Genomic DNA, 72,089 nt, shown 5'->3' with positions numbered 1-72,089 from the left:
TCGTTATTGATCGTAACGAACGAAAGTTGTGAAAAGTTCCGTTACCGTTTTGTTCCTGAAGAAAGGAACCGATCTCCACCATGTAATATTGTGTCGAGCCCGCTCCTCCGATAGTAAAACTATATCGGGACTCGCGATAGAAAGGTACTGGGATATCTTGATGCCGTATTTATGCTTCTTCAGGAGATGTCTCGAACGGAAGAAAACAATGAGTTCACAGAAAAACAATTTGACGAGATAGGATTTGATTATTGATTCGGTATAATTTCTTCTCTGTCGATTCTCTTTACAAATAAAACTAAATTACAATGATTTGACTTGACTTGACTCCGTCAATTAAAAAATTAGGAGTGATGAACTTTCGGCGGAGTGATAAATTTGCTGATCAAGTGATAAATTTGCTGACGGAGTGCTCAAACTTTCGGCCTCCTTTTACTTTTAAACCTTACTTCCATAAAATCCCTCTGCGCACAATCAGAAGGCAGCCAATGAACTGACCATCCAGTATTAACTTAACGATATAAAAATAATTGTGCTGGCACTGATCTGCCCTGATTGGTTGGGAGTTTGGAAGTCCATCCCCTTTCTATGGAAACTTCCATACCACGTGAGAGAACCTTCTCGAATGTTCCACAGACATAATGGAATCTATTTTGGGAAAAGGCCCTGTACCAAGATTCAATAAGATAGTTAAAAACTTCTCGTGGGAAAACTGAATCCATGACCTAGATAAATACATAAGAGGCCTGTAAGGTGTCTCGATGGAGTGTTTCGGTAACATCAAAGAGATGGTATCACTATTTCATAACACTAGTACAGGAGGTATACAAGCCTAGGTCTCAGTATAATATTAGTATCCTAGTCAGAGACCCGGTTCTTATAACTTTACACTATAAGGTCTAGTCAAAGAGAGATTGTGAAGATGATGGAAGTTCTGTGATACCGAGTGTAGTACAGTATGTATAGCCATATAGACTAGGATTTGCAAACTTATTATTTTTGTCACTAATCTGCTTGTCACATCGACGATCAGCTATTCTTCGACCAAGTAGAGCTTCATGAATATGCATCACAGTGCGTTCTCTCATTGGCTTGTTTAAATCAAGAAGCACGGTGTAACATAATACAAGAATGAAATCTATCTTCAGCGGATAATTTGCTTGATACTTCCGATCATTAATTTCTTAATTAATGGACGTTTTTGGCAAATTTAGCTTAGTGAGACCATCTCACTCTGGGTCATTCCGACCTGACACCCGCATTTACCCCTTCAAGTATTAATACCAGGAGCCACCACCGGGTTACATGAGAGCAGAACGTCATATTAACATTATAATTCTCATGTTAAATCCTTTAGTGATATTTTCTACTGTTTTGGCGACATGCCGACGATTTGATACCAGTGTATCAGTGTATCAGTGAGAAGACATGGCAACAACCGTAACGACGGTAACAACTACAACAATAACAAATCTTGTAACACTGAAACCTCTATATAATAGCTGCTTTCGAGACTCAACGCTTTTATTATGTATCATTTGGTTTATTTACCATGAAAGTTTTGAAATATCGAACTAGTATCCTAAGAAATAATAATAATAATAATCAGCAGTTATTTTCACAAATGTGGGAGAAACCCGCAAGGGCTTATGGATTACAACTTACCCTTCGGTTGGTTACCAATTCAAAATGTTAGCTCGAATTTTGGAATCTTTTCAATATAGAAAGTCATTTCAGATGCGAAATCCGTAGATTTCACTTGGATGAAAAATCCACCTAACTATGACCCAGCCGGGTATCGAACCCCGTACCACCGGATTTTTAAGCCACATTGCTTCAACTGCCACCGCCATCATCCAATCGGCCACAACACCGGAAATCCACAAACTTGGGAAGTTAATGCATTTACTGCTGATAATGACCCCTGTATACAGTGTAACTAACATTGGAGCAATAGGGGGAAAATGAGAGAAAATGATTTTTTTTTTATAACGTGACTAACATTGTTGAGTGATGGCGTTATAAAGTGTTTATAATTATGATTTACCATAGGAATCCATAGTTGTTATTCGATCTTAGAACATTGTTCTACCGGCTGAGCTGGACCCCAGAGCTTCTTTATCGGTTACGCATAGCCTGAGACTGTACGGATACACATCTTGGTGACAATCACTCTTTGTTTTTGTAAAAACTGGTTGGGCAACAAATGTTGCGTCAGACATGTTTAGGATTGGGAGAGGGAAGGGGGAGGGGAGGGGAGATGTAAGCAACTGTCCTTCTCATCCATTTGTTGTGTAACGAAAAAAAAGTTTCTTATTTAATGTTTATTCACTTTCTAACTAACGACGGATATAGATAATAAAGTTCTCTGCAAATTCAGATGCCTGCAAGTTTTACGACTAATTTTCCGTTTGGATTGAGAAGTTTGAAAAACAGACTTGAAATTGTGTCTACTTAAAAAAAACGTTCGCAGCTATACCCTTAAATATCATTATCGAGTGCCCATCGAATCTTCAGTCTAATATTACAAACCAGTTTCAGGTTTGTACTATAAGTTATGTAAGATGACAAAATAATCCAGATAAGTTGCATGTTTCGTTTTGTGATCTTCTAGACTTGTTAACTTTACAAGTGTGATCATTTTAAATAAAGTATTGAACGATATGAAATATGACAGGCATACTCATTGTCTCCATACGTTGTCTTGGTTTTGGGAGTCATATGATCCAAGGACATATATAGAAGTACCCTTATCCCTGCATGGACGGCGCCAGACCATACCAGCTGCCGGTCGCCTCTGTGATTATTTTGTAGTTGTTAAGTTTATTTTCTCCACTCGCTCCTTCAGAGCACTCTTATATGTAAGTGTCAAAGTACTATTTCAGACTTATGTTGATGGGTAAACCCGACTCAAAAATCATTATCAGTTTATCGTCCCCGTTTTGGCGTAGTGACGAATATGCACTTTTGGCGAAATTGAGTTAAATATTGTTCTTACCTATTTCGAGGGTGAAGAATCGATTGAGCCGGGTTAGAAGTTCTAAAAATGTCTAGTTTCTTAGTTATTTCTGACTGGTTTTTGACGAATGTCCATCTAAGGCGCACTCTCGTTTCCACATACTGACGAATACTACATTCGTCATTATGACCACTGTAACACAATTTGTCAAAGTTTCTGCGTTTTTTTATAACGACGAATATTACCCTTTGGGACAAGTCGAACATAACAACCATGTCATACTGATTTTAGAACCAACTAACTGCCATTTGAAAGCACCCAGGACTATGGGAAGGTAATATCTTTATTATTTCCACCTCATCTATTAATTAATTAATGCAGTATCTCCTACACGATATCCTCAATCGTGAAAACGGAATGACCAGTGGGTCAACAATAGTATACCTGAATAGCAGCCTAGTGTTATGATTGCAATACATTCGATGCTTGTACCTGTTGCGCGAGTAGCTATAGACAGTACAGTAACGCTATTTCTCTACTGAATCAGTGTAACAGTGTCGGTACATTTAATTAGAGTTATGTAAATGAGGAAACCCATTGTGTAAGTCAGGACCATGATGACCATGGATGTAACTTATAGACCAAGGTTAACTAATTTAAGCCATTCTAAGTGTCAGCCTAACAATACATTAGGATTAAATGGAAGGAATCCAAACCATCGTAATGAACCTATATAACAGAGATCCTTGTGATGAACTTATCCCGAACATATCTAAGACCTTTATCTTGCACGGTACGGGAGTAAATTGGCATGGAGCTACCTTTTGCCAATGTTTGATGTCATAGTGAGACTTGGGATGGAGTGGGGGGGGGGGGGTGGTGTAGTATACTTTACAGATGGAAAAGTTTAGGCTATAAAAGAGCATTTGCTCTACAAAGCCACACAGACTAAAATCCGCCGATGTTATGAGTCACCGGTATGAATATGCATATTGACAGGCGGACTGTTCCATTACCGGCAAGGGGATTGTATTTGTTTCTAAATGAATTGATGCTAAAATAATTATAGCAGTGAATGTAAACGAACACTGAGACATGACGTTGTGTTTATACATTTATTTGTCTGCACACCTTTTAATCGAACTTGAGAAAATAACATTTGTTACAAATCAATTGGTTGTAAAAGCAAAATAAAGAGTTACCCACTTACAGTGGTATCATCCAAACAAACAACCAGTGATAGTCCTAGCGATAGCTTTAGCCTATACGTACATACGAGTGTTAACCTAACTGTACGAAACCATATGCATTAATACATAAAGCACGGTAGGCCTGTACGTTCGCTACAAACGTTTACGTGGGCAATTTATATCACTATATTCATCCTATTTCAAAGGAAACTATGAAATGGGATTCTCAACTTGTTAATTTATGTTTATTGCAATGTCGTCATCTTATTTCATTGCATATTACTTAACAAATCTCGAAATTCACCTCAGAAATCACAATACGATTGTCGGACGAAGCATCAGTGAGAATGTTGTTGATACACAAGCTGATTCGTGACGTAGCTCATGAATAAATAATGAGGCGTTATAATGAGGTTTTCGAAGAAAAATTTCTAACAGAAACTTTCATTCGATGGGGAAAAGACATACAGTGAACATTAACCAATCAGAAATAGGCTTATATAATATGAAAGAACAGAATTTGAAGTTAGTTGCGCAAGTTTAGCCATGCAGTTTGATCAAACGGTCTGAGAATTCGAGTAGTTTGAAGTTAGCGTCCTTGTAAAATAAACGAATATGCAAGCACATAAATCCGACTGGACTAAAAATTTAAACTTTTTTAATCGGAAAACGACATACAGTAAAGTTCAGATTAATGATGATTCGTTAAAAGATTATGAAAGAGAAATGTTTAAACTACTGTAATTTGTTTTAGCCGATATCAGTAAATGATATCGGTACATTGATTTCTTTCAAAAGATCGCGATACGGTCGTTTTGGAAGGTATAAAACACACACTTAAGGCCCGAGGTCGACTATGCACGGATCAAATGATCGCCACCTTTCCATATGCATTCTCTTGGTTTTCTGGCTCAGTCTCAATGTAAATGTTAACAGTCCAATACACAAATACCAGTATCATGACAAGTTAAAACATCAAAACACCAGCTCAATTCCACTTTAGACTTCCTCCAGTCTTCAGTTTCATGGCTATTGGCGGCTTTGCTCTTCATAAACATTAGTCTAGCCTTATTTAAAATTACCTTTATCTGGCTAAGTAATACCTAGTGATAAGATAAAGGTCACACACTTTTACATGATACTTTGGAAGGTACTAGTATAGATTTTCTACTAAGTATAGAAACTATGCTACAAAATACGGGGAGGTCGGGTGGCGGGGGGGGGGGGGGGTTAGGTGGCGGCGTTAGACAGAATTACTAGAAAATCTGTATAGCACCCTTTAGAAATGAGAGAATCTTGGATGTTTTCTTCCACAGGCTGAGAAGTCATAAGGGGAAGTCATACCAGACTTTTTGGAAAAATAAACCAAGTCAAAACATGGACACAGAAACCAAATGAGCTTCGCCAAACTGATACACCCTCAGCCCTGGTTTCCATACATTGGGATTGTTAACCCTTAAGGTTCTCGACATAAGAAAGGCGAAGGCACTTGCTGTTCCAGAACGGAAGTTACAAGCCAATCGAAGAACCCGTGTCCTGCAGACATCAGACATTTTATTAATCCATGATATTGTGTCTCAGTTAGATTATAAGGAAACAACTATAAAAAGGGTCTTTTCTTGACTATTCAAGTGCGTTTTATACTGTTTTGCCAAATCAATTAATGATTGAACTTTCACGATTAATAAAAGAAACATGGCTTATTCATTGGCTGGCACAATTTCTTCAAGGATGGTCCAGAAATGTAAGGTTGGATAAAGGGTTATCGGAAATGTCGGAAATAAAGGTTGATGTGCCTTGGGGGCGGGGGGGGGGCATTATCTGCTATATTATTTACTATGTATACTCTGATGAAATTAGGTCAAACTCACACATTTCTGGTACAAAATATGCCGATGATACTGCTGTATCATGCAAAATTTCCAAGAGCTCCGTTGAAACTGACCAATCAAATTATCAGTGTTCTGTAAATGACATAGTTCCAACATGTGATCGCAACAATTTATTGCTTAACCCCCAAATATCAAAGGAAATGTGTTTTGAAAATGAAAAAACACATAAAACATGAAGGTCTCATTCTATCAAAATCGCAACATATATTATCATTCAGGAATCTGAGGTCGCTAGAACCTCCAAAAAGGCTACGGACTTGGAGTATACATCGATGGCAGTTTGACCTTTTCTTGCCATGTATCAAAGGTATTAAGCATATTATATAGTATCTAGTGTGGATTACGTTGTGCCTTTCTTTAACGAAAATGCAAAGGACAATGTTTTCAATACTACATGTGATATATGCAGTGCCTGTCTGGTACCATTTTATATTGCAAAAAACAAAGAAAGAATATTGAAGCTATATTTATAATATACCAGATAAATTATCACACTAATAACATACCAACTATGCACGACTTGTGATACATCATTAATGGCACGGCGCCTGCCAATATAATTGTTACTGAGCTTTATAAGGACCCACACCGTTATACCAAAGAGTATCTGTCCCATCATGCCATGCAAATTGACTTCCGAAACAATTTCATAAACAATGTTGTTAAGACCTAGGTTTTGCCCAAAGCTGGAACAGATCCGGTCGATGTGGGGAATGGGGTCGGGATAACGATTGCATAACACCATTGAGCCTCATTCGGATATGTTAATTAATTTCGTAATGGATAATTTAACCTAGATAAGTCATTACGTATACCTGTATAGTTCTTTTCAATGATACAGTACTGAAATTCTTTTTAAGATGTTAGGGGATGGTCGCAATAAGTATAGCCCTAACTGAATTTCACAACGACATTAAACTAACACGAACAACATGATATCTAAATTATATCCATGTTATTCAACTCCATTTATTTGTCAGCATCAGGCACTCCTTGCACTCTCTAACCTCTCCCCTCACCCTATCCAAACCCCTCCATGCCACCCAAGAAAAACATACTAAGACACATATGTTGATATATGTGGATAACCTATGCAAATCCCTTGACTATTTTATAGATTGTAGAAAATCTTGGTGGTTCTTCTTAAGATAAATTAGACCAACGTACCACCCCTTTCAGCAGCCGGCTCTCCATGCCCTCCGTACCCCACTTCACCAATACCCCCCTTTCCGAGGCCATCCATGTCACTCAAGAAAAACATACTAAAAAAGTTATATCCGCGCATTACCCATACAAATTCCTTGTATATTTAATACATTGTAACAAAACGTGGGCGTTCTTTTAATAATTAATACGACCCATATACCACCCCTTTCAGCAGCCGGCTCTCCTTGACCTCTCTACCCCTCACCTCACCCTATCCGACCCCATCCATGCCACCCAAGAGAAACATACTAAAAGACGTATGTTGATACCTGCGTATAAACATTCCTTGTTTATGTAATACATTGTAGTAAACCTTGGGCGTTCTTTTTAACATAAATAAGACCAAAGTACCACCCCTTTGATTATTTTCTTCTATCTTAGGTTATTCCACCTAACCCCCCTAACCCCACCTCTCCCCACGTCACAGTGAAAATTAACGGTGTACCCTATGACTACAACACACTAAAGTGACGAATATGAGTATGTGACAGGGCGAAATTTCAAAATTTAGTTCTAGCATAGTGACGAATGTGTGACGAATGTCTAAAATTAACTGAAAAATGGCATGACATAACGACGAATATGTTTTCACAAAAATTACTACTTTGTAAGAAAGTTTCCGATCAGCAACAAATATGAAAACTCAAAGTTAAATATATTGACAACTTTTAGTACAAAAGATCCTTTATTAATTACGATATACTAAAGTCAAAATGTTAAAATCTTTAGAGCGCGTTTACTCAAAACTCACTTTTTGCACATTCGTCACTTCGCCAAAACGGGGACGTATTATTCTCATTTGTACGGGTAGCCATGTTATAATGACATAACTTTGACTGATTTCGAGAAAAAAAAAGAACAAATATATATATTGGTTTTATTGATAATATTAATATTCTATAATTCTTAATTTGTCTGTGGTTTGGATAGGTTATTATAAAGAGGAACTGGAACAATGCATAATCTTGGTTTTACACGAAATACTGCTGAATATTGAATTATTAACGATGGATAAAACGATAGAGCCTTTAATGTTCTCAAACAAGAGCATGTGTTAGTTGAACTTCTGGCTAGACTAGCTATTGGTCAATACAGTCAGAATGTAGGTAAGTTTTTGTGATTTGGTAGACAGTATGCTTATGTTAGGAATGTTCTTCAGATATATTCCAGCAACCCCATTTGGCGTGGTAAACATTCTTAGTGGAGTTTCATGATTAAACCATAGCAACATATAGTTCGCCCAACTTCTACGGGTATTTCTTAGCAAGTTCCTTTTTTTCTCTCTACAGAAGTGAATACAATAGGTGATGTAATCGTGTAAACCCTTGGTATGAATCTTAAGGACGACCGGGTGTGTGTGGGGGGGGGGGGGGGTGGGTATGGGGTGGAATGTTGAAGGAGATTTCCCCTAGAATCACGTTGTGGTTATAGACATTTTCCTGTGATAAACCAATCTTCAAACAAAATCCGTTTATCAATAGGTGATGTAATCCTGTTAAACCTTGGTATGAATCTTAAGGACGACCGTGTGTGTGTGTGTGGGGGGGGGGTGGAATGTTGAAGGGGATTTCCCCTAGAATTACGTTGTGGTTATAGACATTTTCCTGTGATAAACCAATCTGCAAACAAAGTCCGTTTATCCGAACCATTATGGACCACCTACAGTTTATATGTATGGATATGTATGGATTTTGCATAGTTGAGCGTGTCATGCTTGTGACCTCTGTATCATATCTATGTAGTTGATCAAACACATTGAGGTTATCATTACATACAGGTATTCCCATAATGACATTTTGCGTTGCATCCGAGGAATTGACCTTATGGTATATACGGATTAGTTTGTACAATCCAGTCACTTTAATATATGAATGTCAGAATTACATCCTGGACTGATAACAGTGGTTTATAGTGGTCTACAAAATATCTACTGCCATGGTTTACCGTTTAACTTGAAAATATTATCACTGACACATTCACTGCTACTATTTACTTTAAAGCCATTTGTTTGTATTCCTTTCTATATCTACATCTTTATATCCATGTTGCGTCTTGTCAACACGATGACGATGACGTTGTATTTTCAATTCATTGGTGGAATTAAGAAAAAAGGCACTACCGTTTGATAGAAAGGAGTAATGCTGCAAATATAAGACGTATTTTTTGTCACAAAAAGGACTTTAAAAATTATCTTAGGAACAAGAAAGTTAATAAGAACTGTTGATGATGGATATGTATCAGAGAATTTGTTGCGCAGATTCTGAAGTGAAAGTAAAGTGTTCCATATTTAGAGTTTTCCTCTCCTACTACTTTCCCCTTCCTCCATCCTTTCATTTCCTCACTTCCCTCCCTTCCCTCGTGCCCACCGTTCCACCAAACTATTGTCGATTCCTTACTACACATGTGTACTTTAATTAGCCGAATGCATTAAAAACCTTTTAAGAACAAAACATCAATGTGTGTGTCGGGAGTGTTTTACTTGCCAATTTTTGTTATGCTGATATTGTCAAATCATGGGTAGCCATTAAATACAAATATTCAAGTCGATGAATCAGACGGTACGGGCTATGTTTGGTGAAGTCGAAGCTCTCTTGCGGTTGCTCCTCCTTTCACCCGCCAGTTCGACGGAAGCCGCGAGATCTTTTAGTGCTTTGAGGCGTTTGAAGATAAGGCTACGGAGCACTTTGACTCAACAGAGGCTGAACCATATGCTGGTGTGCCATATTCACCGCCAACGTCTAGCCCAGTTGAAGCCTAAGGAGTTAGCAGAGAAGTTCGTTGGTTCCTCGGATTACAGACGCCGCATCTTCGGGCGATTCCAGTAGAAAACTAGTGCGCTCCGTCATTATCATAACTAGAGCCAAAGCCTGTACACATTTGTTGATTAGTTGTAGATGGTGTTTCAAAGACGGTGCTCGTTCCCTAATATTGGGAAAATGAAATAGGGAGCATATTCCGTAGAAGCGCATCCCATGTTACCTTGTTGTTGATTGATATCGGGGTTTACTCCACAGTGAGTACAGTGGGTACACGCAGCGACGTCGCTAGATGGGGTGTGGGGGTGTCTCACGGCCATAAAACTTGGTAAACTGACGATAGTTGACAAATTGGAGTGCGACAGTCGGAATTTCCGACTGTCGCACTCTAGTTTATCTAGGCCTATTCATTTATTCATGTGATTGTGCATGACCTAAAAATTGAAAAAAAATCGGTCAAAATTGACCTTTAATCAGTAATATTTACCACGTTTTCCTTGCCACTTTGAGAAATTGTATCTCGCGATTCTTATACTCCACAGTGAAAACTTCGTATTATTTACTCCAAAACAAATGCCTAATAGAACTACCGTCATAGGCGTAGGAGCCAAATTTGATTTGGGGGGCTGTAACAACTTGCCCGAAAATATATCCATTTTTTTTTCACGCGTTCCACATGTTTATATGCGCATCATATAGCCATGCATCGGTTTTTTATATCGCATGCCATTAACATACAATCATTTTCCGTCTTATTACCCTTCCATATTTGTTAGAATCATTGGGCAAGTCGTTATAATATTAATGGTGATAATAATATAAGTTTAACCACTAAAAAGCACATTGCAAATTATCTTTCTTTCAGTAGGTGCCCGAAAAGTTATCAGCATATTGCCCGAAGTGTTCACCAAAATATTTGATTGTGGTAGGGGGGAGGGGGGGGGGGCTAATAAGCTTGTGAAATGAGTGCCAGTTGGTACAAAATGTATCGAAAAAAGCTCGGAACAAGGCAGCAGTCGGAATTTCCTGGCTTCAAAACCAGTCCAGTTGGATTTTCAGCCACTACACCCCCCCCCCCATTCATCAGGCCTTAGCTACGTCACTGGGTACACGGTGGTTACATAGTACGCTCCGACCAGAATTCACCAGAACCAGATGCAGATCCACCTAGCAACCGAGGTAACCTGCGTGAGGACTCCAACGAACAACCACTGATTTATTTTGATGCCTTCATCACTTTAGCCACCACTCACATGGGACCTATTCTAAGTCTGACAACACATGCAGCGCATGTGTGAGGTCCTGACAATATAATTGAATTGGTTTGTCTTGCCATCCTTGTTTCAAATTTCATAGAAATGTATTCTCGTAGAATGCCTTATTACTTAGTTATTTTAAATTACTAATGGCTTAAGAGGAAATGTACCACTTTGTGGTATGACTCCCAGGACGGCAAGTCGAGAAACTCACATGCAGTCGCGGCGGATAGCTTCCTTCGCCTATACGGCCTGTCCGGGGACATTATGGGACATCGTTCTTATAGGCCTATATCTGAGGCCCTGAGGTCATCCCTTGACCGACTTGGTGCAATATAATGTACCCATATCGAAGTAAATGTATTCACAGATTGTTAGTTTTCATGCGGGTTCGATCAAATGAGGGGTATTCAATCCAGAAACATAGGGCAAAATGGGGCTAGGGTTCCAGTTCGCCGCATCATTTGTCAACTTGCACTGGATTCTAATGTTCAAGCCAATTGGAATCACTAATAAAAGAAATAATCCACCAAAAGTTAAGGTCGCATGAACTTTATTGCAGATTTCCTGAGATTTCCCGAAATCAAACAACTAGATGGCTGCTATCCAACCTGGTAAGTGCCATCTCCAGCGATCTGGCAGGTATTGAAACCTGAAATTTTCTTGGTACGCTGCGCGCCAACGGATGGTGGCGCTCAGCATAGCTAGTACTTACGGACGGAATACTCGAATCGATTAGGTCCCCCCCCCCACACGTTTCAAATCGGATTGACGCCCCTGATAGCTGGTACAACAACTACTGATCATGTCCCACAACCGTGCATCAATAATTGCTACTTTGTGTTCGTCACACGGTAGCATGTGTATACAGGTGACACTGTAACAACTGCAAAGCTGTTAACTTGTTCCCATGTAAGACAAAGAACTGCGCGACGGGAAAGGAGTTTAAGAAGATGAGAATGCCGACGAGATGAAGAAAAGAAGGTACGGTACTGCTTGATTCCAGTTCACACCTCTCTGTAAATTACGCCATCATGCCGAGAACGAAGAAAGGCCATGTTAGGGTATATCCATAGACCTACCTACAGCATAAAGCTACTAGATACGACTCGTATCAATGAACTCGCACTAAATGGTTGGTACAGCAACATACTGTTCATGTCCAACAACCATGCATCAGTAATTACTACTTTGTGTTCGTAACACGGTAACATGTGCTACTGACTTACCATATTCAATAAAGAAGAATAATATTTGTTGTTCAACCAGTGCAATTGACTGATTTTGATACGGCAATACTGGATACCATTTATAATACAGAAACAAAAAAGTGTATGACTCGTATAAGGTATTACAAATTGTATCATGCTTATGGTAACTTCAGGGAAATCGCAGTCAAATATGAAGTCAGTATGTTTTGTTCTGCTATACAAATACGCACCTCAAAGACAGATTGACTGCTTTAGGTATGTGACACTCGTCTAGCTGTAATCGATGTTTCGTTTATCTACAATGAATGACCAAACTCCAACGGAATTCGACAAACAAAAAATAATAAGACATAAAATAAACGAGAAAGAAAATTGAAGAGAACAATGTTTTTTATTCAACATTTCTTAGGGTAAAATATGAAGCTACTTTAGTGACATTTAACAGCATAGGGCCACTTTGACTAATTTAAATACTTTGGCACACGTAACATTGTTGTTTTATCACAACTCATAGAAACATCCAACATCACAAGTTATGACATGTCCATAGATTTTCATATGATATCATCATGATAAAAGTGCCTGTCTTTGATATGTTCTCAACATGTAGTGTATATTAAATTAAAGTCAAGATGCTTTAACAAATTTAAATTAAGCATGCTAATTAGAAGACACAAAACTTTTCTTGGAAAATGGGAACACATGTCAGATTGCACGGTAGCGGACACTCATCAGGCAAAAAGGCTTTAGAGCAGGGGTTCCCAGGGGGTGCGTGAGTCCATTCCAGGGGTTCGTGAGACGTTTCTGAAAGTCAAAACTAGAATACTTTTTGTTGAAATAAATCTGATATATCATATAATTTAGTAATGCACAAAGTCGTACCTATCGACAAACTCTTTTCGCGTTCCCTACGCATACGTTGCCATAGTAGTACTTTACCGTGCATGTGATAAATAACTGAATTTTGAAACAGACACAGGCCGCATGACTTTGGTGAAGTTGGTGTACGCATGACAGTACGTCGTGGAGATAAAGAACTGAACTTGATCTTTTTACGAAGCACTGATATGCGTATTATAGTATAATAATTAATCAGATCGTGTCTCGAAAAGTTGGGGGTTTCGCGGACAAATCATACCAGGGGGTTCATGGGGGGGGGGGGTAAAGTTAGGGAAACCCTGCTTTAAAGGCTTTTTTAGTTTTGGTGATAAACAATTTAAAACTTATATTGAAGAGAAACTATTCCACACTGTTAATAGTTGAAACTCCATCTCAATATCAGCCCTCATATCGAGATATGGTTGATCGAATTTAAACTATATAAATTCCAGACTTGAGTACAGTTAGATCACAGTAAGGGGTCTTTTATGCCGTATGGGCAAATGCTCTTCAAAAGCTAAACTTAAAGACTTGTGCAATCTGACATGACCCAGTAACAAATTGATTTCCAAACAAAGTTAAGAGACGAAATTGATAACCCATCACCAAAGAAAATGCATGGTTACTAACTAGCGACCATGTTACGCTCTTTTTTTTTTGGCCACTGCAGGTCGGACACTACTTCGCTGCATCTGTATAGAAATATTAATAACAAGATCTTAGTTCCGAACAATAACAAATAAAATAAAAATATGCACACACAAAAATCCCTGTTATTTTCAAGTTTTTAAATTTGAAAAATGTTCATTCTTAAAACTTCTGTTTGTGACGTCCGCTTTGATAGGTATAGTGTCTGTTGAAATTGATTCACTCACTCAGGTTGTTACAATTCAACACGAATTGTAATATTTTGACGTGAATAGAAATATAACAACATAAAAAGTACGTTAAGTAAGTAAAATACGAATCAGCAGTTCTGTAATCTCACGTTTATAATTGTTCTCTTTATCTGATTACTCGAACCAATGGAATACTGTTGGATATTTGTAGTCTTTACTCTTAGGTTCAGTCGGGATGCTTTTACTAAAAGTATCGTGTAATATGATAAAGTTAACTGCATGGGTCAGAAAGATGTTGTGTCGACGTTTCAGTTTATATTTCTATAGTGTGAATTATTTTTTATTGTTGTGTTTTTATCCGGACCACTGAATGCTTGCAAACACACAGTGAATACAAATGACCAAAGCTGAGATTATTACATAAATGACCTTAGATCTAATTAAATTAATACGTTGTGCCGCACAAATATTATACTATGGAAGATGCAGAGAAGGAGTTACTTGATTTTATGATACATTATATACACTCTTTGATCAAAATAACATAAAAATGTATAGTATCACCTGATAAACACAGAGAACACAGTTACTACTGAAATTCTTAAGGTTTTTTTACCGCAGTAAGAACTGGTTCGTGCTAAAAATCGGTAGCATGTGCTATTAGAATTACAGTAAGAACTGAGGATATGTGTAATTCCAACAAATCCAGTTTGTTGGGATTTATTGGGATTACACATATCCTCATTTCTTACTGTAAACCTCATTATAGCACATGCTACCAATTTATCAGATTTTTCAACACGACCCGGACCCAGTATTTACTGTGGTACAAAATTTTAAGATTCACAGTAGTTACTGCAATCTCTGTGTGAATCGGCTGCGTTATTACTTGACGAGTCTTAAAATGCATATGAATGCTCTCGTAATTGAGATAGCGTGTTGATTTACTATCTTCCATAATGGTTACTTAACCGATACTCCATTTCATGGCGGGAATTTCACATGGCGACGTCATTGTGTAAATTGCAGTCAATTTATCATATACAAATAGGGCTAAGGGCACACTGTCCCAACCAATCAAGGTTGTATCTTAAACAAGCAGGGCAATGAAGTTCTTGGACCAAGATGCAAAGTCAACATCCCCCTCGACTTCAATTTCGAGGATGACGGAAAATATGGAAAGAATACCATTCAAGTGTATCATCTAATGGACTTATATTTAATTACACATGGCCAACTTCCATAATTAGCTGAATCCCATCAGTATGATGTGGATCTAAATTGACCATATTCAAATGTAAAGATATTCTAATGTAATGGTTTTGTCGCAGTCTAGCTGTAGTTTTCAAGCAGAAATAATTTTTGTTTTTAAGTGAGACTACTGATTTTCACCTTCCATAAAAAGCAAAACAAATACAAAAAGAACAAGAAAGAGAAAAAGAAAAGGCAGAAGGTAAAATGAGGGGTCACATTATGCCGAGACGAGCAATGCCGGGTTTATATGCAACGGTCCTAACTTCAATGCACTATTGTGTGACGTTAAATAAAACCTTTTTAAAAATCAATTCTGTCATCCTTGTGGCATTGAACAAACGCAACATCATAAAACGAAGAAGACCAAATAATTTTTGTGTTAATGTTCCGTGTTTATGGAAACAAACTGGAAAATATTCATTTGGTTGAGTTTTTCATGTTACAACAGACTGGACTTGAAATATTTTCTACACCGTCTCATGGAATTTCTCAGAGACCCACATGAAGATGCCATTTTTGTTCTTGAACCAGTCTTAAACGAACTGGTTTTGACAGATGTTCGAAAGAGGAAGTGAGGGCCCACTGATATTAATTGTAACAGCCAAAGTAACAGCAGAATACCAGGGTCTTGAACGAGACGGTTAACTTTAGTATCGGATAAAACTAAAGAAACATATCTAGTGAGAATATTTGGACTTACTTTGTGCACAGCCCTCTGCAGTGTAAGGTTTCTTCGCTCCAACATTACCCCTGTCAAGATGGTTAAATAATAGAATGTTAATTAACTGCACGCGGTAGTAAAGACAGCTATGCGTATGAACGACATATCACAATTTCATGTTTACAATAATAACAGTAAACTGTATAAAAATAATAAATAAGTAGCCAAAATCAAACTTTAAATAAATATCTTGGTTTATGTTGTCTCTTGACCCCATATCATTGACGATATAATATTAAAGTATAGGGAAGCCATACCAACTTAACTTGTTCAGCGACACTGTGCGGAAATCGAACTGCATATGGTTTCCATGAAATTGCTATGTATGTATGTATGTATGTATATATATATATATATATATATATATATATATATATATATATATATATATATATATATATAAATGAAAAACGTAATGGGTTGGAAAATCAAGAACAGTGAAACAACTTTCAGCCTCCACCGGGATTCGAACCACGGGCCTTCCGCTCTGTATGCGGACACCCTAACCACTAGGCTATGGACGCTGATTGTATGTCCAGAGGCTCGAAACCGGTAAGGAAGATCGTAATTCCACTGTAGGCGTTTGTCACCTGTATCGAACAAAACTAGTTCTGTTTTTGGTGACATATTTTGCCTTATCTAGAGATCAAACATGATGCTGACCAATATATATATATATATATATATATATATATATATATATATATATATATATATATATATATAATATATATATATATATATATATATATATATATATATTGGTCAGCATCATGTTTGATCTCTATATATGGTATTTATATATAGTGAAAAAACTTCCAGCCTCCACCTTCTTCTATATATATATATATATATATATATATATATGTATATATGCATATATATATATATATATATATATATATATATATATATATATTCATATATATATATTCATATATATATATAAGTCATCAATCTGTTGTCTTTTTCACGAAACCTGGTCTTGAGAACCTTAATGTTTCATTGCAATAACCGACAAAATGGTTACATGCAAAGCATAATCTTCTACTTATTCCGGCCTGCTAAAACCACAAATAGTTTAAATCTTCACTAGCCATATAAATACCATATATAATAATATTGGTATTATCGAACCAGATTTATTTGCTGATTGTGTAGCCCACAAATCACAAGTGGAATAATTAAAATTGTCTCTGTGTTAATGACAAAAAGAGGGTATCAAATGAATATGATTATTGAGTCAGGTTCTGACAAAGGAAATTTTTTTAATACAGCAAAAGCTCTGCTTAGAGGTAAAGCTGACGGTGTTCATCCAATTGTGTCTGATTTTCAGAATCTCCATAATAAATTTGCTGATTTTTTTCAGAATAAGATTTAAATTAGATTTGCCGTCATTCAATCGAGTCTGGAGAAGACGGTTGATATATCCAACCTAAGTTTGAAATCTAAACTTTGTGAGCAGTTTGTAGCCAATCAAATTTAGTGAATATTTAGCAGTCAATAATCTTGTAAAGAAGTTTTCGTCCGCCTATCATCGCTTCCATTCGACGGCAACAGCTTTATTTGGAGTTTAAATGTTATTGTGAGTATTTTACATGAAATAAAAATGGTTGGTCGCGTACGTGTTATTAGATCTAAGTGCAGCCTTTGACACTTTGAATCATGGAAAGTTGTTGAATCGCTTTCAACACATTTTGGCATTAAAGCCAGTGTACTTCCTTGGATAGAATCGTACCTGGAAGGGAGATTTTCAGAGGGTCAGTGTCGATGGTGTTGACTCCAATCCTATTAAAATTGGACATTGGCGTACCCCCATGGTCCTGTTTTGAGCTCGCTTTTTATAACACTGCATACAGCGCCTCTGGCTGATGTCATTAGACAATATTGTCTCGGATACCATTCAATGCCAATGACACTCGATTGTATGTTACATTTAATGGCTTTAACATTTAGGACCAGAATCTTACTCTATCGGGCTGTATCAGATGTGTTAAACGGTGGATGATAATGAATTTGTTAACATTAAATAAGGGGTTAATCAACGGTCTAGCGTGCGTTACTCACAGGATTAATGCACGATCGGGGGATAATGCAAGCGATGCACGAGGGCGGAGCCCGAGTGCATCCAGCAATAGCATTAACACCCGGAGTGCATTAATCCTGTGAGTAACGCACGCTAGACCGTTGATTAAACCCGTTCATTCATACACTACCATTTGTGTGGGGGAAAAATCATAAAACAAAACATTTTTGGTTACATATAACCAAAGATTTATTAAAGTGATGCCCCGTAATTTTACCGTGCGTTACTCACAGGATTAACCACGGTCAGCTGACCTGAATGGACCAATAGGATTTAGGAATCTTTACTAAGTATGAATGAACGTTGATTATACCGAGTTCATAGTAATTGGTAGCAAGTGTAATATCATTAAACGTCAATGATGTAAAAATATGTAATTATTCTAAGTTTTAACAATGTAGGTGCAATATTTGATTCGGAAATGTCAATGGAAAAGTTTGTGATATGTAAAATCGAAGTGCAATGTATTATCTTCGCTCGAGATGCTTAAATCCGTCATTTTCTCGAAGAGGCTGCCACTAGAAGGCTAATTCAGGCTCTTGTGATGTATGATAATTGATTATTAAATTTCTCATTAAATTGATGTAAACAAATTGTATATTTACCGCCTTTAAATGATTCACCTAAGTTATCTGCAATAAATTACATTTAAGTCATTTTATACCACAGTAATTCGTTGCCTGTTGAATGTCGTGTGCGTTTAAAGATTTGAGTACTTTGCTTCAATTGTCTGCCCCTAACTATATAATTGAATGAATAAAAGTCTATCAAACGATTCTTAGGTCAGTAACTCAGCTTTTCCTGCATAAACAAAAAGGAAACACTAAAATAAGAGAACGAGCCTTTAAATTTTACGCCCTCTAAAGAATGGTATCACCTCCCATTTCAAATCAGATTTACTACTTCTCTGCGTTCTTTTAAACGTGACTTAAAGACTTATCCTTTTAAGGCAATTTTTTAATGATATTTGCTGACTATGTTCCACCCCCTTGTCGTGTTTTTTCTGTTTGCATTTTCGTTGTTCTTATTAATTTCGAGTTAACAGAATCTCTAGGTTGGTATTATTGTTTATAGTTTACGTTTAGAGGTTTAAACGAGAATACAAATATAATGTCGGTTTCGTGAAGAACCTATGACGCCCATGTAATATACTGAGTCCGATGAAAGTAGAATGTGTTTAAGAAACTGAACCTTGCATCATGAACAGAGATATAGATATATAAGAGATTCATTCAGTATAGATAGGAATACAGGGAGACGATAGAGAATTTACAGTTACAAATGACAATACAAAACACCCTCATCATTATGATGATCATGATGACGTATGTAAAATAACTGACTCACGCTGGATCGTACTGGCATACTGCTAACCAGGCTCCTTCCCAAACGTTGCCAGGGACAACTTCAATGGAATCACAGAATTTGTGTGCGCATCCAACTTTGGATGTTTCTGCCCACACAACCTTGATTAATAATTAAAAGGAAGAAAAAGAATACTGTCAAGTGTATTTCAAAAACAATGTATATTTCTATTATAACGTCATAAATATGCATTAGAAATATATATATCATTGACAATGGCTTCCATGTATGGGGCTGGAAAGATACATTAGGCCAAAGTAAAAAACGTGGTGTCGGGGAGGGAACAAGCGGCGTACAGTAATAAAACCAAGATTTAAAAATCTACATTGTGATTCATTTAACTCGGCCCGATATGAATAATTATTCAAATGACTAAGTTTGAGTGAATTATTACTGTTCAAACTGGTTTGTGTTCACTTACATTTTAGTATCAATGAATGATCTAATATATTAATTTTCTTATTCTAAGCAAGTTTATACGCATTCACACACTACTAGAATCCCTTTTTTCTGGTGTGTTGATCTTCATTTATGTACTATTATCTGTCACACCACTTTCTGCACATTCATTTCTAGATACATATCTAAAAAGATATATATATATATATAATATTTATATATAATATATAAATATATATAAATATGTATATATATATATATATATATATATATATATATAGATGGATGGATGGATGGATGGATGGATGGATGGATGGATGGATGGATGGATGGATGGATGGATGGATGGATGGATGGATGGATGGATGGATGGATGGATGGATGGATGGATGGATGGATGGATGGATGGATGGATGGATGGATGGATGGATGGATGGATGGATGGATGGATGGATGGATGGATGGATGGATGGATGGATGGATGGATGGATGGATGGATGGATGGATGGATGGATGGATGGATGGATGGATGGATGGATGGATGGATGGATGGATGGATGGATGGATGGATGGATGGATGGATGGATGGATGGATGGATGGATGGATGGATGGATGGATGGATGGATGGATGGATGGATGGATGGATGGATGGATGGATGGATGGATGGATGGATGGATGGATGGATGGATGGATGGATGGATGGATGGATGGATGGATGGATGGATGGATGGATGGATGGATGGATGGATGGATGGATGGATGGATGGATGGATGGATGGATGGATGGATGGATGGATGGATGGATGGATGGATGGATGGATGGATGGATGGATGGATGGATGGATGGATGGATGGATGGATGGATGGATGGATGGATGGATGGATGGATGGATGGATGGATGGATGGATGGATGGATGGATGGATGGATGGATGGATGGATGGATGGATGGATGGATGGATGGATGGATGGATGGATGGATGGATGGATGGATGGATGGATGGATGGATGGATGGATGGATGGATGGATGGATGGATGGATGGATGGATGGATGGATGGATGGATGGATGGATGGATGGATGGATGGATGGATGGATGGATGGATGGATGGATGGATAGATACCTGTTTGTAATGTCCACAAATTTTCCCGTCAGCACAGTCATTAAGTTGATAATTGTAGTTTATCTCTTCTGAGTACCAAGTTGCGACCACCTCCTCCGCAGTGGGCGCAGGGCTGTCTCTGCTAGTAAGATAAATATTTTCGCCGGTCCTACAATGCGCAAAGGCGCATTGATCAGCACAAGCCTGCGCTGATTCCGCTAATCCATCATCCCAAGTCTGCAGTTAACGATAATAACATATCTGCAAGTCAATTTCTACTTTTTAACGTGGATTAAAAAGTATTGCACAAAAAATGTATGACTGTTTGTATTAACTGCCTCTGAATAAAAATGTAACTTGCACTTGATTTGCTATTAACTAAGTTTTAACTTTTATGTTTGTTTGGTTTTGTAAATATGTTAGAGATATTATCATATTTGAAAGATAATTGTGTGTATGCAAAAATGTGTAATATATTAGTGTCTTTAACACAAATTAAATAGAGATTATAAAACCATAATAATAATAATTAATAATGACCTATTCGATGCATGTTCTAATTGCAATTATTTTATCTCCTCTCTTTTCCATGTAATTCCCAATGACGTTTGGAAACCCCCATTTAATATGATTTAAGTTATTGAATCTTGAAGTAGATTTATAGGCGTTTGCTCCTGTTGATTGTGCATACCGATATGAAAGTAGTTATATCGTCGCTGGGTGCTTTTGAAGAATTACCCCTTTTGGCCTAAAGATACCGTTGATCTTCTGTGAGTGGCAACATCATATACACTGATGTTACTAGCATGTATAAAAGAAATTGTCTGGTGGAAGATTTTGATACATTGTCCTCGTAGTTATTATTTTTCTCTATCTAACCATGTAAAAATTGTCCCCATTCGACGTTGTCTTCTTGTAGAAATCTGGTTTTCTAATTCACCAGTTTCTCACCAAAAGTACCGTTTGATCGAACGAACGCTTCAATATGGTGATTGACTTAGTTCTGGCAAATAGGCACAACAGGCGACTTGAAGTTACCACTCCCATTTCCGCAGCAATACACTCCCACGTGTAAATCGCACTTGTGAATGTCTATCGTATAACGTACATATCGCGAGTGTATACTGGAGCGACCACGTTACCAAGGAGTCACTTATGCGAATGATAGACGGTAGATGGCTATTCACCTATGACACTATTGTGCAGAGAAAAATGGACTGGTTCAGCCACATCACCCGTCAACAGGGTCTCCAGTGGGACCTCTTGTCAGGTGCCGTTCTGGGCACAGTGAGTAGTCGTGGGCGGCGTCGGATGACCTGGTATGATAACATCAGAGCCTCAACCGGTCTCACCATGGAGGAAGCAAAACAGCAGCTTCTTTCCCGGATTCATCTGCGGATACGTGGTCACCAATCAGCTCCACTTCGCCGGTCATCTCGCATCGCTTTGAGACAGCGCCCACGGACTCTTCAGAGTCTTTGACGATTTTCTACTCTACTATACTGTATCTTACTGTACCATGCCCAGTTGGTATACGTATGGCGTTGCACAAAACATACTCTCACACTCAAAACCACAGTTCATAAACTGTTCTTCGAAATCGCTGAAATAAAATTCACCGAGAAGCTTAGGCTTCGCAGAACTGTCCGATTGTAACGTTAGAGTAGCCTACACATGCGAACATTCTTCGCACAGGAGCTGGATAACGCGATGTATGAACAACGAAGAGTTTGCTGTTAAAACTGATCTTGTGTTACACAAAGACCACGAAACCACCGATCTACTACATATATTGCGGATTAAGGAGTTTTTGAAAACATATCTAATTTATAGGAAATTTCATCGAAAATTTAGGAAGAAATTAATCTGTTTACAAACGTGGTTTTTGTTGTGATTACTGCAGGGACTGTACGAAGCGTGGGTTATGTCGCAATCATGCATTAGCATAGTTGACGTCACGTGCTGTACCGTACTGTTCAAATCATATTAGAAGTGTCCCTCCTTAACGATTAAAAAATCTTTCCTCTGTCAAACGCAACATTAGCGTTCTCATACTTTGACAACATGTTTAGAAAATGATTTATCATTGTTTAAGGTAACTTCTTTGGGCCACCAGACAATCCTTTGAATCTCTTGGTTAGGGAGACAATTCCTTTTGAGAGATATCACACATTTAACGTTACGTAACACTTAAGGCTGAAGTTTTGATCAGGTCTAAATGTCACATCATCGTCAGTCGTCACATCTGCTACACGCACTTTAATTGTAATATTTTTTCTCCGTTTATTTTGCAATATTTATTTTTCTATAATTGAGGTCGGTTTTTCAAATGCTGAACCTTTAATATTGAACCTGATAACATGACCCAGTGATTGCATTGGTTTCTACGAGAGCCCTTTAGTGCCAAACAGAAAATATTTTACGAATTAACAGATGGTAATTACGAATTATTAATTCGATAATTAATACGGATTATTAATTCGTTATTACGAATTATTAATTCGTAGCTACGGCATGATGGCAATGATCTGTTCCGGCTGAATTATCAACCGAAATTTTCTATACTGAAGAATACTTTGAGTTTATGGTCATCTAGAGATTTGAAAAAATACAAAACATATGCTTAAAAAAAACTATGCCACCAAATATTGGGGGGGATATTAGATACTATATCCCCCCACCTAAAATATTGGGTGGACATGTCCCCCCCCCCCCATCCCCCCATGATCGCCGCCCATGATCGTCACATCTGCTACACGCACTTTAATTGTAATATTTTTTCTCCGTTTATTTTGCAATATTTATTTTTCTATAATTGAGGTCGGTTTTTCAAATGCTGAACCTTTAATATTGAACCTGATAACATGACCCAGTGATTGCATTGGTTTCTACGAGAGCCCTTTAGTGCCAAACAGAAAATATTTTACGAATTAACAGATGGTAATTACGAATTATTAATTCGATAATTAATACGGATTATTAATTCGTTATTACGAATTATTAATTCGTAGCTACGGCATGATGGCAATGATCTGTTCCGGCTGAATTATCAACCGAAATTTTCTATACTGAAGAATACTTTGAGTTTATGGTCATCTAGAGATTTGAAAAAATACAAAACATATGCTTAAAAAAAACTATGCCACCAAATATTGGGGGGGGATATTAGATACTATATCCCCCCACCTAAAATATTGGGTGGACATGTCCCCCCCCCATCCCCCCATGATCGCCGCCCATGATCGTCACATCTGCTACACGCACTTTAATTGTAATATTTTTTCTCCGTTTATTTTGCAATATTTATTTTTCTATAATTGAGGTCGGTTTTTCAAATGCTGAACCTTTAATATTGAACCTGATAACATGACCCAGTGATTGCATTGGTTTCTACGAGAGCCCTTTAGTGCCAAACAGAAAATATTTTACGAATTAACAGATGGTAATTACGAATTATTAATTCGATAATTAATACGGATTATTAATTCGTTATTACGAATTATTAATTCGTAGCTACGGCATGATGGCAATGATCTGTTCCGGCTGAATTATCAACCGAAATTTTCTATACTGAAGAATACTTTGAGTTTATGGTCATCTAGAGATTTGAAAAAATACAAAACATATGCTTAAAAAAAACTATGCCACCAAATATTGGGGGGGGATATTAGATACTATATCCCCCCACCTAAAATATTGGGTGGACATGTCCCCCCCCCCATCCCCCCATGATCGCCGCCCATGATCGTCACATCTGCTACACGCACTTTAATTGTAATATTTTTTCTCCGTTTATTTTGCAATATTTATTTTTCTATAATTGAGGTCGGTTTTTCAAATGCTGAACCTTTAATATTGAACCTGATAACATGACCCAGTGATTGCATTGGTTTCTACGAGAGCCCTTTAGTGCCAAACAGAAAATATTTTACGAATTAACAGATGGTAATTACGAATTATTAATTCGATAATTAATACGGATTATTAATTCGTTATTACGAATTATTAATTCGTAGCTACGGCATGATGGCAATGATCTGTTCCGGCTGAATTATCAACCGAAATTTTCTATACTGAAGAATACTTTGAGTTTATGGTCATCTAGAGATTTGACCCCTATAGGGCGTAATATCATTGTGAAAACATTTGCTCTGTCGCAACTCGTTTTCCTCTTTATGGTGTTGCCAAATCCACCGAATAGTTTCGTAAAGAATTAAGAAAGTATTATATTCGATTTTATATGGGCGGGAAACCCCGATAAAGTAAAGAGGCTGGTCATGATTAATACTATTGGCAACGGAGGATTAAAACTTACACACATCATCAGTTTTATAAATAGTTTAAAGTGAACCTAGATTAGGCGATATACAAATGATATAAACGGTACTTGGAAAATGTTTTTGATATGTATTTGAAGCCGTTTTGGGAAACAGTTTATTTTTCATTCTAACTGTGCTAAGAATGATGTGAATAGTATTAGAAATTCTTTCATTCGTCAAATAGTCTATGCCTGGTGTGATATTTCATTCTCTACTCCAACAGAAAATTTCGGTAACCAAGTCATTTAAGAAAATTCTCATATTCGTATCGACGACAAAATTGTTATGAATCACATTTTAATGAATAGAAATGTTATTTATGTTGCTGACCTGTTTGACGAGCATAATAAGCCGCTAACTTTTGTAAGGTTCGAACAGGTTTTTAATGCTGTTATACCTTTTACTTTGTATTGCGGTCTAATAAGTGCAATTCCCCACTGGTGGAAAAGGTCAGTTTGCCATAGTACTGATTTTATGAACAATAATACTATCATGTATTTTAATGCCATTCGGGCTAGCTCAATCTCTCAGCATATCTATAAAATGTATTTACATCGTTTATCAAAAGTTCCGACTGCAAGAGGATTTTTTTCGGGTACGGAAATGGATATAGTCACCCATATAATTTTCTTATAATACACATGAAGTATTATATTTATGATTGTAAGCGAAATAAGAACTTACCAAATATTTGCGATTTTTTCTATAAATTTAAGTTTGCAATTGATATTGAACGTTTCATCCATTCAAAATCAAGTAAGTTTAAGAAAGATAAAGTAAGTTATATTCAATTACAACATGCATTTTCTGAATGCCCAGAGTTGTTCCGATCTTGAAATTTCATTAAAACATGTTCTATGCAAGAATTGTAAAAGGTGATTATAATTATAACAATATGTATATGCTATATTGTTTTAAAAGGAAATATGCTGAATAAATGGAGAAAAAAAATTCGTAGTTACGACTTATTAATTCGTAATAACGAATTATTAATTCGTTTTAGGAATTAAAAATATTAGTTGTTTGACACTAATGGGCTTTCGTAGGTTTCAATGTCAACACTGTTAACATCCTATAGGCTGAAAAAATATAACCAAAGATATAGTAAAAAGCATTTGATCCTATTTTCAGTATGATATCAAAGAAATTTTTTTAAACTAGTATAGCTATCAAACTGAGCAAGTGTTTTCTTAGCTGTTTAGGAGACCAAATTATGATTGGGATTGCGTCCCCATTAAAGAATCAAATTACAGAAAGTTAAATATGAATTGACTTTGTATACGTAAGTCTGCTTTAATATAATTACAAAATAAAGTGATAATAATATTTTTAAATAACTTAAAAATATTTTTGTCGCAATGCCAACTTGTTATCTTATGCAGGCAGACCACGAAGTGAAATCTAAAACATTTTTTACCTATTTAGAGTCATTTTCATGTTTCTCGAAGCGTAAAGTGCAGTTATTATGTTACTTAATAATTAGGAAATGGAAAAAAAATTACACTTGAGCTCAAAACATATTGTAGTTTTCTCCATAATTCGGGTTACTCAGTTTATCAATTGTTATTCTTACAATGAACTCTTCAATATAACGCCCTAGCGGTTACCTACCAATCGCCTACACTAACCTTGTATATATATTTGGAGGCTTAACTTGTAAATGTTACTACGCGACACAGGTAAATTTCCCCCGATATGCATCTTTTTCTTAAATAGAGGAGGAATTCTCACTATACCGTTAGTTGGGAAACGGTGCAGTATATGTATTCTGAGTAAATCTGGCGAAAAGGTTTAACTTTTAATAATACACTCGATTGCCAATAGTAAAAATCTGTTGATAAAGACATTTTAATCTCTTGAAATTTAAACGTTGTGAATCGCATTGTGATGGAAAAGTTCTTTTCATCCTATTATGATTCAATAATTCTCTTACCAGAGTGTTCATATCGCAAGCTCCCGGTGCACCTCTGTCTTCATTGTGCTCATCAAGGTATTCCTGGACATTAAGTGGCTCGGAACTTCTTTTGAAATTCTTCGTAGGGGAACTCACCACTACACTCAAACAGATAAGTGATGTTAAAACCACACAAGTGAACGACATCTTCAACAGATTCATGTTATGTTCTCGAGAAAGATCAGATATTGGCCAAGCACAGATTATCTATTTTCATTAAATGTAGTATTTGCCATACAGGCGATATCTTATATACCAATTGCAAATGGTATTTTAATTAAACTTCGGAAATGACTTGCATTATAACCGTTATTTCTGAAAAGGACTGATGTAAAAGGGACTTTAATTAATATTCCACTTCTCGCCACGCTCGACTTCACATTTCAAATAGTTGCTATCCGAACGGAAGATCAAATCAGTGGTAAGTAAATGGTGGGGGTGGGGGGGTGGCTTTTACGGATTAGATATACATATAAGATTAGATGTTCATTTATATATATATATATAAATATATATATATAGGCTATATAAATATATATATATATACATACATTTATATATTGACCATTGATATATATATATATATATATATATATATATATATAATTATATATATATATACATATATATATATATATATATATATATATATATATATATAAAAGATAAAACAAGCGAATATTTTTAACAACGACATACTGCTATATTTCGGAGTGGTCACCACTACATCGTCAGGCAATTGTACAAGATCAATTAAATACAAGGGCTAATATACATCAAAAGACGACAATAGTGATAACCATGAGTGATTTTTAAACTAGGTATGATTAGAACAACCAGCAAATGTTTTAGTGAACATTTTTAAAAACGCATTGTTTGTGCAATTAAACGTGTTGATCTTAGGAAATTATTGCTTAAAGCAAAGATCAACACGTTTACGACAATGCGTTTTTGTATATATATGTAATTCAGAATAACATCAATTGTATATTCAAAAGGAACATTGGTGAATAAAGTAATTCCTTGTTCGTTCATGAATGACAATTTATTAGACGTATTTTGACTTGAAATGGTTACCCTTGGAAGTTGTTGCATGAAATGGAAAACTATACTTATAAATTAAGAAAACAACTGGGCACGGGTCTTGTAATTGAATTAGATCATGGGGAGACCAAAGTAAATACTGTTTATGTTAAATTATCATACTGTGGCCCCAGCAGTGATAAAATCGCTAAGACTTTAGGTAGTTACATTTAGGGGTTGTGTTATGACAATATACATATCAAAATAATTTTTCTGCAAAAGAAAATCTCTGCTCTGTTCAATTTCAAGGATGCCTATAAGTTAGATTATGCCAAAAAGGTTATTTATAGGATTAACTGTCCAGACTGTGATTCCTTTTATGTCGGAGAAACCAATAGACGGCTTAAGGATAGATTCAAAGAACATCTGATGAGCTCCTTTGGTGGTCAGAAAGGCGCTATTAACCTTCATTGTACTGCGCACAAACATAATCTGCCTACTTTTGTTGACCATTGTGCCGCTATTGCATAATGAACCCCAGTGGTTCAGGAGGAAGATTAAAGAGGGTCTCCTAATAAAAGACTTAAATGCTGACTTAAATAGAAATGTAACGATATACGGGTTGGAGCTATTCTAATCCCTATTTACTTTTTATTGCTGGTTGTTCTATTCATTCCTAGTTTAATTTGACCACTCCGAAATATATCAGTATGTCGTTGTTAAAAATATTAGCTTGTTCATCTTTTATATTATCAGTATGGATCAGTATATATATATATATATATATATATATATATATATATATATATATATATATATATATATATATATATTTATATATATATAAACATGTAAGTACATTTTATAGATATGCTGAGAGATAGAGCTAGCCCGAGTGGCATTATAATGCAAGATAGTATTGTTGTACATAAACTTAAGTCAGTACTATGGCAGCCTGACCTTTTCCACCAGTGGGGAATTGCACTTATTAAACCGCAATACAAAGTAAAAGGTATATCAGCATTAAAAACTTGTTTGAACCTTACAAAAGTTAGCGGCTTATTATGCTCATCAAACAGGTCACTAATATAAATAACATTTCTATCCAATAAAATGTGATTCATAACAATTTTGTTATCGGTACGAATACGAGAATTGTTCCAAATGACTTGGTTACCGAATTTTCTGTTGGAGTAGAGAATGAAATATCACACCAGGCATAGACTATTTGACGAATGAAAGAATTTTTTTATACTATTCATATCATTCTTAGCACAGTTAGAATGAAAAATAACCTGTTTCCCAAACGGCTTCAAATACATATCAAAAAACATTTTCCAAGTACCGTATATATCATTTGTATATCGCTTCATCCAGGTACACTTTAAACTAATTATAAAACTGATGATGTGTGTAACTTTAATCCTCCGTTGCCAATAGTATTAATCATGACCAGATACTTTATAAATCCTTTACGAAACTATTCGGTGGATTTGGCAACACCATAAAGAGGAAAACGAGTTGCGAAAGAGGAAATGTTTTCACAAAAATATTACGCCCTATAGGAGTCAAATCTCTAGATAACCATACTCTCAAAGTAATAATAATAATAATAAAGGCTTATAAGCACAACTACTACAGTAAACTGTGTGCACTGCTGTGCTGCAAAACAACTAAATAAATGTCAAGGTAACGATACAAAAGTTAAACCTGGTCGAGATTCTGGCTGAAATCAGAACCATTTACAAATAGGTAGTGTTTTAATTGCCTCTTAAAAGTAACAGTATTTGGATTTCTTTAAGGCTGTCAGGAAGCTTATTCCACAATTTAGGTCCAGCCTTGGCAAACGAGCGATACCCATACGAGGATTTAAATCGAGGCTCTATCAATAATGTATTTCTGCTACGGTCAGAGGTTACCAATATATCATGGATATATTTAGGACCCAGTCCTCTAACAGACATAAACACAATCAAAATTATTTTAAAGTACACCCTCTCCTTGATTTTAAGCCAATGAAGGTCATGGAATAGATCAGTCACATGATCATATCTACTTTTACCATACACTGCAAAAACAAATTGGTTAATTTCATAACCAATTCCATTGTTTGGAATGTAATTGGTCAAGCCAACCATTATATTGTTTACTTGTAACCAACGTACACCAATTTAGTAGGTAGTCCTGAACATTAGCAATAGGTTAACTACACCAAAAATAATTGGTTCTAAGTACGTCATTATATGAGTCATATCCGTGACTTTGTTCTCTGCATGCTTTGGCTCGCCACGCGCGGGAAACCGCTCTCCGTTTAATTGTGTGCGTCCACCACTAGCACTGCACTGCAATTTATTGTGTTAACCACCCAGTTACGTACGTACACAACACTGATGAGTGCACTCCAGGCACAACGGCAAGGTGTACCAGGTAAACTAAGCTAATTCCGCTCATTTTAATCGACATGGACCATTACGTGAAGAACATTCTAACAGAATGGAACCTAGAAATGCTTCACGAAGTCTTTGAAGGTAAGAAGATTATGTAAATTGTGCAGTAATAATCAATGTATTGGCATTACTGTAGGCTAAGGTTATACGGCCTAGCCTACCAATGCAACTTTAGTGACATGACAAGCGACATTCGCCTAGTGTTACCACTAAATGTTAAGCCTAACATTATGATATAATAGCGCTGTAGGCCTAGGCCTCCTACAGTGCTGCGTACACTACTGTACCTGCAGGCTGAGGTCTGTCCTAAGCTAGCACTGGACTAGTGTTATACTTGCTTAGTGCTAGACCTAGGTCCCAGGCTACTTTTTTTTTAATTTTGTTTCTCTGGAACTTGGAGGGTAGCTATCCAGTCAAAATGTCCCCAGACCAAAACATCCCTGCATTTTTAGCAACCAAAATGTCCCCGCTTTTTACCAAAATGTACATGGTATTGTAATGGCCTATTGCCAGTATTGGGTACAAAAATGTCCCAGCAGCTAGGAAATGTGAGAGGAATTTGAAAACTGAGTGTAAGGACGGAATTAGGAATGCTGAATTTTTTTCATCAACACGTTTTTATAATGTTAGGCCTGGGCTACTTGCTCAAGAAGAGGGATCGAATAATGAAGAAAAGTATACTTAGGGCCGTCAACCACTTCAATCCTTCGCATATGGGCTGTATGGTAGTACCATGGCGTTACATTAGTTCCACATCCAGATGCGCGTCCTTTAATAGCGCAGTGTTCGTGCCGCCAATTGCGTCATAAAAGTCAGGTGACCTGTTGCAGCATTTTTCGAAATTTGATTTTGAACTTTTTTATTCAAATTTCAATTATGCTGAATTGTACCGGTTTTAACTGTGTGTGAGATGATATTTATAAAATACTGTATCCAATCTTGCAATACACAAAAGTTATTTTGGCCATGTCATACCCACTTTAAGTTAAACCCAGAGAACACTGTACTGTTGCTGTGATAGACTTTTTTTAATTTATCTTGGACATTGAATGATTGGGTGTGGAAGAAAAAGCCATAATGAGGTTGACCATTTCTTGCTTGGATTATAATGGCATCAGTAGCCTAGGTGTTGTAACCTTAAAATAAAGAAAATGACAGCAAAATTAAATTGTAATGGTTTAACGATGGGTCTGAACTAATAGTGTGTACATTACAGGTCTGTGTTGTTGTTCGGGTGTAGAACGCCAAAAGTTTAGATCCCTTAGGTAAATATGGTCACTTGTGAATCCCCCCACCAGTAAGTTGTGGAAAATTCTCGTCATAATGCATGCTTGCATAATTTCAACCAAAGTTCTATTGCTGCCCATACAACTGTCAATCAAATTTTGGTTTGCTACTTGCTTGTCTACGAAAAATGCGTAATGGAATGAGAAAGGCTGAAGGCCTTAGCCCTGCTACACAAACCCAAATCCAAACGAAAATCTTATTCCAAATAAATCCTATGTGAAAAGCAGAGAAATGAAATTGTACAGAACAGTCCAGCATTATCCAAGTTTGCATGGTGAATTTTTAGAATCCTTATCAAAAGTTCTTACAAAAAAGGGACGGTTCTTACTGTATTCATGTCTGGTTAGCACATGTCATTAGTATTGTTGTGATGTGCCCATATTCTTTGTTTGAAAAATTTGTCAGGTAAGTATTATGAAAACTCAATAATTTTGGGTAAACTTTTTGGTGAATTCATCTTATTCTGTTTACTTTTCATATTTAAGATTGAAGAAGATTTCCAGAAATTGCATGAAGGGTCCCAAAGACTAACTTCAATGTGGGAACGTTTTTCAAGACAAGTAGTCAGCCGTGTTGCTCTAGACGTGAAGGATCCTGCCATAAAACGGACTTTAGCACTTATGGATAAGGAACCAGAATTACCCCAAGGTAGAGTGTGTCTTCGGTATTCAGTGTAGAAGTTGTGTTGGAGAATTCCCCTGGCTCATTATTGTAATGTTCTCTGAGTTGCTATGTTAATAAGAACTGTGTTGGTTGCTAAATATAATACTGGTCAGATGACAAACACCAAGAAAAGTTCACACATAAAATCACTTGCAATATGTTTAAGAGGAATGCATTCTAAGTGATTTGGTGAAAATTTGAGTAAATGTACTGTAGGTGCGTGGATTGAAAGTTCCTATTCTTTAAAAATTTTCAGCTTTGTCCCATGTAGTGAACTGTAGCAAATAGGTGTGACATCATCTTCAATATCCTCAATGACACTATCATATATGCCAAAAAGAACCCATAGCTCTTAATTTTAATTATGTATAATACTTTATAACATCCTCTTCAGTGTACAGTTCTAGGTCATAATTCAGGGTAAAAAACTAAGGCTGTACAAAACAAAGAACTTCTGGTAGTATTAAGGAGGTGATTTTATAAAGCTTCAAGGTCCTGTCTAACATCAGCTGTCATTTGTAGGCTACATGTGTTTTCATCCCATATCTTGTACTGAGTCAGACACACCCAAAATTTTCTAAACAGCTTAACTAAGGGCACTCCCATCTGGCGACACTGCAGAACCCCCAGAGGTTATTCCCCAAATTTATACAGGGGAAACATATCAGTAGTAATTCAAAACTGCTGTTTGTACTGACAGCTTTCAGAGTATCATGCTTTGGAGAGGCTAAATGGTTACACATCTCCCCCAACCCCCACATTTTCAAAGCACTTGTAGGCACAATCCTCCATTCAGATTACCCCCCCCCCCCAAAAAAAAATACTTCTCTTGTTCAGATATTATCACAGCTTCACATATTTTCCAATTTCTAGTTCAAGTTTCTGTTCCTTTCTTATAGATACCTATGGGGCTGCTTCCTTGTATTTGATGCCAAGTCTGTTTACACCTGGCAGTGTTGCCATCAAGAAGGGAAGCCAGAAGAGATGGAAGCCAACCATATCGGAGAGCATGAGGGCTTTCATTGCAGTGCTACCAGTTAGTATTTTGCTTAGAGTATTATTGCATGTTGTGGACGGTAGCAGTCATGAGTGCAGAGTTTACTGCTTCAGCATTTTAAAGAAACTGTTATTTCATGGTATACACGAAGAAACTTTGTTTCAAAACATTTTGTAAATAATTGGTTGTAAGTTAAAAAAATTGTTTAGAACTTTGTGCTAGAAATGAAAGTTGTAAAAAGACTGATAGAATGGTTTGGTTAAAGTGATAATTAAGCAGCCTAAATGTGTTTTAACTACCTGGTCAAAACACAGCATCACAAATGCTAAGGAATAGGACATGCAGGGAGGCTGGTGTAGTTGTAACCCATTTAACTATACCTTACTTTCTTATTTCTTTTAAATGCCTTTCAGTTCCAGTACCATTTTGATTATGATGGTTTGTTTCTTACATATCTTGTTCCCAATTGTGAACAGCTCATTTCAGTAACACATTTACTCATTTACATTGCAGGTTGGAGCGGACTTGGAGAAATTCAAGGAAGAAAGACACACAGAATGCCGAAACCATTCTGTTACCTGGCAGCCGCAGGTCGTAGTAATTGGCACTTCTGTTCTGGATGTTTAGCAAGTCTTCGTATTTTTGAACAACATTGTATATTCCGTGCCCTCGGTTGTTAAAGGCATAGATGTCTGCTTTAAAACTTTTCAGGTCTTCAATATTAAATATCCATTGGAGTGTAAGTCTCCGTGGACCTTTCTGCAGAGAGGCATTTATAATATTGAAACACAGTATGATTCTGTAACACCACGGGTAAGAGAACTGCTGTCGATCCTGAGACCGGACTCTGACTAAACTCTGCTTGGCCATTAAAGGGGCTTATTGAGTTGATATTGATTATTTTTTGACAAGTCTGAAAAGAGATCATTGCATGACAATATTTGTAATTAGCCTCCTTATTCATGTATCACTTCCTGTAGTTACTGAAAATGTTGGAAATTGGTGTTTTTGTGGACGGGTTGCATAAGATTAATACTTGCAATACCAGGGAGGGGGGTGTTACATGTCCCTTTTTGTAAATTTTATAAATTTTTATGGAATAAAAAACAGGCAAAGTTAACATGTTACAATGTGACTGAATTTAAGTCTGATGTAATGCATACCATGAAAGTATGTCACCCAACTTTTTATGGCATGCAGTTTTAGAGTATGAATTTCTGACCCTTGATATCTGTTTATTATAACCATGTTTGTACTCCTTAAGTATCATTTGTTTTATTACTTGAAGATACTAAACATCCACCTGAGTTATATGATGAGGTTTCAGTGGAGTAAGGGTTAAATTCTTTCATTCATTTGTCCGTCCACTAATTTTGGTTATGTTGTTACTCAAACTGATGAAGTTTTCTGAATATTAAAGCTTGGGAACGTTTGTTTTTGAAGCTTTTCTTCAAATTGAACAGCTATAGTTTTCCTTATATTTAGCAACATGAATTTTTGGGGAATGTTTTATCTATCCGTCCTTATTGCAACTTTTATGATACTGTTTTTATGATTTCAAGTGTAAACATTCAACTAAGTGTGCTATAAAACTAAAGCCATTTTACCAAGTGGTTTCTCTGATCAGTATTATGAATTCTACCATTAAAATTGTCTTGACAGCAGTTTCCCTTTTCTGATAGGCTATTGTGCTCATTATAAAACTATGCACAATATTGCTGTTTACTTTCTTCAGAAAGGTTGGAATGGCAAATGTTTTAACAATGCAGATTCCGTCCATAGTGCTTGCCTGCCCTTTATTTAATAAAAGCTCCATTTCCTGTTGTTTTTTCTTTATTTGCACACGCACAGTCGGCACAGAAAATTGTAAAATCTTATATGCATTGTTGCATCGATATTGTTTCTTTGCAAATGAACTAACCTTGACTGTATACCTCATATCATCCTTGCCATATCATTTTATGTAAATTGCATGCTGTTGTAGAGTTCCAAGAGCAATACATGATTGTGTTAAAGCTATAATACCATAAAAAAATGTTGTTCGATTCATTTTTGGCCTACACTGGAGAGCTGCAGTGCTGGACGCTGGAACAGATGAGGGAGAGCTGACTGAAGTCAACAATTAATAACCAATTAATTGGTTAAGGAACAGGATTGGTTATGTCAACCACATAAATTGGTTGCATAATTGGTGGACTTAACCAATTTTATTGGTTAATGTAACCAATTTTCATTGTTTAATGACTTAACCAATTGATGTTGGTTATGGTAGCCAATTTATTGGTGGGACTCACAACAAGTGATCAAATTGGTTGAAATTAACCATTTTTTTGGTTGCATTCAACCAATTTGTTTTTGCAGTGTACACAATCAACAGAGTCAAGAATAACACCCTTGATGTGAATCAGTTTTAGTATAGTAGGGGGACCAAATACAATTATTTGGGTCTTGCCAGGGTTGAGTTGCAAGTAATATTTGCGCATCCAACGTTGGATACAACCAAAGGAGGATTGCAGAGAGTCAACCAGAACTGATCCTTGATTATGGTGCCTGAAGTGTTTATAAACCTGGTGATCATCTGCAAAACCATGAATGTTAAAACCCATTCTAGAAACTTCAGCGTAAAGTGAGCGAATATAGATGTTAAATAAGACCGGACCCAAAACAGATCCCTGTGGCACACCAAACTTAATAGTAATCTGATCAGAAGTACAGCCCCCTATTCTAACTCTTTGAGATCTGCCCACAATAAAACTTTTAAACCAGTTTAGGACAATACCAGTAATACCAATTTCATTAGATAATACAGACAAAAGCACATTATGGTCAATGGTGTCAAAAGCCGAGCTTAAGTCAAGGAGTACAAGCACAGTAGCATGGCCACTGCCACTGGCAACTAATATATCATTAGTTACTCTCAAAAGGAGGGTTTCGGAACTATGGGTTTTTTGTAAGCAGATTGCCTGGAAATATTGAGGCTATTTGAGTGCATGTGAGTATTCAATCGTTTAAGAACAACTCTTTCAATCAATTTACCCAAAAAAGATAGATTGGAGATCGGTCTATAATTTTTAAAATTGTTATGGTCTAAGCCATTCCCTTTGATGACAGGAGAAATATCTGCAAGTTTTAGACCATCCATACTGCCAGTGATGAGAGACAAATTAACGAGATGACATATGCAAGGAAGAAAAAAATCAATATTACTTTGTAGGAGATCTCTCGGAAATATGGCACTAGGGGAGCATTTAATTCCAGTATCATTAATTATCTCCCTTAACTCATCAATACTGGTAGGTTCAAACTGAGATAAGACAACTCCACGAAAAGCATTATCAAGCTGTTCAGAATCTCTGTCAATGTCCTGAAAATTAGACCGTATTTGTGCTATTTTGTCGTTAAAATACTCATTAAAGTCATTTGTAAGAGTTTGTAGAGAAACAGTAGGTGGAAGGATTTTGGTTTGATTTTTGTCAAGGAAATTATGCACAAATTTGTAAAGGGCTTTGGAATTCCCCGCACAATTTTGGAACTTGATTATAAAGAAATCCCTTTCTTTGAACGAGCCATTGTCGTAGTGTCTTTTCTAACTTGAAGATAGACGTCTTTGTCAACAGTTAGACCAGATTTATGCCATTTCCTTTCTGCTTTCCTGCGAAGACGCCGCTGATTTACATAATCAGTGTCAAACCAAGGTGCCGTGTTAACAACTTTTATTCTTCTGGTCACTAGTGGGGCATGTTTATCTATTATCAAAGCGATTTTTGAATTACATATGTTAACTGCATCTTTGAAATTCGTAGTCACTGCTTCGTAGTTGGAAAATTCACGGTTTATATCACAGGAAAGGGCTTTTGCATCAACAGACTTCACGTTTCTAACGGATATATCTTTATACTGATGCTGATCGCAGCTGAGTAAAACATCAAGCTTAATAGGAAAATGGTCGCTCAACGTAATATTATCCAGAACGTCAACAGTTTTTAGATCAACAAGATGCTCACTGGCAACCACAATATCCAATGTATGACCAAGATTGTGTGTAGGTGAATTCACATACTGTATAAGCCCAAATGAGTTCAGAGTATCAGTAAATTGAGAAGAAGATTTGGCAGTAGAGATGTCAATATGAATATTTATATCACCACATAAAATAATATGATCATTTTGGATCATCACATCCTGCAGGAAGTTATCAAATTCATGTAAAAAGCATGTAACCAAAACGGACTGCAGCCGGTATAGCGAGATTATCAGCAGTTTTGAATTATTATTACACTTCAGTAAGAGTGAAGTGTACTCAAATGAAGTAAAGTTTCCAAGAGATATGGTTTTAACGTCGAAGTCAGGTTTATAAATAATCGCAACACCGCCCCCGCGTTGGTTAGTTCTGAAGCTATGGGTAATATTGTAGCCAAATTCTTTGATGACACTTGTAGTTGGATTAATGTAATCAGTGAGCCAAGTTTCACTAATGAGTCCAATATCAATGTTATTGTCAGTTAAAAATATCATGACATCTTCAGTTTTGTTGTTCAATGACCTCACATTCCAACAGACCATTTTCAAAGGTGAATTGACCTGATTTACTGTCTCTAGTTTTTTGAAGAATTATAAAATGATATGCTTTTACGAAGTTCTTTCTGCTCATTAATGTAGCAAGGACAGGAAAACGAGAATGCAGTGTTAGTAAACTGACGATCATTGTCGGCTTTCTTACAATTTACACAGGTAAAGTTTGGTGATTCATCATCCTTGTGGGCACAATCTTTAGTATTCTAATATCTAGAAAGTTTCGGTTGATAATTCAGCCGGAACAGATCATTGCCATCACCCGTAAAAGTGATCCAAAGCATCTGAACTGGTCCATGTGAAATAGTAATATTAAAGTCAAATACTGCAGCTGGAATATGACTGCTATATGGGCCCAGCGGAAAAAGACTAGACTTAGACATATTCATAGACAAACCTGAACTTTCTTTTAACTGATTAAAAATACGAATCATCTCCGTACTCGTGGTCACACTGCCATCAAGAAAAAGTGTGGTGTCGTCAGCATATTGCATAATTTTTACTTTTGTGTTACTTAATCTAATACCCTTAATAATCTCATCATTCTGTACTTTTATGGCAAATACCTCGGCCACCAAGATAAATAAATATGGGCTCAATAGGCATCCCTGACGGACTCCCCGTTGAAGTGGAAAGAAACCCGTCGAATAACCATTGTTACAAATACAACTATGACAGTTACTATAAAAAACATCTATCCATCTTTTTATACTTACACCAAAGTTGAAATATGAAAGAGTTGTTTTAACGAACAACCATTCTAATTTATCAAAGGCTTTTTGAAAATCTACGAGAAAGAAAAAACCTGGAATTTCATGATGAGAGCAATACTCTTAAGTCTAAGAAAAATCTAATGTTTCCCCAATAAACGTATTTTTCAAAAAACCGGTCTTGAGGACCAATGATATTATGGATAACAGATTTAAATCTAGAAGCTATCGCTTTCGCGCCAATTTTATAGTCAATGTTCAGGAGTGTTATGAGCCGATAATTTTGTTAAAAGGCCGGACTCCTATCAGGTTTTAAATATATATATATATATATATATATATATATATATATATATATATATATATATATATATATATATATATATATATATATATATATATATATTACCCGGAGATTAATATGTGTTATATTTAGTGATACGTGTCATTCGAAATGATCAATACTTTGGCAGAAATCTTTGGAGTTGCGAACCTAAGTGTGCGGAGTAAAACAGCGCCACAAAGTTTGACAGAAAATGCTCAACGCTTGCTTTGATGTAACGCACTGAATAGAAAGCTTATAGTCACATGATAGGATGATGACGAACTAAACATTTCACACATCTAACGTCGTCTCCAGACAACCCCTGCCCACACGGTTCCTCCGTTTCAGGTGAGTGTGTGAGTCTATTATGCTTCACTCAATGGTCAAGAAACGTATTAACATTGAAGCAATATAACTTAACTTTGTGGCGTTTATAACTTGTAGTATGACTTCAAATCACCAAATTTATTCAGCCTTAACAATGTTGTAGATCGTTGTAAGTACAGCCAATGTCAGTTCTGATTATGATATCTTTAGCCAATTACTGATAGGTTTTAAGAAATTGAACTTCAAACATTAGAGAACCAGTAATTATAGAATGTTACAGCATTAACTTCATAGTACATAGTCTGCCTTCTATAACCAAAGCTCCTTACAAACAAAAGGAAACATATTTAGGAAAATACAATAGATATACATAAGGCTTTTGTGGTCTCAACTAACATGTTAACGAATATTGACAAATATGTCTAGGTCAAATTGTACTGGAACTTATCGTTTTTAACAGAGTTTATTGAAACACTGAGATGACATGCATTGGCTATGAGTTGTGCAAGGGGTTGAGGTGGGTGGTAGGGGATTGGTGGGTAGCGAAAAGGGTAACGTGCTATACCACACGGTTTTGTTGACCTTCCATAAATACGTTGTAAAAAAGAAAAGATCGCATTTGGCTCGGAGACCATTCTCATCAACGTTTTAAAATGTCAGTTCCGGCGCTGTAAAAGTCTTGATGACATTTCTTTCTTTGAAGCCCTTCCCCCTCCATTCCTCCATCTCCCCCAACTCCCCCCCCCCAACTCCCCCAGAACGGGATCCACCATTACTGATTAATGATGGCACATGTTGGTTCGATGGGTCTAGTTCTCCTGTACAAACGATTCAAAACAAGAAGTCCATACTAAACAGAATGTTATTTGCAGAGTATTTATTCTGAACCATCGTTTGCACAGCATTTGTCAACATTAACAATAAACAAACATCGCATTTAATCAACTTATCATATCTTTATATTCGCTATAACTCATGTCTGCAAGAAATATACTTTCTGTATTGTAAATAAGAGTAGAAGATATTCACTAAGTACATTTAAAGTAATGTACAACAGTACACAACTCGTATGATTAAAGTTCAGATACGAGTCCAATTTCATTATAAAACATGAATTTGTCAGCTGAGACAATATATCAACCACAAGGTGAAAGGGTAAGTTAATCAAAACAGTCAGAACAATTACATCAAATACCTTGTACAATCTAGACTAGAAAATAATTTTATGATTTTTTTGTTTTATTCTTGTTTTTTTTTTTCTAATCACCAACAGCCCATTTGTGATCCGTATCTGTTGTGACACACTCCATGTTGAGTCGATTTCATTCCGTCCAAGTATCTGTGGTGACACACTCCATGTTGAGTCAAAATCAATCCGTCCGAGTGTCAGGAAAAGTATCACAGCAACAGGAGAACATCTATCTCAATACGTTATCAAACAAATGGTTTTTGGTGGATTTTAGAAAACACAAATGGAACTACATTTGGTGCGAATAGTTTCGCAATACCTTAGACCCCTGTTGTCCTCCCAAGAGCACCGCACGAAAATGGTTTACTGGTGAGGTAAGAGCCTTGTTTAAAAGTGACGAAAACTTAGAGCTCTTGTAACTCAAATTATAGATGGCCATCAATGAATGGCTAATGTGTCTGCAATAAATCCCATGGTGGGTAGGGTTTTAGCTAGTGAGAACTTCTGCAGGGATTTGCAGACCACATTGGGTTTGATAATATAGTGTATAACTGTATGGCGAAGTAACATGGAGTATGCTACCCTGTAGGGAAACGATACTCTTAATTGATGATATGTATAATAATGCTAGCCCGGTTACGTACCGTACTGCTCAGCCACTCTATTGTAAAAACCAGAATCAATTATCAATGGCACGAAAACGTATTGATGCGTACAAACATGGCTGCACAAAATCACAATATAGGAAGTAGCGATGAAATTTTACCAACTGTACATTAACTTCCACTATTTAATTTCACTTTACCTACTACAGTTAAAATATAACAAACAAACACACATGCTTTGTAAACATCCATCAGTCCAAAAACAAAAAAAGAGCCGCCAGGAACAAATTACTCGCAAGTCGGACTTTCAGTGGTCGGAGCTGGGAATAAACAAAATTAATAAAATTAATAAAGATAATACTGATATTTATCCTATCAACTTTACTTCCCTATATATACATCATCTTACGTTCTCAAACCGTTCTGTCGTGTAACTATATGAACGATGATAAGTTTGTCTTACAAGATATTTTCCTTCTGGTCACCGATATCTACAATTGTTGTTACAGTTGTTACGGAGTATTACTCCAAACACAGGAATACAATTACCCTGCTTCCCGTTCTTGTCAGAGTAGCAAGCAGGAATACATTATAAACCAGGATAATTAATTTTCTCTTACAAGATCTGACCTTCCTTTACCTTAGCTGACTAATATGACATGTATATTATTCTGTGTCTATTTGAGTGATTCATGTTTTTGGTTTGTTTTTTCTCCTTACTTTTATAAAGAAACATTGACAAACAAAATACGAAAGAAAACAATAGCAACATATTTTGCTTCTTCTATTTCTGTGATTTCTAAAGTTTTACTACGCCCAAGTAATGCAAACAAACAAACAAAAATGTTGTAAATATTTTTGTACAAAATAAAAACAAATCTGGCGTTTCGTAGTTAATCTCAAACAATCTCACCAAAACATCGAGAATGATTCAAACTAAGATAAAACTATAGATTTCATTAAGACATTCTCGTAGCCTTCTTTGTCATTCTGAACGTAATTAACGGGTAATTAATGACTATATTTTGATGAATTAAAAGAGAAAAACATATGTTGTCTCCGTTATTGCTTTAGTTATTGTTTAAGATATACCCCAAAAAAGTGAGCAAACTCAACTCTAAATCTTTTCTGAATTTGAAATACAATATGCTGAAATAGGCAATACAGTTATATCATGGGATTTAGTGCATGAAGTCAATACCAACAAACCACAACCAAAGTTAATGAAACGAACCGTTAAAATGTACTTACTGCAAGTTCCACACATTTTTGGACAGTATAATTTGACGAACGGAAATTTACTACTGTTACACCAGAATTTAGGCCATCCAGGCATTGATCCGCAATATCGGTGTTTATCGCTGCAAGACTCTGAATGAATTTCAAAAAAAAAAAAACACACACAAAAAAGTTAAAAGAAAGAATTAGAAAAATGATTATATATCCACCCGATTCACATATAGAGAACACAGTTACTACTGAAAATCCTAAAGTTTTGTACCACAGTAAAAACTGGATCGTGCTGTAAAGCAGTATAGCATGTGCTATTATGATTACAGTAAGAACTGAGGATATGTGTAATTCCAACAAATCCAGTTGTTTGGGATTTGCTGAAATTACAAATATTCGCAGTTCTTACTGTTAACTTAATAGCACATACTCCCGATTTATCAGATTTGTCAGCAAAATCCAGATTTTACCGTGGTACAAAACTTTGAGATTTACATTAGTTACTCTAATCTCTGTGTGAATCGGCTAATATATCAGTGTAACTGTATCATACATGTTCATACAAAGACGATATTTTTTGGGATATGTTAGAAAATGGAATTTGTTCTTCGTGGCCTGTATGTTAAAGAGCATTAATGCTTATAAAAGTTGTGCGGCAACAACTAACCGGCTTCATGTAGTTCAAATATACATGGTAATGTTACAGCAAATTATAATCAAGATCTAAAATGGTATCGTTTTTTCAGTTATCCAGTGAGGGTTAACGTTTACCCATCTGAAAGCGTCTCACAAAATAGAGACCACATTTATTGGACGGTTAAGTAAGTCCTAACCAGTCAGCACCATCGAAATATACATAATCTGAAAGTTTCGATATACAGTAGGATAAGGTATATGGCAAAGCCTTATGCCCTATAAATATATATATATTCCTAGGATTATCGACCAATAAACTTGGAATATCGACTTATCATCCAGGTTTATCACTCGATGATCTAGGTTTTTCAACCGAAAATCAAGGTTTTTTCAACGCTAAACCTGGATTATCGCTCGAAAAAGCTGGAATATCGTCCATAAAATTGGAATATCAAAGAAAAACTGGAGGATCGTACATGTGACGTGGTCCCAGGTGTTGCTAACGCATTGTGTCCGTTCGAAGTGATACGAGGCAAACGAAAGCCACTACTTGACGGGCCTTTGCGTTAAAATGGAGGATAATTGTTTTATAGTTTTGGATTATAATGATGTTGAGATTTTCTTCTATGTGTCAGATGTGCATGAACCCTGGCTTATATTCGAACATCTATTGTCAGAGTCTTATATAGATTGAGTACACTCATATCATGTTACGCGCTTGTTTAAGTGCAAACACGGTAAGGAGACCTGTGGTGATGAGGAACAACGAATCATGTCGTCTGCTTCTCGTGGCTATGTACGTTGCGGACAGTCCCGATAATCCACGTGCGTTACAGCTGCAGTTGCTTAAAGTACCGGCAATTTTCGAATTGAAAATTGCGGTAAACATTCAAAAAAAAGAAATCATTAGCAAGATTCCATTATTCGTACAGCTTCACCAGGAATATGGTAGCTATATGAGGTCATGACATATGTTGTCGGTACCATTTGTTTAGGGACGGTTCTCCTAAATGACGAAGTCGGTCTATATATATGTTGGCCGACGGGCAAAGAAGTTTTTTTTAATTCGGTACATATCTGGCTTAGATGAAGTATATGCACTGTGTTACAAAACGGCATTTCCTAACAGTTCGCCTGAAAATTTATTTGCTGCAATCTTACAGGAAATATCAGACGCCCGAAAACTTAGTATCTGACTTTGCCCTCAAAAGTTCCATTTTTGCACAAAACATGCCAATTTCAAGCGCTGATTTCCAAAATCGATACATTGCAATTGTATTCAGGTTTCACCAAACTTCAGGATGCTCAGAACATTGCCCTTTTTTCACTTTACAACACATTTTAACACATCCTTTTAATGTTTTATTTTTCATCCGGTTACAACTATTCGTAGATGTTTGATTAAAGGGCCGTACCAACCAATAACGTGGACATAGTACGTGACTTGTTTAGAATGGGGTGAAGTCAAATAACTTACGGTTGCATATGTGTGTATGTTATAGTTGTGGTTGAAACACTTTGCTGATATATTTACAACTTACCTTCGCAAGCAGCTCCATAAAATCCTTCCGGACAATCACAGGTACAGGTTTGGCTGTTCACAGTTCCACAGTTCTGACACTCAAGCATACATTCTGAAATAAACGAAGTGTTTCACGTGGTTATAGAGATACTTACATGGAATTGTTAGGTTCGATCTATAGAGAACAAAACTAAAGTGATTTAATCATCCTCACTCACATCGAAAGAATTACCTTATAATCAAGACATAAGCTGCAGGCCAACACATTTTATTGTTAAGGATGTCTCTAGCTTTTAATACATTCTCTCGATGAATAGTAGCACAGGTTAGATTCACAGACGCTCCCAACTGTATGGTTAGTGTCAGACTTAGAGGCTCCTAACTAAGTCTGCAACATAACGAGCTAAATACCATAACAGTGCAGGATTATTGTTCATACGATATATGCTCTAAGATTGTCAAGATGTAGGCCCATTTAGGTGATAACCTTGTCAGAGTTCACAGTCTCATCTCTTATAACAAGTTTACGGTTGTGAAGTAGGCTATTTCAGACCGAGAATCTACTTTTGTTTTCAAGACATTGTGATATTTTCGACAGTTATTGCAATAACAGAGTCCTATAAAATACCATGCAGGATTCAGCACCTGTGTATAACTATGTCATGCAGAGAAGGCCAAAATCACGGGTGGGAAATAAGTTGCACGGACAATATTTCGGTATAATGTTAACCATCGCTACATGAATCTTTTCCGTTATATTTAGATAAACGTAGACAATAAGTAATGTAACATTCTAATTAGAACCCGTTTTTCTCTATAGTTGGGCCTGGTATCGCCGCATTGGCTAAACCGACAAGCCAATTTGTTTATAAGTATTGGCCTTCACTACACGTTCTATACTACCGTCGCTTGACACAGGGAGTTGTTCCGTAACAACTCCCTGCTTGACCACAAGTGACTGTGAACACACACATTTACGGAGCTATTTTTCACAGCTTTAATTTGTAGATGTCTGTCATCAGAACTTTTAAATTAATTGTTTTCTCAGTTAGGTCATGTAGCCCACGAAAAAGCTTCTATTACATGTAGTTAATATCCTGTCATATATCCTGGGCTGTCGGAATCAGATGTTTATGGCAGATGAGAGAATACGTTGATGGAATGAAAACAAAGACAGTTATTAATAAGGATAGAACTTAACTGAAATGAAAGATAAACTTGTTTTTCCATTTTCATTTCTAAATATAGGATTAAGAAGTATAAGCCTAAAACAGGTTTCCATTTCATGCAGAAAATATACTGTCGTCAACGATGCATATACAGGGGAAAACACAACCATTAATTAACCTCTTTCCATCCCAAAGGGATTAAGATTTAATTACTTTATGCTCGGAATAGCCAAACAAACATAAACACTATCCATAGCAACAACAAAAATAATAATATATTAAGAGGATCGGACGAGGTACGTACCGCATCCCGGTTCCGAAGGATCACAGTCAGCTAGAAAAGGAGAGAAAAAAGACAAACCATGACACCATTCTCAACCTCACTGACTCCACTATGCCATAACGACATACATAACTAGCTTATCTATTTAAATCTTACTTCAAATGGAGGCATAAAAATCCTAAACCTGCATCTCTGATTGGTTGAATTCTGGGAACTTTGTGGGAACTGTATGCGATTCATTTTAACTGCGGAATTTGTCGTGGACACCCTTCTCATTATTTGCAAATATCCTTAATTACTCGCCAATTAACGGGAAAAACTTGGCTAATATCTTAGTTTGCTGTTTTGTGATTGATATATGTAGAAAACTCTATGGACATGTCAAAAAAGTAGAAAACGGCGACCAAACGCAAAATGCTGCTCTAAAGGCTATTAAAACACACATACATACACGTACAGTAGTAGCACTAACTTGAAATCGGACTTGAGTCAATTACCGTAAACACATTGTTTATATGGAGAAGATTTTTTTTTCTAATTTAAAGATTTTTCCTGACCGAACGTTATCAAAATAAGAATTTGGAAACGTCCTTTCTTAAAAGTTCTATTGTAAAGCCAGAGACTCCTTAATTCAATATGGTCTGCTTATTATGGTATACTTTATGTTTCTGTCCGGTAAACGTTATAATACGTTAAAAAAAACGTTATAACAACGGTAAACGTTATTGCAATCAGGATTGTATAAAACAGAAAACATATCGTTATAGTTACCTGGAAAGATTGAACTAGTGCATGAATCGAAGTTATCACTATAGCATAGAAATTATTATTATTATTATTATTATTATTATTATTATTATTATTATTATTATTATTATTATTATTATTATTATTATTATTATTATTATTATTATTATTATTATTATTATTATTATTATTATTATTATTATTATTATTATTATTATTATCATTATTATTATTATTAATTACTTATCTCGCATTTTTGAATTCACGTTGATGAAGAAATATCTATTCTCTCAATATTATTATAATGTAGCAAGTGAATTGGAGAAAAAATACAAAGAGCAACACAATTTCATTTCATTTTCATTAATTAAGGGAACATTTAGTTCAATCTGCAGTATGCAGGCGTCTGATCAGACAATCACACGATGGAGAAAGTTTCCACCCTACCCCAAAGGGTCTGTAGGACTTGAATTGGAATGACTTTTCGAATTCTTATAAGTAAAGTCGTAACAAAATAAACATACAGCAGCGCCATATGCTTCCACTTAACAATAACAAGTCAAAACAACATTATGACTGCCTAATATATGTCCGTTCTCCTTGCCTACAATTGTATTTGACCAAAAACAGGACATCATGTGATTAACATATCTTTTCAGCTCAAAAATGCTTTATTACAATTTCAGCAATTATTAGCAAGTATTGGTACTTTCTAACGAAAGTGAATCAAATTAAGTAACAGTGTCATTGCAGTATGATATATCTAAACTCGGTCAAAAATGTCAGCTAAAGACTACCTAAATGAAGAAAATAATAGTTTTCTATTTACACAAAAGTCAACGGCATCATGTGTGTATATGCGACTATAAGCTACAATTTCTTCCATTCGTATGATGTAGAAAGATATACGATGTAGGTTACTACGTTATCCAAGTCAGTTTCTGCCATTCCAATCAACAGTTGTTATGTATGCACAACAGACCACTCTTACCTCGTCATCTGCGTAAGGGGCAGCGAAGACAGCTGTTTTTGCCAACAAATTCAATTACCATGAAACAAAAAAACAATTAGCTCCACTAAACCGAGACGTGGTGGTCCATCTTCAAACTATCTCTAAATCAAGGCTAACGAATACGTAACAACATATGTATTTAAAAAATATTGAGGCAATTTATCATAACCGTTACGCATAAAGGACTACAAACCACCCTCGTCTTTCGGGCCGTTTGATCGAGAGGAAGAAACCCTGCCAAAGAATTGAGAGACAGAGAGAGGGAGAAGAGAGATGGAGCGAGAGATGCTTACAGCACAGACCGTCTTTACAAAATCCATTAGGACATTCGCTGCAAGGTCTCCCGGACTTGTAAGGCTTTTGTCCACGATAATTTCCGCTGCAAAAGACGCAAACATACAGAAATTAGTTAACTGGTGTGTAAATAGCTCTAGGGTAGTCCACATAAACTAGAGTTAAACTTAACTTGCATGAAGTAATTAGACCAAACTTTAATGTCACGCGATTCGTAACATAAATAGTTAATAAACAGTTGTATTATAACGAAAATGTGTATCATATTACAAATAGAACGCGTTGCTTTCATAATGTTCATGGTTGAATAAAGACGTCTCGAATTGCATACGGTATACATGCATATATCAAATAACGTATTGGGCGACTTATAGCTTAAAGACTTAAATTGCAAGGCCCAGATAAATCGTCGTCTGAATGGCTCCCATTTAAGATCTTGGAAATGGCGACATTAATATATGCATGCAGGGAAATCCAATTGAACAGTGATAATTAAAAAGCCAATCGTAACGAACAGATTCAGCATAGCCTTCAGAGGACCTTTTCATATAGGTGGGGTGGTTTGATATATAGGTTAGTAGTGGAAACTATGTTTAATTAAAGGACACAATACTTATGTTATAAATTCGTAAAGTGGAATAATTTACAAAAGCAACAAGAGAACTAATAACTATTGATAAGTTATACCAAGTCATCGTCATGACAATAAAAAAAAACAGCTGCTATCGGTACATTTGTTATTCTTAAATACCACTTCTTTCTACCGCTAGTTTTTATTAACGTAACCTTTGAAACCAAAACAAGCAAAAAACAACAATCCTTCAATCTCATTATATCATTTGCGAAGACAAATACGGTCGGTATTTATCCTTGTGTGACCTCTTTTTGACAAGATAATACGATCTGTTCGTGAGTTTTCATAGACTAGTCTTTATAAACAACAGATTAACGAAAAGTATGACGAGGGATGAGAAGTAGTCTTCAACCACCCTCGGATGAGAAGTCGGCTTCAACCACCCTCAAAGTGATATCAAATTAGGATTATGACTGATTAAACGCAAACGTCTGAACACAGTCACGCTTTAAAATCATTAGCGCTTTGATATTTTGTAATATATTCATATGATTTTGACTATAATAGTAGTATTATTATAATGAATTAGCGACCCGAAAAGTTAAACTACGCCGACACTTACCCTGGGCTATAATTACAGGTCACAAGCCATGCATTGGGATAGCTTTTTCCACTATTAGTAACTGCAATTGGGCAGAAACTAATTCCGCATCCAACCTCAGTTGTACCGGCCCAAACGACCTAATGATTGAAATAGAATATGTTGACCTACTAATTTATTTAGAAACCACAACCCTTAGATAAAGAGAACAAACATTAAATAATAATAATAATAATAATTATTCTATAATTCACAAAATGGGAACATTTAACGAAATACAAAGAACGAAGCAAATCATGAAACATATAGTTTGAGTATACACGGATCGATTCAGTGGAGACTAATCTGGTTAATATATCACTATTTTAACATATTGTGAGCACAAAGAACGTCGCCAACCTCTAAAATTCATCATGTAACTCAATAGTTCCGTTCCGGTTTGTTTCCAATTTTTTAGTGTCACTTAATAATTCCTGCACTATATTGCCACTTCATGGCTATATACACTACAGTATGTCGCAAGCTATATACACTATGGGAGTTTATGATTATTTGTCTTACAAACTTGTAGGTGAAGATAGAAATCCTTCTTATTCTAATTAAACAATTCGAGGCGCAAAACAGTATGGTTCACTGATTGTTCCAGGGACAAGTGGCACTCCAATAAATCGACTCTGCTTCGCCAAAAATCTTCCCGACTGGCATGAGTACAATGACCTCATGATCGTCGGAGATGATGGAACATGTATACATGTATATTAAATGTTCAAACAAGAAGAAGAAAGAAGAAGAAAAAAGAGTCTTCAGATGTTTGTTTTCCAAACACCATCAAGTTTCTTCACTACAATAATTGTCTGGTGAATAATGAGCATAGGCGTAGAAATGAAGCTCAGAGATAGATCAATGTCATGATATAACTTCATACAGACTGAAATGGTGGTAAGAAAAGGTTTAGTCTTTTTCTAAATTAAAATTCAGGAAAGGAATGGAAAAAACACATGTCATTGACTTTGACTAATTTTATCAGTCCCAAAAGTAATGAAAAGCTGTTTTCAAGTAGGTCTGAAACTTAATCTTACAGTGGAAACATTGCTGGCGGGGATTGAGGAACGAGGACGCCTGACTTTCAGTCGTCCCTAACGTTCATTATTATCACTATGATGCCATAATTCATTAAAACCTTCTTTGTTTTCAGTCTTTACTTTCACAAAGTAAAGTGAATCATATTAAATGACTTGATAGAAATGAAAAGGTTATACCAATAAAAAAAAATAAAGTGAAAATAAAAGAGAAAGTAATGTTCTATAATAATAAAATCGACATCGTAGAAATTGCAAAATGGAATTATTAATAAATTTGGAAAGGAGAAAAAAATCATTTCCACAGCCAAAACAGTATAAACTTGTCATAATCACTGAAGATATACAAAAGCCCCCTCCGCCTGTCTTTATCTTCCAAAAAGCCAGATATATATACATATATATTTTTTCTTTATATATCTATATCTTCATCTTTATATATATATATATATATATATATATATATATATATATATATACATACATATAGATATAGAGTATGGTGACATATCTGCTATACTATAACGTTAAGTTATTACATCTGTTGTGAATTTACCTGAGTATAATGTCCGCATACTTTCCCTGTGTTACAGGATCCTACTTCATAGATGTAGTCTCTATCTTCGTTGTTCCATAATGTGACAGGTTGAACGATAGGATTGGGTGGATTATCGCCCCCTCGATCATGGTACTTGATATAAAGGTTTTGACCGATACCGTTGTATGCTGGGTAGTGAGCCCTCGTAGGATGTTCATACACGCAGTTATCACTCCATTCCTGTGCCAAGCTAGCAAGACTAGAACTCCATACCTGCGGTAACATTGAGAATATATGTATACATTAAGCAAACAGTAATAAATAAATAGCACTGGTATGAATTCCAACCCATTTATATCTGATTTACTTGCCCTTTGGGTCAGGAAATGATAATAAATGCTTGAGAGCCAATCATCGCATTTCCCTCTGATATATTTTATGTTGCTAACTGACCATCATCTTACACAGCACACACGTGCTCCAAACGGCACCATTCTCTCTCCCTATCGCCAACAATTCGACAAGTAGGTAATAAGTATATCCATCGAACCGTCTAATTATGAAAAACCGATTTTGTTATTGACAAATTATTAGTTGTTGTGTTTAACGTAGTTATAAATAGGTGCAATATTTATTTTTCATTTTTTTCACATCACTATTAGTTTATAATCAAGTTTCGAATGCCATTCACCTAGTATGAAATTTCTTGTGGCGATTGCCTCCATGAAATAGTTCCCCAGAGTTCATGATAATTAATTACAACCAGGTGATAAGCAGTGCTTTGCCTACCACACGACAGGTGTTAAAAAGCCGCAGAAGTATATGAAACGTGAGACAACTACAGATTAGGTATCCACAAGAGTCTAAGAACACCACGATTCCTTTCGTTTTCATTTGTTCCAGAGAAAGGTCATAATTATGATCAACGAGAGAACCCCGAGACGATTTAAAACATAAACAATAAGAATAAACAAATGTATTGTAGGCGTATCAGCATTCCTCATTTACGCTGCCCTATCGGCAATTCTTCACAAGATGATACGGATAACGACAGCAATATAGTCTGTTCTAACATGTGAGCATGCCTGGGAAAACATTTAAGTAGGTGGTATAAACTGATATAACGGGAATAAATGGGGGAAATGAACCCTTTACCATATTCAAAACAGTTATCCTCCAGGGGCAAACGGAAGGTCTAACGTCAACTGGTACTTAGTGAATTTATTTCGGAGGTGAATTACCTATTTCACGGAAAGGTAAAACAAGCCTTTTGCTTTCCATTCTTCCCAGTCACATGGTTAACTTACAGAATGAAGATATAGTTATTTTCAAGATATAGATAGCAAAGTTAGGTACTCATGTAGTAGAATTCACATTTCAACTTAGAAAAAAAAGATACGCACGCTTTGGCCTGTGGGGAGGCGCAAATGGAAAGCATGGTTTAATGTTGGTCCGGTCGTCTGTTTTCACAAGGTAACATTTAAGTAGCCGAGGGAACACGATACTTCTTATCATGGAGTTACACCAATTAATAATGCATTTATGAATATCGTATGATATATGGGAATCCCAAACTACATGTGTAACTGATGTTACGCTTGAGTGCAAGTTTAGGGCTAGTCATAAATATACATGACACTGGACTGTAAGTTGATCACTTTGGATGTTACCAATTCATCATGTCGTTGGGTGTACAAATGCTCATCGTAGAGGAGAAGAAATATAAAAAAAAATATATAAGTTCGTTTTATTCTGAACGTTTTAACGCATGTTGCTATTGTACTACCTTCATAGTAATATAATTGTCCCCACTATCAACGAGAGAGTACCAACTGGTAGGCATCACTCGTACATCTAGGTCTTTAATGAAAAGGATTATGTGCACTAGTATATGTTAAACCAGTCCAGTTTCGTCACAGAGAAATCTACAGAGGTCTAAAGTACGCATACAGATTAAGATCAAAGCAGATCTGGGCTGGAGATTGAGCTCTTGTACAAATAGATATTAGAATTCAAATTCGCCGTTTGTGGCGTGTTTTATTTTTGTAAATATCTACATTAATTTGGCGGTATTAATCTCTGTAGCATATGTGAGGAACACAGTTGAAACATCAAGCTTGGTCAAATGTTTAATAAGCTTACCACTTGACTGTCCACATTGTCACTGTTAAATGTCTATCTTTTACTTTTTTTTAATAATGTTACTTTGTCAACAACAATGAATATTTAAGTTATTCAACCTTGAAACAACAGATGATTACAACATTTAGAAAGATAGTGATTATAATGTGTAAAATGTCACTTGAAGATTATCAAATGGGAAGGTTATGCCTCAAGAGTTCCTGATGATTGGGCATGTTGTAACCCTAACCACACTCGCGATTGTAAATTGTAAAGTGATGACTTATGAATTGCCTACCTTTCTTTCTCTGTCCATATCATATGAGGAAAAAGAAGAAGTTGGTTGACGTGTCTACTCTTGCATCATGACAAAAGTATTTGAAACGTGTTCTTGCGTTGTGTTAAATGACCGATTGAGAAAAACTACTTTCATGGAAAAAGTGTTGATTAGAAACTACTTGTTGATTTTATTTCCACTGGCACCTTTTGTCAACTTTATGATTCAATGACTCTCAAGAGCAAGTGAACGCTTTATTAACCAAGCCAGATGTTTCATAATATTAGATGATTAGTTGAGTTATTCTTCTGGTAATTGGACCATTTGTCGGGTGTGACACAGAGAAAGCATTGAATAATATATGGTAGGTTTCTATCAAAGACGAACCTACCAGTTGAACTCAATATCCAGTTAAATCTAACACGGCGGGAATCATGGGGGGTAGGGGGGGGGTTGGAAAGCCTACTTTTCAACCCACCTCATAAACCAAAAGTAGTTATGAGCACAACTGTGCTGGCTGTGTAAACGCCTAAATTATAAACTTAACTTAACGTATACCCAAAATTGTGACTCAGAGTGTTCCATTGCACCTTCTAAAGTATTTCTTTTTCGGGAAGGTGGGGGAGGTGGGGGGGTGGTTGGCTTCGGCGACCTCAGAACCACAAACAATCTTTATAAAATTCTAGATCAGCCCCTGCTGTCCTGGCTATCGTGTTTGATAAAAAAGGACACACATGTATAACTATCCAGTGATATTGGTTTTTTTATACGCTTGATAGATAGTATCAATAATTCGACAGGGGCAAAACCCGTCAATATGAAACCAATTGTGACGAAAACACGGAGAATAACGTTAACAGACTCAGTTTACTTGTTAATCATTTCGTTCTACATTTTACCAGTTAACAAATATTGTTGTTGGTGATCTGGACCATTAGCTTTAATTTTAGCGGCGGACTATAATTACCCAAGTGCAACTTAGAAGTAGAATAAATGATGAAAAAGGATAGCCAAAGGACATATTCTGTTATTATAGTTAAGAATCTTTAATTTATTTCGGATGTGTTTTCTGCCTTTCCATATTTAACTAGGTTTATATTTCTCACGTTTCGTATAATATAGCTCATATGGCTAATAAAATGTCATTCATTCAACTCATGTAGATAAAACAAATTGCAAAGATAATGATGAAATTTATCATACTATATGATAGACTAAAAACAATTCTGTTTTCTGAATAATTTTTGTCACCAATTAAAAGTAACAGAACAGAGAAATTGTGGAAGATAATTCATATCTTTACCTATCTTGATGTAGGATCTTTTTTACCTTACATATTTTTGCTTAGCCTTCTGAATATTTCCTGACAATATGTTGCACACAACAAGATTTACATCGAATATTGCGTCAGGAATATTACGTTTGACGACTTTTGTATGTTAGTTTCTTGCTTTTGGCCGTAAAGTCTTCAAAGTATAGTTAAAAATGAATTCGGTTATTAAAATTAATGTTTGTGTTGTGAATTTGCATCATTCTGATCACGCAATGTAATATTTCACAGAATGATATTCATATCAGTCTAAGAGAATGATACTTCCATCAGTCTAAGAGAATGATACTTCCATCAGTCTAACATAATGATACTGCTATAAGTCTAAGAGAATGATACTCACATCAGTCTATGATAATGATACTTCCATCAGTCTAAGAGAATGATACTGCCATCGGTCTAAGAGAATGATACTTCCATCAGTCTAAGAGAATGATACTTCCATCAGTCTAAGAGAATGATACTTCTTCAGTCAAAGAGAATGATACTCACATCAGTCTTACAGAATGATACTTCTATCAGTCTAAGAGAATGATACTTCCATCAGTCTAAGAGAATGATACTGCCATCGGTCTAAGAGAATGATACTTCCATCAGTCTAAGAGAATGATACTTACATCAGTCTAAGAGAATGATACTTCTATCAGTCTAAGATAAAGATACTCCCATCAGTCTAAGAGAATGATACTTCTATCAGTCTAAGATAATGATACTTCCATCAGTCTAAGAGAATGATACTTCCATCAGTCTAAGAGAATGATACTTCCATCAGTCTAAGAGAATGATACTTCTTCAGTCAAAGAGAATGATACTCACATCAGTCTTACAGAATGATACTTCTATCAGTCTAAGAGAATGATACTTCCATCAGTCTAAGAGAATGATACTGCCATCGGTCTAAGAGAATGATACTTCCATCAGTCTAAGAGAATGATACTTACATCAGTCTAAGAGAATGATACTTCTATCAGTCTAAGATAAAGATACTCCCATCAGTCTAAGAGAATGATACTTCTATCAGTCTAAGATAATGATACTTCCATCAGTCTAAGAGAATGATACTTCCATCAGTCTAAGAGAATGATACTTCTACCGGTCTAAAATAATGATACTCCCATCAGTCTAACTAAGAGATCTAGGAGGTTAAATCATGTGGATGCTCCATGCACGTTCAATTTCCTGTCTGTTTCTTTCTACGTCAGTTATGAATAACGGAAACATGAAAGTTTGACGTATAAATCCAGACGTGGATGAAACGTGCTCCGGTTTAAATTGAAATTGTCTCACTGTTAAATTAGTTTTGGTTTTGTGTTCTCGTCTTCCTTCAAAAGGTCAAGGTTTGTCAGTGAAATTAATCATTAGAAGCCAACATATGGAAGATCTGTGTTAACTGCATTATACTGGATGCGTATTAACATTTCCCGGAGAGATGAGAAAGGGAAGTTCGTGTTGGGCACTGAAAATCAGCTATGGTACAAATATGTATTTAAAATACAACTACGAAAGTTCTGCAACATTCTACATCTTTCCCGTCTAAGAGAATGATACTTCCATGTACTTAAATGTATTGGAGTAGATCAGGGAAGGAGAATGATTCGTACGATGTGAAGATGCGTTATGCAATGAGCAAGAAGACCACATGCCAAAATGGGTAAATGAGAACAGAAGAATATCGAATTAAAAGTTATATTCATAGTTTGAGTATTAAGATCAAGACACGTTAAAGATGATTAAGTAATATTTTGTTCGCTGAATATTAAGAAGGGAACTATAGACTAGGCCAGGGTGGGGTGAGGAGGGGGGGGGCGGACCGGCAATACGGGAAAACGGAAAGCAAACCTCAGGTATTAACAAAGCTTCAGTAAGATTTGAAGACATTTAAGACTTTTAAAGACTTAGCTAAAAAGCTTTTTGTAAGACAATTAATAAAAGCTCTCGATTTTGATAACTGTAATGATCACGCTTGCCTACTTTTATTATTTTGCAAATGATGTGCTTATTTTGTCCTCTAAACAAGTATAAAGGACGTACTTAAATTATATTTGTTGAGGGGGGGCAGGGGGGAATCCACCTCTGTGTAATTTTGCTCATTCGCATTTTTCAGTATGGCAGTCGTAACAACGATTCCTGATAATTTAAGCCGCATTTAGTTAATCAAATCGAAGTGAATGCAGACCATTTATAGTTATTATACCACCGTTTACATAAAGATAACTTCTCGCAATGACTTATTGTACTTTAAACAAGTGACGTGCGCAAGATTTCAAAGGTGCATGGGGAGGAAATTTCCATGCCCCCCCCCCCCCGAACTGGTTTTGAAGAGAGCGTGAACGTAAACGTACAGGGTGTAGGTGGATCAAGATTTTAAAAAAATTGGGGTGTAGGTTTGGTTTCATTTAATTGGCAACTTCCATGTAAAATCTATTGGGTGCTCTCCAGAAAATGGTTTAGACGTCAAATGGTACATTTTGGGGCTTATGTAGACTATAAAGTAGGTATATCATTAGGTCGTAAGCGTTGTGATAATAAAATCCCCCAACTGAACGTTTCTCACTCGATGGAGGTGGCAGTCATGCCACCCTCCGCTACCCTCGCCACAACCGTTATGCGCACTGCAATGCTTCAAACCCACCGATACACACAGAGAACACAGTAACTACTGTAAATCTTAAAAATTTGTACCGCAGTAAGAACTGGATCGTCCTATATAAATCGGTAGCATGTGCTATTATGATTACAGTAAGAACTGAGGATATGTGTAATTCCAACAAATCCAGTTGCTGTGATTTATTGAGATTACACATATCATCAGTTCTTACTGTAAACTTAATAGCACATGCTAGCGATTTATCAGATTTGTCAGCACGATCCAGTATTTATTGTGGTACAAAACTTTAAGATTTACAGTAGTAACTGTAATCTCTGTGTGAATCGGCTGTCAAACCACATGAAAGTAACCAAATCGAACAAAACGCAATCGAGCACATAACGTACGCTTTTGTTGATCAAGGTTACAGAGCCGGGCGGCATAAGAGTTTTGCTAAATTTTTCAAATATGTAATTACAAAGAAGAAGAGGATCCAATTTGTCGGATCAAGTTTTTGAGATAAAATTTGTGGTTTGGCTATTTCAAATCAAACTTCACACGTCTCAATGTGTACTTCCTCTCATCAGATTCCGCAGCCACTGGTAATAATATGTAATCATGTCTCTATGAAGATAACGTCTAATATCGTTGTTTGTTAATTTCATAGTTGTCTTAAGCATCATGTTAGTACTTATACGCTGCACTTCAGTTTTTTTTCATTGGTCTAATTTGTCCATTTTCCACCTCGGCACTACCAGGCGCGTAGCCAAGGGGGGGGGGGCGAAGGGGGCAGCCGCCCCCCCCCCCTTGAGCATATTTAAAAATATATATATATAATGTTTTTTTATGATATCGCTAGTATTTTCAAAAGAGAAAATGCTAAACTGCAACTTACAAGGCCTGGGAAGTGCCATTTCCAGCGATCTGGGAGGCATTTACAGGCAAAATTTTCTTGTACGCTTCGCGCCAATCATGGTGTCGCTCCACTTAGATAGTTTGCAATGCCGAATCTACAGTTCGCCCCTCCCTTGGCAAATTCCTGGCTACACGCCTGGGCACTACCCCTCCCTCCTCCCACAAAATAATAAGTAACAATCAGACAACCAATTGTGCCAGGCAGCTGTAACGGTTTTAGGATGTTACAGACCAATCAAACTAAATATATAATGATGTCTTTGTAAATATATAATTATGCCTTTTCATAAGCTATTGATTGAGTTCTGAACGTGATCAATTAACATTATAATCTGTAGAAACGAATAAACTAGATAAATTAACAAGATAAAACAAAGGTCAAAAATATTCATTTGTAACGAGAGATTATGATATGATATGACGTCAAACCAGATGATGTGATGATGACATTATTTTCTGAATCTGTTTGCATAAGGCAGTGCAATGCATAAGGCAGCACGGCGAGAGTAACTATAATAAAAAGGAACTTACCATCTCATCCATGTTACTAGCAGAAGGACTAACCGATTTCCTGTATTCATTATGGACTCTTAAAATCTCTCGCTGATCCTCTAAGCTATAATCGCCCCCGCCGAACTGATTGTTGTTGCTTCGAGCATAGACTTTCGGCTTGAATTGGTGGGAATCGTATCTCTTGGCTAAATCTTCGGCGGTGACTTCGCGCAAATCACCTGGCGCGTTGATCGAGATGTATTCTTTTTCGGCAGATATAGATTTGCCTATAATAAGGATCATTACCAATGAGGTTACCAAGGAATCCATGATTCGTCTAAACGGTCACTTTCAACTTCTTCTAACAACCGACCTAAAAGGGATAACGTCCCGTCAAGCTTAGATGTGGCAATGACAAACTTCGGCTCTGGCTCCTTTCCTTTAAGTATAACAGTATTTTAATATCACACTTGGAGAGCAATGTATTGCGCATGCTCGATATCAGCATGTCTAGAATCACTGACTTTGATTGGTTGTTTCAAACCATGTAAAACTAAAAACATCTTATAACAGTTGCTCCAGTAAATGAAGATTTGTATGTACGTTAACTTCTCTTTAAGGGCGGCAGAAGCTGTTCAAGCGACGCTTACGGAAAACTGTTATTACCGGGATAAGAAAACTGGCTAACCACGAAAAGAGGAATGGTGGCTTATTGACATGATTTAATCGAGAATGTCATAAGATGATATCAAAGAAATGATGATAGAACTATATAGTTATAATTACCACGACCAAACTTGATGTGATTAGTACACGTACTTTTGTCATTCCGTAAGATGTGATTTAAGATGCTTTTGAATTGAGATTATCCATATTAGATTAAGAGATCAGAACACGTTGAAGAAGGGATTAGAAAAGAAAGGTAAGAATAAGTATCACAGCATTGGATAAATCGAAAGCATGGAGATAAGTATCATTAATAAAATAAAGTTAAAATTACTGACAAATAAACAACAAACAACAAATGATTCGTCGTCAGGAGGTCTAGCAAAATAATAATAAAAATAATAACAAATACAATACAGAGATATTTGCGTTATGTCAAAACAGCCGTATACAAATAACATAATATAGCAACAACACCTAATTTGAAACGTTGCGTGAATTTTACCCTATAAATTTAAGGGTAAAAATGCACTTTCTCAAGAAATAGTAACAAGCTCAAAAGAAGAAATTTGAAACCAATCTCATTTTCATCGCAAGGATGAATTTGACAGAAATAATTAGACTGTGTAATTCATTAACTTCAGATCATATGAAACAATAGACGAAAATATGTGGTACTTCCGATTTTATGCAGGGCATTCTCATAGTCTGGTATGATTAATTGCACTCAGTTGTATTGTAACTGGAAAATCTCAGACACGTAAATATGTAATATTTATTCTAGAGGTCTGGGTTTATAATATAAGAAGGGTAAAAATCGGTTCGATGACTTTACCATTTTGTGAATTGCAGTTTGAATGTCACGCACAGACACCGCGACCTTATTGAGGTCTTACTAATTTTACATGGTGATTTTGTAAAGAAGATGTTTTTCAAATGATTCGAAATGCAACTGACTCATCGTCGGGATTACCGAGGATTGCAGTAGGATTATTGGTGTATTGTTCCTCTGTCGATTTATGCTCCTTTGCGTCCGTTCTGTTGGTGGGGTTTATTGCCTTTCTTCGGTGTTCTCTCCTCATGACGGTGTTCAGTTGGGATGGTTATCTGTTGTGTTTGGTTCCCTGGTCGGTGTTTGGTGGTTGGGCTGGAGTTGTTTTTGTAGAACTTGTTTTTGTGGCTGCACTTCGATATGAGTTCCGGGCGTTTGTTCAGGAGGGTCTGTTTGTGTGCGTTGATGATGGTGACTTTTTCTGTGAGGCAGATGTTGCATCGCTTCGACTCGTTGCTGTAGGCTTTTGCTCTGCTGGCGACCAATTGATGGTGAAAGGCTTGTTGTTCTGCTTCAGCTGCCAGATGTGCTTCGAGAGTTCCGTTGCGTTTTGGGTTTTTGGTGGTTGAACGACATCTTGTGGTTGCCATATTTAAGCTTGAAATGTTTATATATATATATATATATATATATATGCCAAGATAGTAATCGAACCCGCACAATAAATAAAGTTGGGCAAATATTATACCAACACTGAGTACTTATGTATCCAACTAACTTTATATGCAGGCAATTTGACCAATGTATCACTTTTTGGCAAATATAATAAGCTAAACTGACGTGATTTTACTTCTGTGGGGGGCAACTCTTTACCCAACTTTGCTTGGATATACATGAATACCCATTGTTGGGTAAAATATCTGGCCGCGCTCTTAAGGGTGTGGACCTCCGTGTCGCAGAAATCAGTTTGTATAACTATGCCACAGTGATTCTACTGGTGTGAATGCATATTATAGGATTTTTATAACTGTCAATGAGAGCACACTTTTATTGGATTACATTTGTACAGAGTGCACCCCTGGTGCTTTTGAATATGACAATAAACAAAGAATAATATACATATATATGTATATATATATATTCATATTGTGTAAATAAAAATATGATATACGTACATAATTTGAGAGGACATGGTTTTATCTCAAATAACCTATCTGTTACGCATTATAACATGCATAAACAGGTATGTCAATATGTCACTACAATTGCCTGACAATATCAGGAAGTTATTGTAAACATAACGTAATGAAGCTTTCATTTGTTTAACATTCAGAAAAAGCCAACCAAAATGTCTTTTTGATATTTGTAATTTCATAAGAATACGATGTTTGGTGCAACTATCAAACAAGATGTTTATGTAGTTTTATAACAATGAGTTTTATATATATGTATATATATATAAATATATATATATATACATATTTCTATATATATATATATATATATATATATATATATATATATATATATATATATATATATATATATATATATATATATATATATGTTAATGCAATGGAGGTAAACGACAAAGGCAACTGAATATATATAAATGAAAATCGTAATGAGTTGGAAAATCAAGAACAGTGAAAAAACTTCCAGCCTCCACCGGGATTCGGACCCGGGCCTTCCGCGGACACCTTAACCATTAGGCAATGGACGCTGATTGTATGTCCAGAGGTTCGAAACCGGTAAGGAAGGTCGCAATTCCACTGTAGGCGTTTGTCACCTGTATCGAACAATACTAGTTCTCTTTTTGGTGACATATTTTGCCCCACTCTAGACATCAAACATGCTAACTTACTCGAAATCATTTGTGATTCCTAAAGCCGGATCTCGCAAGAGATACTTAGAACAGACTTTTAGAGTTTTTTCACTGTTCTTGATTTTCCAACTCATTACGATTTTCATTTATATATATATATATATTTATATATATATATATTTATATTTATATTCATATATATATATATTTATATTTATATTTATATTTATATATAGAATGATTCGACTGCTAAGTATTGCTGACGAAGTTTCCAGGGGGACCGAAAATTCCAATTTATTTTCTAAAACTTTATTTCATTATTTGTCAATTATGAGTCATATCTTATTTCTCTGGTTTCTCTAATAATATAATAATAATAATAATAGTAATAAATATATATATATATATATATATATATATATATATATATATATATATATCCATGTGGTGTGTACTTTACGAGCAGTATCTTCCATTTAATGTAGCATACAATTATATCACAGTCATTATAACGTACAATGCGGGTGATTATAGTTTAACGGGGATCCTTAAAACAGGTGAAGCGTTCCTTTGTTTCCCAACGTGTTATAATAGTTTGATGGCGTCCCTTGGGTAGTATCAACATTTAATGCCCATTGATTTGCGTAATATCCGTTATTATTAACGGTTAGCAAATATATAATGTAGACCACAAAGTAAAACATACCTGCGGAAACAATCTCCTTAAGGAATATTACATATAATATCTTACACAATTATGCCCAATTAAAACTAATGGCCCTGTAAATCGCTATACGTAAATCGCCTCGTAAGGCAGGACAAAAAAAAAAAGCTTAAAATGTCCTTATGGACTAAAAAAAGGGAAGTTTGCAGACAAATTAGTGAATCTTAAAATAAAGCTACCCCGGGTATATCATGAAAATAACTTCGATACATTCATTTCAACTTCTATTGGTGTAGTTATTAAAACTTTAACCAAAAGAGAGGGGAAAAAGGACCCAACATGTAAATTGCTCACAATTAGTGTTAGCAATTATCCAGTCTTTTTTTGTTTTTTGTTTTTTGTTTTTGTTTTTTGTTTTTTTTGGGGGGGGGGGGGGGTTCAGATGGATCTGCTAATGACATTGAGTTGTTCATAAGTTCCCTGTATATTTAAAGTCAGTAAACATCTGCATGTTAATTGTTGATAGTTATCATTTGATTGCATATGTACTCCGTTAACTCACTTAACTTGACTTAAGGACTGTTAGGCACTCGTCCCTAAATGAGCAAGTTATAACATCATTCGGACAAGTGGAAATTGCGACTTTTAAGTGGTTACAGAAGTCAAAGAGGTAATTTTGATATGAAGTCTCCCTTAATTTCTCAAGCTTTTGAGATTTGAGCTTTTGTGAGAAATAGGTTAGACGTGAACGTTCAGTAAAACATCGTTAAATATTAGTTTTCAGCGAAATAACACTTTCAAACACTCAAAGAAATTGCTGAACCTAATTATGAGGTGACACAAACATGCGACGTTGGGTAATGAGGAGTAACTTAAGGACATTTTGGTGTATACAGCACATTATCAATGGATTATAATTTGTCTTCGGTTTCCTCATGTTGTATACGAAGACGAAAGCGATGTTTCTGTAGAGTTTTGAGAAACTTGGTAATTAATATTGACATTTATTCATGAAGCGAGGAGAAGGTGATGTTATCACCACATTATCTTAAAAGAAATTGTGGATATGTGAGAAAAAAAAGCTATTTAGGTATATATCTTGGTACCTGCAAGTTATAGATTACCACAATTTACAACATCATATTGTCTGCAGTTATCCATTAATAAATCGTATTTTCCAGATATTTATGTTCGTGGTTTAACAAAAGATAAAAGGACTTCAAAGGACTCTCCGTCACACCCGATCACAATGTACCACCCCCCCCCCCCCTATCTGCAAAACAAACAAATCTTAGAACGTACCTCCATTGGTACTTATATTTCTCTTATTACAAAAATAGTTGTAACGATTTATACATTTGCCCAGTATCTAGTATTCGATGATGAAACATGCACGAATCACCACACTTCAATAAACTGTGACTAATTAAAGGAATTGCGTGCCCTCTTAAAAAGCTAAACTGTGTGTAGTTATTTTTTCCAATTATGCATACAATAATTAAATTTTGCGGAAATTAGACTATATATCATCATTTATGACAAAAAACACATTTAAGGATACTGCTCTATGCACTTTTTGTAACAGATGTAAATAGACTATTGATCATCTGTTCTGGGGTTGTGAGATAACCTCCAGCTTTATTCTGGATAGAGAGCAAAATATTTTAGGTGAACAGTTTGTCTTTTCAAAGCAAGATCTCTTTTTTGGTTATAAATAAATTCAACGGTATCCATATAATTTCTTAATCTTGCATCTGAAATATTATACCTTCAGTGAAAGGTTGATCTCTGAGCCTCCTAGTTACATGAGTTTCTGTACAAGTTTAAGTTCCTCCTGCAAGTCAAATCGAACATCGCTAGTGTTGGTAGCACTAAGCATTTTTCTTTCAGTGCCTATGCGATAACTTTTAAGAACAGTCGCTTTCTGCTTAATTAATTTGCTTCTCCTTTTGCATTCAATTATGTTCATTACATTAATATACAGATTATATGTATTGTGTTGAAGTAAGAAAAAAAGACTACTATGTTTGTCACATATGTTTGTATTATTATGCGACATTGACAGAAGCAAAAAGAGAGAAATATTATGTTCATTATTTTACATTAAAAGATATGTAAAAAATTGTTGTATAAACTGAACAAACGGATAATAAACGAGTTGAGAACTCATAAAAAAAATAAAAAGTAAAATAATACTTGGAACCTGTTCGGTTGTTCTTTACTAAACACGGTCGACGGAATGGACTTATTTTGCTTTGTGGACATGAAGAATAAACCTATATATTGAGTATGCATCATGAGTCTTAGTTCTAGCTTTTGTGAGCATCAGTCGAAATCAATCTCTCCCTTAATCTAAGAAACTTAATCTAGGACACTGAATAGTCTTTCACGCATGAGGCCTAAGACTTCCTTAAGTCTTAAATATGACATCACCGAACCATATATGGTTAAATTTTCGGATGTTTTCCTTAACTTATTACAATATTTATATTTTGTATTGGAGACGGCTGTTATAATTGCTGAATCTAAAATATCAAAGCTCTTAAAAATAGCCAACGGAGGCAGTGGTGAATGTGTCAACATCGCTTCCAATTTTCATTGGAATTTTAGTAATAGGTTTCACAACCCAATGGCACCATGAAACAGTGGCGGCGGAACCGGGGGTGGCTTGGGGGGGGGGGGGCTCAGCCCCCCCAATGAAAAAGTTGAGGGGGCAAATGCATGATAAGCCCCCCCCCCCAATATTTACCAAGGCTCCGAAACGTGCATCTGCCCATTTTTCAATGCATACTGTCGATCTGTCCGATGCACACGTATACTAATATAGGTGTAATAATTTTAGTAAATGCTGGGGGGCCCCTCGGCCCGTCCCCTGGCTGTAGACCACATTGTCACCCCAACCGCGTCTTCACGCCCCGTGATAAGATCTCTGTCTTATAAGCTAAACATGATGGTTGGGTTTATGTACCCTTTCAGCTCACCAATATGGGTGAAAAAAAGAAAAAGAAAAGAGTTTGGTATTTTCTGAGCTGAAATAGTGTTACAGACACGTGTACTCCGTGTTTAAGTAACCCAATTTATCTAATAAATATTTATATCGAATTCATATTTATTAGGCAATAAGCATAAATAAAGAACGATTACATTTAACCAAGGGAAACATTGTTGTTATAAATCATAACGTTGATGCAAAGTCTACAAAAGACTATAAAGGAATAAGGAGAAGTTACAAAACATATCACTTATGAGTGAAATTGACTTTTAGATTCATTTCCTACGAAATTGGATTTTTTTCCAAGATACATTTGCCAGACATTTGTTGGCATGTACCTCACGAGGTCACGCTTCAAAGGGAGCAGAATTGTGAAAAGGACAAGTTAAGGCAGATAGTGTACTGCAACAGGAAACTTAGATTATTGCGTGAGGGTTGATGTCAATTACAAGAGCGGGCATTATAAATCGGTCGACTTTAATCAGAGTTGCACAAATAATTATAGTTTATCATATGTCGTTTACATGTCTTCCATCTATTCTTAATCTTTAGAATCTTCAATTCGACTTAACTCCTTCATCAATTGCTCGTTAACATTCATTTGTGCATCCCCCCCCTACCCCACCCACCGAAAAAAGACGAAGAAAAATGTAGAAGAAATTCGTATAGAGGTTGTTATGTTTAGGTTTGATAATATTTGAAAACACTAATGAACAAGTGTTAAACGTAGCCAAAGTTTATAACAAAGCTGGTAGCTAAAGTTAAACTTAAACGTACAACATTCTTTTATCACATAATAATTCTATATCTACGGAATTTAATAATACTCAAGAGAATTACATTTACTGAGTTAACGTTCATAAACCGAATTTAGCAGACTGTGTATTACTGACCTCTAAAAACCATTGACGATACCGCGGAAGAGAGGGTAAACAATGATTTTTCTCATAATTATTACGTTCAATCTCATGATAACACACATTTGTTGTAATAACTTTTTATGAAATAAATTAGATCTATATATTTAGCCAGTCGGGTCCTGTATAGGTGCCTTCTTAATTGAATATATAGTTCAAAAGCTTTACTAATCAAAGCTTTTGAATTCAAGTAATGAATGTAAAATGTTGCATTATTTCCCGACATGCATTTTGCATGTGATAAAAAAAAAATGTGAAACAATCTTAAAATGTTAACATCTTGGATGGGATTTATAGCATAAGATATTACATTTTAAAGAAACTTAAAAAACTGCCATTTCCTCGCAGGTTGTAAAAAAAAAAAAAACTTGGGGTTATATCGATATTTTTCACATTTCTTGTAACTGTTGGTATAACTTGGTTATCGTTGCTTTTAGTAGGTTATATACGAATTGCCTTTAACTGCATATAAAGATGAATGCATATCGTAAATGCTTTGGTTATGCCGCCTTACACCTATTAATCAAAGTTGTATTTGGTAGATTATGAACGATACCATGAACTTATCAAATAACTAAACACATTGCTGTAAGATGTAAACATATGTCGACACTTATAAACACCGTCGTGTGTCAAATGAAATCTCTTTCTCTCGTTGCTTTAACTTAGAATCAACTGAATTTTTGACGCAGAAAAGGGTTAGTTTTGTCCAAATTCTGTTGGTTATTACATCTTGCTGCATCTAAGAGTATGTATACGTTTGTTCAGAGTTCAAGTCATATACCCTCTGGCGTGTATGTCAAACACTTGCCAACGAAATATAAACATCGGTTTACAAATCTGCGATAAGATATTGTTAATTTTGTGCTTCAATGCATGACTGCAACAGCAATAGAGAGTTGCTTAAAGGTGATTGGCTGGATGCCTTAAAGACACCTGCTATCCATTCTCGATCATCGATAGCTAGTAAAATGTCTGTAGAACCGAATACAAATGAGACTTACACTAAGGTTGTTTTACAGCAGCCAGTAAATATTGCCTTTTTTCGCATTATGTTAATTTACAGGACGATTATTTTTTGAAGATATAGATTTTTAATCCAGACCAACACAAACGTTCAACACTCACTAACAAATTATAAATGGTTTATTTTGGTCAGACAATATGACCATTCAAATCTAATTTATACAGATATTGTATATGCTTCCACATTCCTGTCAACATCATTGTGTCACCTTCCATCATCTGAGACAAAAAAAATATGTTTTGTTATGTTTCATACTAAACATTGAGAAAGAAGAAAAAGTGTCATCCATCTACTACCGGTACGCATCTTTCTAGAACAGTGGATGATGTCCCAAGCGGTTTGCTTTTACGTATAGCCTTTATTATTTGTAAAACCCAGCTAAATTAACTCTCTACCCATCATTACCCATCAGATGGATTCATCTGCTGTTTGAATGTTAATATCATCAAGTTCATTCACGTTGGTGACTCGCAAAGATCTATTTTATTCAATGCCATCAGTAAGAACTATAACAACTGAAAAAGGCAGGTAGCCAGCCATGACAACGCGATATATCTTACAGTTAATATCAAACGTGATGAAGGAATCAATGATAAAAACACTGTAACTAAAATAAATAACATTAATGAATTAACAAAATAAATAAAACAAGCGACCGTTTATATGTTCACATACTTTTACAGAGGCAACCAAGGAGAGATGAATTCGAACAGAGAACAGTTCACATGAAAGTTTAAATCGAGTAATCAGGATTATAAGGAAGTCGGGATGTTTCTCGACTTTTCCATACATTGACTATAGTGAGTCGTCTTCTATAGCTGCCAAAAGTATCAGGAGCGACTCTAGCACATGAAATATTGGTCTTCCAAAGATCACAAAAGCTTAAAAAGCTCCTTAAGCTCTCAACTTAATTAAAACAATTAGTTTCCATGTTACAAGTCCGTCAGTTTCGACAAAATTGCTTCTTATCGATGTTGATTTACGAGGCTTACGATTTTTATTTTCATTTAATGGTACCAAATTAGGTTCGACAGTTAATGAAAATAACGGTTTCAGCCCATAAGATCTGTCGTCAGTTCAAACTAGGTTAGCTACCTTGTTATGAAAGTGTGGGATTTCTCGGTATTAGTCATTGTGGAGAGCAACGCATTTCTCGACAATTTGAGATAAAGCAATTCGCAGAAACAAATGTAACATTTCGCACAAAATGGTTAGTCTATTAACCAGGCGCTTTTTTTTTTGGTAGGGGGGGGGGACCAATTTAAATAATTTTGTGTTAAAAGTAATTGTATTGATTTTATAATACGTTGAGATTTGTATAATTACATTGATTAAATCTTTCCTGTCATCTAAAGTATTGTTTTAAGGGTTCCTGCAAATCATTAAAAAAAATCACGCTAAGCTATCATCATATTTGGGCGATATTTTTTCACAGGTAGATATATACGTCCATATCCCATCACTATAGTTGGCTACATTTTTTAATTGTTAATGTCAATATCTTCCACAATAATCTTGCCATCTTCGTAAAAAAAATTGGTTAAGTTTCAAACAACTTCCATTTAGAAGGTACTAAATGAAGGAATAAAATCTACACCATTACTCTTGATACCTTTGCTTTTGGTTTAAGGTTGATTACGACTTTGATCTCGAAATATATTGATTTCATCGATCGAGATTAAAAATGGAGATTATCTCAACTTTTTTTCACTGAAACCAAATTTAAGCTATATTACTGAGTGCGACTACGTGATGGAACAAAGTCATAACTCTAGGAAACACTTTTTCATTTGAAATTGTCTTCGCCGCCGTCAGCTCAACCATTTTATTACCACATTCGGTTTGTTGACAACTTACATATAGCGAAAATATAAACGAGGAGACGCTTTACCAAGTTGACATGTTGAAAACTGAAGCACAATGTATGTATATCCTGTTTCTCGTAGTACTGGTTGTTAAATGTCATTAATATCCTATGATATTTAGTTTTATCCCTGGTTTTACCTTGGTAAATGCTTAATACGTCAAACTAAATTAATTGAGATTCAAAACAATTAATTTGGTAAATTTTTGAAAAATTTGAAAAATTAAACTTAAACAACAAGGCAAAGACACGCACTTATACTCACCCATACATACATACATAAATAAGGGGGTGAAAAAGATCAGACCATTTTAAAATGAAATACCTTGTCACATATTGTACTGCCCTTGTTTCTGTTTTCCTCTCATTACCTTAACATTCCGCAATGTATATCCCCTGTTCTGTTTCTCCTAGTACTGGCTGTTATACTTTATTTTTCATATCACATGATATTTATTTTTATTTCTGGTTTGTATACCTTGTTAAATGCTTCATTCGTCAATTTAATTAAGATTCAAAATATTTGATAAATTCGGCAAGTTACAATTTATACAAACATGGCAACGATACGAACATACTCACACACACACACACACACATACCTGTTTAGGGCTCCAAACGGGGCAGTAGGTTTTAAAGGGGATAATCGGGGATATTTGTTCTAAGGGTCATATGGCTTAAATATTAGCTGCACTGGCGTCATTACCCTCTGACTCTTCAAGGTGGCTATTGAATCAGTTCAAATTATGCTTCCTTCCATGAAGGGTCCCTTACCACCCAAGTGTGGACACACATAGTATAGTGCCCTTAACATGAGATCGGGGCTTGTCCCCATTTTGTATGTTACAGTCATTTTAGTGTAGGAAAGGTACCTGTTACATTCAAATCGAGGACATCCTATTGTTTCATTGTTCCCTCTGACCTATATCTCTTATCACAAGTTTTAGAAATAAATGTGAGGGCTGTCATTGCATGGTTGTCCATGTCATGAATTTACATGACAATGTTGGGTTTTGTAAGCCATTAATATGTCTGCATGGCAACCTCATGTTTACATATACTGCTTGACATCCAAGAAGGGACAATGAAGAGGTTCTCCTTTGGAGTGGTCCCCAACGTGCCTATATGTATCTTTCATTGTCACATGTTTGGTACATACTGCTACCATCAGTTTATCTAGACCTGGCCTGTTATCTCTCATTGAGACTTGCTCAACATCTTACATGAATAGTCATATTGTGGGATAATGAACTGTGCATGCTCCCAATGAACATTTAAAAGGTAAGCTGTATCAGCCCTCAATGTAGCATGCAACACTAAATAGGGATTTACCCAATGGAATAAAAACAACTATGGAAAGAAGTTTTCTTCATTCTACAACAAGCAAACATGTATTTATTTTAAACTCAACAAAGATAAAACACATTTAAGAGAAGATAGATAATGGTTGTGTGCACCCCACCAGTGTCACAGAATAGTTGTTGAAAACTCAAAGAAAACACAATTCATAGAAGCTATGACAGAATATGCATGGAAATGCTGAGGATGCTCTTAACAATGATAAATTGAAAACCAAAATCTGATGGATTAGCACCACAATCATATTTACAAGGTCTTGCCAGCTGAATAAATCACTAATTTAACATGCTCTATACCAATCAATGATAAACATGTATTATGTTCGACCTAAATATCAGGCTACCTTAACTACTTTGGTTCAACACATTGACTCTTTTTAATGTATGGTTATGCTTCTTTTGTGGGCCAGTAAAACTGACCTTTTGCAACAAATGTACCTGTGTTGCAGCAAGTAAAATCCAACTATTACACTGTAAAACACTGTTAAAAAATGTTCATGCTTAATTGCTTTCAGAATAACAACTTTCCTTCAGACAGTTACTTAAACCATTAAAGACATAAAGTTGATGAGGAACAAGCACATTCAGAAACCATAGTTTTTTTTCTTTGACTTTGCTTAATTATTGAAACTACACTTACACAAACTCAAAAACTGTGTCATTCTGCAACAATAATCAAACATTTGTTATGAGCATATAAATGTAGGTCTTTAAAAATCCAACAGAAAACATAATTTATACTTTCTAACTTAAACCAACAAATTAAGTCATCTCTAAAATAACAATGATGAAATAAAGCAGTACATGAGATTTCTTCATCATATTTTTGGTCCTGGCAGTTATATTTGGTGTTACGTGCTGAGTGATTTTGAGGTTTATTCTCGATTCCTTCGATTCCTTCGAGAGAACATGCATGAATAGCTAACACAAAACTACCTTTATCACCACCACACTCACCTCACTCAAACAATCATGAAGTCCTGTTACATGTAATCAGAAGGTTGAATGAGGAAAAAAGCTTACAAAGCTAACAGTTAAAATTACAAACAATGAAAAAGAGTG

General features: G+C 35.8%; 3 protein-coding genes and 1 long non-coding RNA gene across 5 annotated transcripts in view; 1 reads left to right on the top strand and 3 right to left on the bottom strand.

Moving 5' to 3' along the window:
- Window positions 1-12,842: 12,842 nt before the first annotated feature.
- On the bottom strand, window positions 12,843-27,624 carry LOC139962631 (uncharacterized). Its single transcript, XM_071962792.1, has 5 exons — window positions 27,370-27,624; window positions 21,139-21,354; window positions 19,597-19,715; window positions 16,143-16,192; window positions 12,843-14,041 (listed from the first exon to the last, which is right to left on the bottom strand). The coding sequence occupies exons 1-5, from the start codon at window positions 27,550-27,552 to the stop codon at window positions 14,028-14,030; spliced, it is 582 nt and encodes a 193-aa protein (XP_071818893.1). The 5' UTR covers window positions 27,553-27,624; the 3' UTR covers window positions 12,843-14,027.
- Window positions 27,625-30,619: 2,995 nt separating this feature from the next.
- Window positions 30,620-35,937, top strand: LOC139962620 (uncharacterized). Of its 2 annotated transcripts, XM_071962771.1 has the most exons (4): window positions 30,635-30,941; window positions 32,633-32,795; window positions 33,710-33,846; window positions 34,321-35,931. In XM_071962771.1, exons 2-4 carry the CDS (start codon window positions 32,684-32,686, stop codon window positions 34,432-34,434), a joined length of 363 nt encoding a protein of 120 aa, XP_071818872.1. In that variant the 5' UTR covers window positions 30,635-30,941; window positions 32,633-32,683; the 3' UTR covers window positions 34,435-35,931. The 2 variants fall into 2 exon arrangements, with proteins under 2 accessions (XP_071818881.1, XP_071818872.1); XM_071962780.1 differs by lacking the exon at window positions 32,633-32,795 and having other exon boundaries at window positions 30,620-30,941; window positions 34,321-35,937.
- Window positions 35,938-40,601: 4,664 nt separating this feature from the next.
- On the bottom strand, window positions 40,602-59,373 carry LOC139962614 (cysteine-rich venom protein TEL1-like). Its single transcript, XM_071962758.1, has 8 exons — window positions 58,982-59,373; window positions 51,239-51,493; window positions 49,625-49,743; window positions 48,428-48,513; window positions 46,397-46,426; window positions 44,943-45,035; window positions 42,787-42,906; window positions 40,602-41,855 (listed from the first exon to the last, which is right to left on the bottom strand). The coding sequence occupies exons 1-8, from the start codon at window positions 59,270-59,272 to the stop codon at window positions 41,824-41,826; spliced, it is 1,026 nt and encodes a 341-aa protein (XP_071818859.1). The 5' UTR covers window positions 59,273-59,373; the 3' UTR covers window positions 40,602-41,823.
- A 10,874-nt stretch (window positions 59,374-70,247) lies between these two features.
- The window catches only part of LOC139962609 (uncharacterized), a 6,359-nt gene continuing 4,517 nt past the window's right edge, over window positions 70,248-72,089 (bottom strand). Inside the window, exon 3 of the long non-coding RNA XR_011791280.1 lies at window positions 70,248-72,089. This exon is cut by the window's right edge and continues 1,573 nt beyond it. This is a non-coding gene — a long non-coding RNA (uncharacterized lncRNA).

The sequence above is a fragment of the Apostichopus japonicus genome, chromosome 3 (genome assembly GCF_037975245.1).
Source record: "Apostichopus japonicus isolate 1M-3 chromosome 3, ASM3797524v1, whole genome shotgun sequence".
Taxonomy (NCBI): Eukaryota; Metazoa; Echinodermata; class Holothuroidea; order Aspidochirotida; family Stichopodidae; genus Apostichopus; species Apostichopus japonicus.
The sequence above is the reverse complement of the archived record's forward strand: the minus strand, read 5'-3'. Positions and strand labels throughout refer to the sequence as shown.

Coding starts and splice junctions, on each gene's coding strand:
- LOC139962631 (XM_071962792.1), bottom strand. CDS start 27,552: ATGAATCTGTTGAAGATGTCGTTCACTTGTGTGGTTTTAACATCACTT. Junction 21,355..27,369: donor CTTGCGATATGAACACTCTG/GTAAGAGAATTA, acceptor CGTTAACTGCAG/ACTTGGGATGATGGATTAGC. Junction 16,193..19,596: donor GTATGCCAGTACGATCCAGC/GTGAGTCAGTTA, acceptor CCATCTTGACAG/GGGTAATGTTGGAGCGAAGA.
- LOC139962620 (XM_071962771.1), top strand. CDS start 32,684: ATGTGGGAACGTTTTTCAAGACAAGTAGTCAGCCGTGTTGCTCTAGAC. Junction 32,796..33,709: donor GGAACCAGAATTACCCCAAG/GTAGAGTGTGTC, acceptor CCTTTCTTATAG/ATACCTATGGGGCTGCTTCC. Junction 33,847..34,320: donor CTTTCATTGCAGTGCTACCA/GTTAGTATTTTG, acceptor TTTACATTGCAG/GTTGGAGCGGACTTGGAGAA.
- LOC139962614 (XM_071962758.1), bottom strand. CDS start 59,272: ATGGATTCCTTGGTAACCTCATTGGTAATGATCCTTATTATAGGCAAA. Junction 51,494..58,981: donor CTAGTAACATGGATGAGATG/GTAAGTTCCTTT, acceptor ATGTTACCGCAG/GTATGGAGTTCTAGTCTTGC. Junction 42,907..44,942: donor TTATGGAGCTGCTTGCGAAG/GTAAGTTGTAAA, acceptor AAATTCATTCAG/AGTCTTGCAGCGATAAACAC.